The following is a 72089-nucleotide window of genomic DNA, read 5'->3' on the forward strand; positions in this document are numbered from 1 at the left end:
ATCTTGATAAGAAAATTCTATCCACTTGCCTTACACGTTTGAGATTTGTCTCCTCCTTAGTAATGTTGAATGGGTCCTTTGATAATGATGCTTGGATTCTCGGGGACCCTCGACACGGCTTCATTCTTGTTGTATGGGGAAATGCCCAACGTCTTGATAGTTAATTTTGGCATTCCTTTCCCTTTGCCCCCTTGGATAATAACTAGTTTCACCACTGAGCGTGCCCCGTTCCATCGTGTGGGCTTGGCTACTAGCGACTTACTTTCCATTACTTTCGACTAACGCACATAGGTTGATTTCCCTTTTTATTCTCATTTATTCTTTTACAAGAAGAGTATGTTCTAAATGAATGCAATGCAGAATGAAGAGAAAGTTGAGAATAATAAATATCAGTCTCATTGATTTGTTTATTTGTGAATGCTTAAATAGATTTTGATAGTATTAAGCTAGAATCTATATTAGACTCTAAGAAGACTTACTTTAACAAACATATCAAAGTAAGGGCCCAACCGTAGTATTTTTGTTATTTTTTTTTTAAATTGATTTGGCCTTTGTCGTATATTAGAGCATTCACTTTTCTTAACTTTCTTTACATGTTGCTGCTACCTAATCTTAACCTAGAATGCATGCCATTTTTTTTGCCTAAACTTTATCATGTTTTGATTAACTATGGGGTATGATGCATGATAAGAATATATATATTTTTTTTAAAAAGCTATTATACATATATTTTTTGGAAAGGAAACTACTTATATGATGTTATGATATGATGACCTAAGAATGTACAAAAGGGGTATAAATTTCTCTATTTTTTTATTTTTTATTATTAGTTTGCTTGTTTTAAAATTTCAATCCACTCTTATTAGACCAAATAATACAAACAAATGCACACACATGCTCAATCATGTTTAAATCCGTGGTCTATGGTCCCTGTCAAGAAAAGCGTGTTGTATAGGACAGTTTTAATCTCACTGGTCTTAAGGCCCCCAAGGTGCCCCCATTATAGGGACCCAGTATCTCTGTCATTGTCACCTAGAAAACTCTAAGGTTTGTCGCAGTATTTCAGGCTAGAGTAACCGGTTATCACCTTGAGTGTGATTTCTGACAAGGCTCGCAAGCTCCAAGGCCAAACTTGGGCCGGTTGTACATCAACCACTCCCTATGTTTATTACCCTCATGCCCCCGGGTGTAGGGGGAACTGTTGTGTGCAAAGGATTGTGTACAATTTTGTTCAAATATGTGCAGAATTTAAACAAACAAACAGATATTAAGGCCAAACAAATAAAACAAGCAAAGTAAAGGGAAAAAATATTTAAATTGTTATTTTTTATAATGCCAATTTCATCATTTATATGGGCCTGGCCCTCTTAAAACGTCTCCAGTGGAGTCGCCATCTGTCGCAACCCAAAAATTTCCGATCTTGCGACTAATGGTTTAGACATCCTTTCGAAAGTCTCATCAATTAAGGAATGCCTGGACACCAGACTAATCCTTAATTAATGATTTTGAAAATAGCTTCATGGAGTCACCACCAATACTTTACTCAAAACATTGGAAAAAGAAAAGGTTTTTAAAGATCCAACAATGGCCTTGATAACCAGAATTGGGTTCGGGGGTCGGTTACGTGTAGGGAAGGTATTAAGCACCCCTACATCGCCCTCAATCAGTACCCTATGATGAAGTTAACATGATAAGAATTAATAAATTAAATATTGAATCCCCTTTATTAATATTTATTTACATGTTTAAAATATAAATTAAGCGATTAACCCTAAAATATCTACATTATGAAGTTTGTTATAACAAAAAAAAGATAACGATGAGAAATAAAAGGGAGAGAAGAAGATTGACTGAAATACCTCTTGAACGAGCTTTATTGAATCTTCAAATATGGAGAAGGTGCTTTATGGTGACCTTCCACACTACAGTATGCCTCACAGATCTTAAGAAATACAATAGGAGAGAGAGAGAAGATAGAGATGTGACACAAATCTCAAGAAATACAATAGAAGGGAAAAAGATAAAGAATTTTCATGCTCAAAGGAGTCTTATTCGAAATTTCTCTAGCCGCCCTGAGAACTATGCTTGAGGCTTCTATTTATAGGAATCAGAAGGGGGCCAGAACGACCTGTTCCAGATTCGGAACGGCCCGTTCTGGGCCAATCATTATGTGCAAATTACGTACCCTGGAACGGCCCATTCTGAAAACAGAACGGCTCATTCCAGCGTGGAAATTAACACAAATTTTCCCTTTCCAGAACGGCCCGTTCCAAATTACATACCGTGGAACAGCCTGTTCCGGGCTACTTAAACCACCTTATTTGGCCTTTAGGCCTTCTGATGTCCTGTCTTGTTGTTTGCCTGCTTCAGAAGCTCCTTCCCTTCATAACGGAGGTCTATTTCCTTGTTTGTGTGCCCCCAGACGAAATTGGGTGTCTACACTGAGTATTATTATGCCTGGCCTCTCCAGGCTGCCTGCTGAATGATGAGTATTATTATGCCTAGCCTCTCCAAGCTACCTGCTGAATGTTGAGTATTATTATGTCTAGCCTCTCTAGGCTGCTTGCTAAATGCTGATGATGTGATTGCCCCTTTTCCTTAGGGAGGACGTCTGATGAAGACGAAGATTTCTCGTAGGTGGTGTCCTTGTGCTGGTGGGCAAATGAGTAGATGGGTGACAGGGATTATGGTGCTGCCCTTGCCATGTGAGTATTGTGATGCCTCTCCAGGCACTAGCTTGTGCTAGGGTTCTTCTAAGTTATATTCTTTTAGCTTCGGCTTTTTCATATTTGAAGCTTGCCTTTTTCTGCTATTTTTCTAAATGCTTCAACTTTTTCAACATTTACGAAGCTTGTCTTTTTCTCTTATTGTTGCTTTTGCTCTTTATTGTCATTATTGGTGGAAGGATCTATTCCCATGATGTTATTCGCTGAATCTTTTTTGATGAGTATTATTTTGGAAGCCACTCCTAGCTTTGGTGAGGAAACCATTCCTGGTCTTGGCATTCTCTTGGATTATCCTTCATTTGGTGAAGAAGTAAGGCGTGATGGCCTCTTCATGCTTATAGACTTAATTATTCTTCCTTGTCCGGTTCTATCTCGTCTTGTTATTGACGTGTCTTTCTTTTCTTGGTGGCTATATTAAACCACTTGTATGGAATGCACTTGTTGGGGCTATGGTTTTTGACATGATCTTGGCTCTTAAGGCACTATTTAGTTGTTGATGATCTTTTTTAAGAGTGCTTCGGCCTCTTGATTCCTTCAACAAGTGATGAATAGACACACACAAAGAATGGAAGAATGCAAAAGAAAATGCAAAGAAGTAATGGAGTGGATTTTTTTCAAAAAAAAAATTTAGTGAACTATACCCTTTTGTGCACACTTGTGCCATATGCATGTTATGCAATGATGTTTCTATGCTAATGCTTAAAATGCAAATTTATTTTTTGTTTACTTTCAAGAAATTAATCTATGCACATTGATGAATGACATGGATTGTTAGCCTTTAGCCTTGTCAAATTCAGTGTTGTTTCTTGAACCTAAGGTTTGTGTAGTTCAGCCCTCTCGCTCGTACCGGATATGATATGTTAGCCCTTACATCAGGTGTACCTAGACTCTATTCTAGGACACCTCCAACTTTTCCCTGTGAGTGTTCACTGTGCATATTCCGTGTATCTCTCAAATTTACCTTAATGCCATATAGGTCAAGAGGAAAGAGAAGAAAGGGATATATACATATATTTTTTGCAAAAGTTTTGTTAGAAAGGATTTTTTCAAAAATGTTTTTTAGAAGAATGGCTGGCCGAGGTAAGCTAGTGGTTTAGGCTGATGAACAAGCACATTCAAAATGAGGAAATCATTTTTCGCGTTAGCTCATTATTCCCTTCAAAGTTAAGCGATGACTTGGGATTGCATATTGATTAAATGATCTTCCCGAGCCGCCTTTCAGTTTTCAGCTCGGGATGCTGCTTTGTCCTAACTTTTCCCTAGGTTACTTGAGATGTGTTCCCTAGCGAACATTTTCTTTTTTCTGATCCTCACTTTTTCCTAGGCTACCCTTTTTGTTTGTGGCTCTCCTAGCGGACCTTGCCCTAATTTTTGCGTTGTCCTCTCAGTGGATTTCTTGTCTGGCTTTGGTGTTTCCAGCATTTCTAATCATCTTTCATTCCTTCATTAAAGGAGGATGCCCCTTGCACTGATTTCATTTGAACTTTTATGCACAAGTCATGCCAAATTTGATTGATCTTTATGTTTTTTTTATTGCGTATTAAGCCATTATTTCTAATAACGTCTTTATTTCAAATGTACTTGATTTAAGGTTTGTTGACAAGGCTTAGAGTAGATAAAAGGGACAAGAGAAATGAAGTAGAAAAGTGTATGGCATTAAAATATAATTTTTAATTTACACGTGCCCATTTGATGTAGCTCAAGGGCTCAGGCATGCCCCGAGTTCGTGATTCATACACAGAGAAGTAGAGGGAGGTTACCCCTTAGAGAGGCCTAGGTTGTCTGACTGTAGGGCTAGTCCTACACTTGCTTGGATGTGGAACTTTAGAAGATCTCGTGTAGAGGGAGTTCCTTTGGCTTTTTCTCTCATGAAGGTGTTTCAACCTATATCCTGAGACTTTCCTAAGAAGTAGGAATGGGTATAAGCGATGATAGAGTTTTTCATGGAGTCTTGCTTCTCAAGAGGAACATTCAAGCTATCTCTCAATTTTTAGCTCGAACAAACATCACTCTTTCTATTTTTTTTCCTAGAACGCGCTTTGCGAGTTTTCATTCTAGCAGCTTCTTAACAAGCAATGCTTCTCTCTTGAAATCACCTTTCGAGAAAGCTCGATTCACTTTGCCATAGTGTTTGAGGGATTCGTCCTCCTCAGGTTCTCTTTATTAGCTTGCAACTTGTTAGGAGTGTGGATCCATCCATTCCTAGTCGTTTCTCCTATTCTGCTTGGATTTCACGGCTGCACGACACGACTTTATCCTCTTGGGGCAAGAGTTGGGGTCTTAATGATAATGGAGTTATTTACCCTAAACTCTATGCATGGCTTACTTTCCATTACTTGCGATTAACGCACATAGGTTAATTTTGTAACATCCCAAATTTTATACAATATTAATAAAAAAAAAGGTTCTTTTTATTTTATGTATTTTAAATATTTATAGGATTATTAAAGAGATTTTTTTTAATTAAAAAATAATAAAATAATAAGTCTGGGCTTAGAACGGGCCGTTCCAAAAGTGGAACGGGCCGTTCTAAATTTGTAAAATGGCCCATTTTGATTTCTCCAGAACTGGCCGTTCCCAAAGGGAAACGGGCCGTTCCAGAATTTTAAAAATGCCTAAAAATCTATGTTAGAAACGGGTCGTTCCAATAATGATCAATTAGTGTAAGTTGGAACTCCAGATCGGGTCGTTCTAATTTTAGAACGGGTCGTTCTGCTTTTTGAAAACGGGTCGTTCCGATATTAGAACGGGCCGTTCCAGTTGAGAATTTTACGCATATTTGAACGTTCCGGAACGGGCCGTTCCGAAATCAGTACGGGTCGTTCCGGGTACGCCAGAATGCCTATAAATAGGAGGCAGGGGGTGAAGAAAAAATTATAACTGAGGGAAAAGGTGAAAATTTTAGAGAGAGAGAAAGAAAGAGAGGGAAAGAAAGAGGGAATCTAGAGGAGGAGGTTCTGCTCAAGTTTTAGTTCCTGCTTATTCAGGTAAGGGGGAGGAGAACCTTATCTCTTTAAAATTTTATATACTACTATGTTTATTTATTTATGTTATTTTTTATGTATATTTATTTAGTGGGGTGTCCCTAACCTCATTTATTTGCTTAACCTTTGATTATTTTTGTCTATAATAATTATTAAGGTGTTCATATTTTATATTATTTCATTATTTTATAATGATTGTCATTTTTATTTATGTTATTGGTACTATTAATATATTCTTTTTACGTAAATATATTTATTGTAAATATATTTATAATCAACTATGATATAGTTTTGTTAAAGTCTCTTTGACTCATATTATTATTATTTCTTCACGTATTTATGAAGATAAATATTGTTCTATGACCATAGAAGATAAAGTTTGAATTATTTGTAGCTGGAGGTTTGACCTTGGGGATTTAAATGAGTAAGAAATGAAGGTGAAATATCCTATTGTTGATTAAGGTGAAATATCCTTTTATTGGTTGATGTTATGATGATGCTCATTTATCCTGACTAGTCACTACAAGTATAATTCAAATTTTATTGTATCATGAAAATCTAATATATGATCTGTATATATATATATTATATATATATATATATATATATGTTTAATATTGATTATAAATAATTCTTTATATTCTTTTGAATTATTGTATTTATTGGATATTGTTCTTACTCCTCTCTTTTCTTTGTTTTAAAAATTAAATATATTATAAAATAGATGGATTTACTTGGGATTCCAGAACATTTTGCAGTGATTATAGCTATTGTCTTTCTTGAAAGAAATTGGAATATGGAAGCTATTTGATAAATCTATTATAATTGTTATTGTAAATTTATTTCTATTATCAATGTAAAGTTTGTAATAGAAGTGAAAGAAAGAAATATTGTGTAAAATAATACATTATTATAAATACTTAAATTAACAAAATATTCTGTTTCTTTATCTTTATCCATAAAAAAATATTGTTAACGATATATTTGCGAAAATATTATATAAGAAATATATAATTATTATTATATAAATTGGGCGTTAGAATCGGGCGTTACATTAAGTGGTATCAGAGCAGGTCGATTCAATCGGCCATGAGTTATGAGTTTACTATGCTTGTTTGGTAGACGAAGTTTATAATTTTTAGCGATTGAATCTAATGAGGTTTTGAATGTTTTGATGAAAGGCTAAAGTGTGCATCTCTGTTATTTTTTTTATTTTTTATTTTTTTTACATGATTTAGAAGTTATAAATTATTCCTAACTAGGAGGCTCTGCCACCTTTACTGGAATGAATTTATAATTTTCTTTATTACTTTTAAATTTGTTTTAATATGATTTTTGAGCTTTGATGCTTACATGTTAATTATTATTATTAAGTTACATGAGGATTCTATTTCAACTTTTAAATCATTTGTGTTAAATATGTGAGTTGTTTTGATTTAGAATTGTAGGAAGAAGCTTAAATAATGGTTCTGAAATATTAAGGTATTTTTGTGGCCTTAGAATTTGGTGCGCTCTTTTAGTGATTAGTGCAGGGAATGTTTTAGCTGCAATTTTACTGTGCCAGTACAAGTATTATATTGATAGAGTTGGATTTTATGATCTTCATAAGAGTTGTAGTCTTGGAATGTTATTTTTTAAGGGCACCAAAATCAGGTACAATGAAGATCTAGAACTTTCATTATGAATATTTTAGTGAGCAAAGGTTTAGCTGTTAAGCGCTGATTATATCTACTACAATTTTTGAATTTTTTAGCTAAGTATATGATCATTTTAGAATTTCAAGTCTTCATAAGAGTGATAACTTATCCTGTTAGCTTTCTTTTGGTGATAGGTTTGAGATCATTTGGATGAGTATAATTTTCTATGTATCATTTTCTTTGATAGTTGTTAAAGGGATATATAAGTTATCATGATGTTTGTAGAAAATCAATTTTATTCTGATATTCTGAGGTGTTGTATTGTGGATCAAAAGTTTCTTTAAGGTTGTATGATGTTATGGGAAAAAGGCTATTCATGTACAGGCTATACGGAGTAAACGGTAATTGATTCATACATGCTTAAGGATGGTATATATATGAAGGTTTAAAGTAGGCATTCTAATTGATATGCATATATGTTGATATGTGGATAGATGACCTTAGGGATCCATTAATGAATATTTGTGTGTTTAGTGAGATTGACCTTAGGATGTGATATCATCATATTGGAGTTGAGGATGAAAATATATTCAAAACAACTTTACACCAAGCTATTTAAGTATGAATTTCTATTGTATGAGGTGAACTTTCTAGGTCTTGTAATTTTTAGTGGAAGCATAATGTAGATCTATCTGTGGTATACAGTGATGCTTTGAAGACAGGTTTGGGTGGATTATTCCCATGACCTTGAATTAGAGGTTGTGATAGTTACGCTTGAGATTTTGGAGACATTACTGATATGATTCTAAGTTTGAGATATTTAGTGATCATAAGGATCTTATATATTTGTTTGATCCGAATGAGTTGAATATGAGACAGAAGAAATAGTTGGAAACTGTTAAGGATTAAAATTTTAATCTTAGTTGTTATCTGGGTAAATCTAAAATAGTGGTCGATGCTTTGAGTAGAAAACATCTATATTTATCTTTCTTTATGGTTAAAGAGATGTATCTTTTGGCTCAAATTAGAAATTTAAGTTCGACTTGTGAAATTATTCCTAGTAGTATGAGACTAGGTATGACTCGAGTAAGAATAGACTATTGAAGGAAATTAGAAAAATATCATTAATTGATTCATTTTGATGACAAGACATGAGACCATAAGACAAGGTAGTAAATATGAGGTTGCCTTGGGTATAGATAAGGTGGTAAGACTTAGAGATTGATTAAACGTACCTAGTAAACTTATGCTTAAGTACTTGATCCTTGGAGAGAGTCATAAAAATTAAAGTAATATGGTGACAAATGCCTTAAGTAGGATGATCATTCATCTATCATTTTGATAATGTAAGGGTTGAATTTGATTAAGGAGATTAGAAACTTAAGCGTGATGTGTAAGCTCATCCTTAGGAGCATTGAATTGAGTATGTTGAAAGGACTAATAGATTAATGGATGTGATTAGAGGACCCAGGAGTTAAATCCTTTCCTAGTAAGCCAAGTGGAAAAAAGATTGGTAGAGGTATAAATAACCCTTTACACTTGGAAGTTGATGGTGTTTTGAGGTTCAAATATAGAATCTATGTGCCTAGTAATTTCGAATTAAGGAAGATGATCTTAGAGGAAGGACATAAAAAAGTACTTTTAGTATTCATTTAGGAAATATTAAAATATATCAGAGTGGCGCAGCAGAAGCATGGCCTTAGGAGAAAAGAGAAGTAGAGGAATTTGGATACTAGTATATAGTATGCCAAAAGTTTAAGGTGGAAAACTAGTGTTTTTTAATATTTTTACCATTTTTAGACGTCCTAATTTGGAAATAAGATTCTGTATCTATGAACTTAGTTATAGTTATGTATGATATTCTTAAGAAATTCGATCTTATTTGGATTATAACGGATAGGTTCGTTAAGTTTTCTCACCTTGTACTTATTAATATTAGATATTCCTTGGAGAGACTGATAGAGTTGTACATCAATAAGGTAACATGAGAATTAGAAAGTAAGATGCGAGGAGTATACCTATTTCTATTTTCAAGAAAATTTCGGGGACGAAATTTCTAAAAGGAGGGGAGAATTGTAACATCCCAAATTTTATACAATATTAATAAAAAAAAGGTTCTTTTTATTTTATGTATTTTAAATATTTATAGGATTATTAAAGAGATTTTTTTTTAATTAAAAAATAATAAAATAATAAGTCTGGGCTCAGAACGGGCCGTTCCAAAAAGTGGAACGGGCCGTTCCAAATTTCTAAAAAAGCTTGTGTTTGTTGGCCCGGAACGGGCCGTTCCAAATTTGTAAAACGACCCATTTTGATTTCTCCAGAACGGGCCGTTCCCAAAGGGAAACGGGCCGTTCCCAAAGGGAAACGGGCCGTTCCAGAATTTTAAAAATGCCTAATAATCTATGTTAGAAACGGGTCGTTCCGATAATGGTCAATTAGTGTATATTGGAACTCCAGAACGGGCCGTTCTAATTTTAGAACGGGTCGTTCTGCTTTTTGAAAACGGGTCGTTCCGATATTAGAACGGGCCGTTCTAGTTGAGAATTTTACGCATATTTAAACATTCTGGAACGGGCCGTTCCGAAATCAGTACGGGCCGTTCCGGGTACGCCAGAATGCCTATAAATAGGAGGCAGGGGGTGAAGAAAAAATTATAACTGAGGGAGAAGGTGAAAATTTTAGAGAGAGAAAGAAAGAAAGAAAGAGAGGGAAAGAAAGAGGGAATCTAGAGGAGGAGGTTCTGCTCAAGTTTTAGTTCCTGCTTATTCAGGTAAAGGGGAGGAGAACCTTATCTCTTTAAAATTTTATATACTACTATGTTTATTTATTTATGTTATTTTTTATGTATATTTATTTAGTGGGGTGTCCCTAACCTCATTTATTTGCTTAACCTTTGATTATTTTTGTCTATAATAATTATTAAGGTGTTCATATTTTATATTATTTCATTATTTTATAATGATTGTCATTTTTATTTATGTTATTGGTACTATTAATATATTCTTTTTACGTAAATATATTTATTGTAAATATATTTATAATCAACTATGATATAGTTTTGTTAAAGTCTCTTTGACTCATATTATTATTATTTCTTCACGTATTTATGAAGATAAATATTGTTCTATGGTCATAGAAGATAAAGTTTGAATTATTTGTAGCTGGAGGTTTGACCTTGGGGATTTAAATGAGTAAGAAATGAAGGTGAAATATCCTATTGTTGATTAAGGTGAAATATCCTTTTATTGGTTGATGTTATGATGATGCTCATTTATCCTGACTAGTCACTACAAGTATAATTCAAATTTTATTGTATCATGAAAATCTAATATATGATCTGTATATATATATATTATATATATATATATATGTTTAATATTGATTATAAATAATTCTTTATATTCTTTTGAATTATTGTATTTATTGGATATTGTTCTTACTCCTCTCTTTTCTTTGTTTTTAAAATTAAATATATTATAAAATAGATGGATCTACTTGGGATTCCAGAACATTTTGCAGTGATTATAGTTGTTGTCTTTCTTGAAAGAAATTGGAATGTGGAAACTATTTGATAAATCTATTATAATTGTTATTGTAAATTTATTTCTATTATCAATGTAAAGTTTGTAATAAAAGTGACAGAAAGAAATATTATGTAAAATAATACATTATTATAAATACTTAAATTCACAAAATATTCTATTTCTTTATCTTTATCCATAAAAAAAATATTGTTAACGATATATTTGCGAAAATATTATATAAGAAATATATAATTATTATTATATAAATTGGGCGTTAGAATCGGGCGTTACAAATTTTCCTTTTTATTCTCATTTATTCTTTTACAAGGAGGGATATGTTCTAAATGAATGTAGTGCAAAATGTAGAGAAAGTTGAGAATAATAAATATCAGTCTCGTTGATTTGTTTATCTATGAATGCTCAAATAGATTTTGACTGTATTAAGCGAGAATCTATATTAGATTCTAAGAAGACTTAGTTTAACAAACATATCAAAGTAAAGGCCCAACCATAGTATTTTTCAAAAATTGATTTGGGCTTTTTTTTTAGAGCGCAGATACTGTCATATACTAGAGCATTCACCTTTCTTAGCTTTCTATACGTACTGCAACCTAATCCTCCTTAGCTAATAAAATAAAATAAATAAAATTAATGTACTAATCTAAAATGCATGTCATTTTTTTTTTGCTAATCTTTATCATGTTTCTATTATCTAAAGGGGAATGATGCATGAAGATGAGATTTCTTTTATTCATTTTAAAAAATAAAATAAAAAAGAAACTACCTAAATGAGGTTAATGGAATGTTGACCTAAGAATGTACAAAGGGGTATAAAATTTTTATTATTTTTTTATAGAAAATGCATGATGCCCTCTTTTTAAAGAAGGGATGTATGTTTCTCACAGATCTTATTTTCACACTAGGTTTTCTCTCATGATAATACATTTTTATTATTTTATGTTTTTCTTTACCTTAGGGGAATTATAAAAAATAAATGAATGGTTTGAATAAACAAAATGCAAGAAACATATGCTCATACAAAGTAACTCACGAACAGTCACATTCAAATCCTTGGTCTGTGGTCCCTGTTAAGAAAAGTGCGTTGTATAGGATAGTTCTAATCTCACTGGTCTTAAGGCCCCCAAGGTGCCCCTATTGTAGGGACCCAGTATCTCTGTCGCCATCACCTGGCAAACTCTAAGGTCTGTCGCAGTATTTTAGGCTAGAGTAACCTGTTATCACCTTGAGTGTGATTTCCGACAAGGCTCGCAACTCCAAGGGAAAACTTGAGCTAATCGTACGTCAACCACTCCCTATGTTTAATACCCTCATGCCCTCGGCTGTAAGGGGACTGTTGTGTGCTATGGTTTGTGTACAGTTGTTAATTCAAGCATGTGCAGAATTTAAACAAGCAAACAAATATCAAAGCCAAACAAAGAAAACAAACAAGGTAAAGGGGAAAAATATTTAAATTATTATTCTTATTTTATTAACTTCATCATTTATTTGGGTTTGACCCTCTTAAAACTTTCCCAGTGGAGTCGCCATCTGTCGCAACCCAAAAATTTCCGATCTTGCGATCTATGGTTTAAACATCCTTTTCAAAGTCTCATCAATTAAGGAATGCCCGGACACCAGACTAATCCTAAATCAATGGTTTTTAAAATAGGTTCTTAGGAGTCGCCACCAATATTTTACTCAAAACATTGGAAAAAGAAAAGGTTATTTAAAGTCCAATAATGACCTTGATAACTAGAATTGGGTTTAGGGGTCAGTTACGTGTAAGGAAGGTATTAAACACCCCTACAACGCCCTTAATCGGTACCCTATGACGAAGTTATATAAACAATAATAATATAAATATTAAATCTCCTTTTATTGGTGACTATTTACATGCTTGAAATTGAAATTAAACAATTGACTCAAAAATATCTACATGATTGCTTTTATTATAACAATACTTATCAAAGATAAGAAATAAAAGAGAGAAAAGAAGATTGATTGAAATACTTCGTAGCAAGCTTTGTTAGATCTTCCAATATGGAAATTCTAGATGCTTTGTGGCAACCTTTCACACTACACAAATGCCTAACAAATCTCAAGAAATAAAATAGGAGGGAGAAAGAAAGAAATTTCAAGCTCTAAGGAGTCTTGGACGAAATTTTGAGGCCCTGAGCATTGTGCTCGAATATGTTATTTATAGACATTAAAAAGTTGCCAGAACGGCCCGTTCTAGATACGGAACGGCTCGTTGTGGATCTTTACGTTATGCGTTAATTTTGTATCTTAGAACGGCCCGTTCTGAAACCAAAATGTCTCGTTTCAGTGGTGAGTTTAACACATAACTGCTTATGCTGGAACGGGCCGTTCCAAACTAAGGTTTTAGGCCTTTTTTGTAACTTGGAATAACCCGTTCCAATTTAGGAACGACCCGTTCCAGTTTAGGAACAGCCCATTCCAGACTTAGGTTTTAGCCTTTTTTAGGAGCTTGGAACGGCCCGTTCCAAATTAGGGTTTTAGGCCCTTTTTGTAAATTGGAACAGCCCGTTCCGATTTTGGAACAACCTGTTCCAAGCTACTAAACCAAGCTTATTTGGGCTTTAGGCTTTTTGATGTCATGTCCTGTTGTTTCCATGCTTCGAGAGCTTCTTTTCTTCGATAATGGAAGTCCATTTCCTTGTTTGTATTCCCCCGGACGAAATTGGGTGTCTACATGGGCTAGAATAACCGGTTATCACCTTGAATGTAATTTTTTGACAAGACCTACAGGCTCAAGGCCATTCTTGGGTCGACCGTAAGTCAACCACTCCCTATGGTTTATACATTCATGGCCCCGGGTATAGGAGGAACTGTTGTGTGCAAAAGGTTTGTGTATAGTTGTTTATTTCAAACAGGTGCAAAATTTAAACAAATATGAAGATATCAAAGCCAAACAAATAAATATTTACACGTAAAAAGGTAAAGGGGAAAAGATATTTAAAGTATTATTTATATATTACTAATTTCATCATTTATTGGACCCGACCCTCTTTAAGCTTCAGTGGTGGAGTCATTATCTATCGGAATCTGAAAAATTTCGATCTTGTCGACAGATGGTTTGGACTTCCTTTTTGAAAAACTCATCAGATAGGGAATGCCCGAAATCCAGATTAATCCCTAAACAATGGTTTTAGAAAAGAGTTCGAAAGAGTTGTCACCAATATTTTACTCAAAACATAAAATAAAAAAAAAAAGAGATAAGATTTTAAATATGACCGTAATGGCCATCATAGTCAAAATTGGGTTCGAGGGTCGATTACGTGTAGGGAAGGTTTTAGGCACCCTACAACATCCTAAATTGGTACCCTATGATGAAATTAGCATAATAAAGAATAATAGCTTGAATATTTAATCATTTATTAACGATTATTTACATGTTATTTTAAATTATAATTGTTCATAAAAAAAAATAGGGGTTTAAACCCCACACATTTAAAAATGGTGTGTCTACATGATTATTATTTATTTTTGACGATTATCATATGAACAAAGTAGTAAAGAAAAGGGAAGGAATTTAATGAAAGTACTTCCAAAGCAAGTTTTTATAAGATTCTTCTTCAAATGTGGGGTCAAAGCATGTTTTGGCAACCTTTCACTCTATAATGTACTGACCACACTCAAGAAATACAAAAGATAGAGGGAGAAGATACTTTTGAGCTTAAAATACCGAACGGGTCAAAGATGACAACTTTTTCTAGTCCTTTTGTATTGTGCACAAGACTCCTATTTGTAGACGTGAAACCCCAACTAGAATGACCATTTTGGTCAATGGAACGGATTTTTCTAAATTGGTTTGTTAGGGCCAAAATTTGAATTTGGAATGCCCCGCTTCAAAATCAAAATGACTCGTTCCAAACTGTTATTTTATTCATAACAACTCGGTCAAAACAGCATATTCTGGATTGGGAACAACTCGTTTTGACCTAAAGTTTTTAGGCTTTTTTATTAGTTTGGAACAACTCGTTTTGGACTCTTAGTTTGGCCTATTTTGAACTTCTGGACTTCTGATGTTTTTCTGGTTCATTTTAATGTCATATTGGACCTTTAAAGATCTCTTATCTTGTTTTAGTAGTCCCTTCTATTGTTTGTATGTCCCACACAAAATTAGATATCTATAATCCTTAATTAATTATTTAATATTTTTTTTATACATCAAACATATATATCTCTATTACAAGAGACATAATTATCTTTCATTGCTTTAAATATGTCGAATTCATTCATTGTGTGCTGTCTTTGTTCACCTAGTACACATCCCAAATCTTCCGAACTAACCCGTAGTCTCGCGCGCTCATCTTTTGCATACTACCAACATGCATAATAAAATTGTTTTTTTTTTATGACATTAGAAAATTGTTTTTTTTTTTTTTGTTATTATAACACAAAAAAATTGTTTAATAGAAGTCTTCAGGAAGAAAAATAAAAAACTATATAAAGCTGGTCCTTCGTCTATAACTACACAACAATCTTCTGAATCTCTGCTTAAACCTTATTTTGAGTGTTCCAACAATTGGAGAGAATAAAAAAAAAGGGGAAAAAAAATGGCCGAAGACAAAATTTATGAACGATCGCTTGAGGAAACACCAACCTGGGCGGTTGCAGTTGTATGTTTTGTGCTGCTTGCTATTTCAATCATCATAGAACATATTATTCATGCGATTGGAAAGGTAATTAAGCTACGAATTAGGTTTATGTTGCTCAAATAAAACAATTCACATGTGCTGATAATCATAAAGTAAAGTTCTCATGCATAATTTTTCTCTAATTGTTTCTAGCATTCTATATATAGCACTATGTCCCTACACTTTTTGGTGATGAACCTTGACTTCATCTGGTGTATGTTGCTACTTGAATTTGCAGTGGTTCAAAAAGAAACACAAAAGTGCTCTTTATGAATCGTTGGAAAAGGTCAAAGGAGGTATTATCATCACTAATTAATTGTCATAACTTTTGCCAGTTTTGCAATTTGTGTTTCGTTTCAATAAGTATATATAATTAAACTAATAACCAATTGTTTTATTTTATTCAGAGCTTATGATGCTAGGATTCATATCCATGCTCCTAACTGTGTTCGAAGGTCCACTTTCTAAGATCTGCATATCGCAAAATGTTGCATCCACGTGGCATCCGTGTCACAAACCAAAATCTGACACTGGCACCAATGGTAGGAAACTCCTCCAATATTTGGAACTCATATCTCGGCGTGTTCTAGCTGCGAAAGCAAATGACAAATGTGCTGAAAAGGCAAGTATCAGAAATTTTACAGTACGTGTTTGTATTGAAATCGATATTAAATATAATATCACCTTTTTTTAGCAATAAAAATCAAATTCGATTTAAGAGAGTTTACAATCTGCACACACTAGTTAACTAACTTAGTTAAACATGTGTTCTTATTTATAATGTAATTGGTGTTTTTTCGTGAAAATATTTGTAACTAGGATAGTTTATACATTAATTTTATACTTCTCAAGACACTAAATGGATATGACAATATGCATTAAGTATATATGTTTATTGTTTTAAATTTTATTATTTATTATTTATTTTCTCTTAATAATATAGATTATATATTATATATACTGAATTGAATCATATTACTTGGTTTTCTTTTTACAAGATCATATTACTATAGTTTTTAATGTCTTGAAAAAGGCATTGTAATAATATTTATACCTTATTTAAATATAAATTAAATATGCTATTACCGCGTAATTCAAAGAAAAAATGTAATAAATTGGAGTTACAGATACCAATACCTGAGATGGGTAGTAATATTTTATAAATATATTTGAATAAACTTTTCTAAGAGTACTTTTAGAAGAAAAAATTAACATAATTTTTTCTTCATATAAACTAAAATAAGTTTATGCATTAGTTAAATTTGTTTTTGAAGTTAATATGAATTTTTACAAATTAATTATGTATTATTAATTTTAACTTTTGAAAAAATTTGTTGTATTTTTCTACTTAATTATTTTTCTCTTGTAGAATTACTTTTGGAAAAATTTATTTAAAAAACTCTCTGTATGCTAGAGCTAGTATGGTTACATAAAGTCCTTGTACGTACCCAAGAGCAAAGGCACGATATATAGAGTGCATGTAATTAAAGGTTGTCCATTGTTGTAGATAGTTTTGATGCATTATGTTGCATTTAATTTGCAGGGAAGAGTTGCTTTTGTTTCGGCATATGGGATTCACCAGCTCCATATATTCATATTTGTTCTAGCTGTTTTTCATATCCTACAATGCATTATAACACTAGCTTTGGGAAGAACTAAGGTACTCCTCTTTGTTTTTTTTTTTTTTTTCTTTTTCAACTCAAATATTCTCCAAATTCTTTAGTTTCATAAGTCTTAGTTTTCAAGGCTTATGTTTTGGCCGGGGTTGTTCTTGGTTTTTCTGTGCCAATTCATTGTTAATTTGCTTCACTTGATGCAGATGAGACGCTGGAAGAAGTGGGAAGATGAAACAAAGACAATTGAATATCAATTCTATAATGGTAAGACTTCAAATTTTCTTTGCTCTATTAATTAAATCAATTTTGACTTGCGAATAGTTGCCAAAGTTGATATTGCCAATGATTCCCAACTCAGCATTTGCTATATGCAACGAGACAAAATACCACGTCACAAGATCAATTAAAATTTGGTGAGATGCGTAGGTTGACTTTCTTACAAATTTTATAAGAATTTTAGATTTCTGATATATTAACCTTTCTCACCTTATTTTAAATATACTTTTTATTATTAGGTAACAATGATATAATATACGAAATTTGCTTATATTGACTAGTGAAACTGCATTCATATATATTTCCCGTGACTAAATATTACTTGCTAATAAACTTTTGAAATGTATCAATAACAACTTTTGAAAAGGATGAAAAGTTGCACAATTAAAGAGTAATGCAACATTAACGTAAGTCAACTTTGAAAGGCGCGTAACATCATGTTTCCATGCTTTTTTAAGGTATAACGTATAAGTACTTTGAGTCGTGTAAGGGGTATCGGACAAATTATTAAATAGTCAACGACTATTTGGTATCTAAGTAATTTCTATATGAGATGTAGTTAAGTCTAATTAAATATATATTTTTTAAATAACTTTAAAATATGGTTGAGAGTATAGACACTTGGTGGATCTAATGCTTTATTTCTATCCTAGTTGATACTGATTCAACATTAAAAATAGCACTTCCTGTCTCTTAATTTTCAAAAATTAAAAAAAGTAAAAAAGAGATACTGAAATACTAGTAGAAAAAATATGCACTTTATTTCTTTTTCTTTCTTAACATCTGATGAGGTGTATAATATAGTACACTAAAAAGTGAAAAACCAAAACATGGTTATATACTTTGTATACCCTTTATATCTTTACTAGTAGAAAAAGAAACACTTTGTATCTCTACTGAAAATTAAAATAAAAAAGTAGTTATTAGATTATTATATTCATATTTTCATGTATTAGAAAAATTAAAGAATAATTATTTTGTTAGTACATAGTGACTTTTTAGTTTTAGAGTAAAATGAATAATTAACTCACAAATAAATAAGGAATAAAAATATTTAAAAGAATGGAAATCAAAAAGTAGATATTAAAAGAGGTATATTTTATATTATAATTGAATAAAAATACCTCTTGGCTCTCTTGTCATAAAGAAAAAAAAAAGTAGCTATTTGAAAGTGTGTCTCTCTCGCTTAAAAAATAATTTTTAAAAAAATAATAGAGTGAAGAAGTAATTATTTGAAAGGTGCATATGGTTTATAATTTATGAAGGGGTAATTTAAGAGTAAAATTGAAACTAATATATATATATATAATATCGTGTTTATTAATAGTTATAGGTATATATATGTCGATTTTTCTCCGATAAACAAATACTTTTGTATGTAAATACCGTATAGTTTCCTATGAGTTCTATTTTTTAATTAAATACTAATTTTTACTATTAATATAGTATTATATCACACCAATACGTTATATACATAAATCATGAGATTCTATTGATACAAACCACCCGTTCTTTTTTCTTTTGACAAATGGTCTTATAATACCTAATAATTTTTCATTGCATTTTGTAATATGTAATGCAGATCCTGAAAGGTTCAGGTTCGCAAAGGACACAACATTTGGACAAAGGCACTTAAATACGTGGAGTCACTCATCAATTTCATTATGGATAGTACGGACATATTTATAATTAGAAGGAAATGATTAAACTCTTAAATTAGCCTTATTTGGCTAAATTTTTAGCAGGAATTAAAAAAATGCAAATTAATCCGAATTAATCCATAAATGATCTAAACTATTTTAAGAAAAAATCTGAATTAATGTAAGTATAAAGTAATAATTATATCGTATCAAATTAATCTAATTTTAAAAACTCCCATTCATATTATATACAAATCAAACCCATTTGTTTTATAATAAAAAAAATGATCAATTATTTACTTTTATAAAATTTTGTCCTAAAATTCTGAATTTCGAGTGGTTAGTTTGTTGGTGACACGTAAATTAATTTCAATGTTCCTAATGCTTTGTACTCTGCTCGAATATTCAGGTTAGCTTCTTCAGGCAATTCTTTGGATCTGTTAAGAAAGTTGACTATTTCGCATTACGTCATGGATTTATTACCGTAAGTTTACTTAAAAATGTGTCAAAGTTTTCAGCACATTTTTTCTTCTTAATTTGTTGAAAGAACATATCCAATAATGTAACATTAAGAGATGTGGTGTTAGGCACATCTGGCACCAGGAAGTGATGCAAGATTTGATTTCCAGAAGTATATCAAAAGATCACTCGATGAGGATTTTAAAGTTGTCGTGGGAATAAGGTATGAACATGTTCTGTTGCGCTTTACTTTGGTTTCATTAACATGAGAGAAATGTTGGAAACGTGTAAAATTCTTTTCCACATCCACTAGAGTGAAAGTCACGTGTCACTAAATATTTAGTCTCATTTCTATTTTAGTGGGTTCCATTCGTAAATTAGTAAATTACTAATACAGATGTAAATTTTAATTAAAAAATAAAAAAAATATTAGGTGATCCTAGATCACTATATTTATAGTCACAATTAATGTATAGATATTTTAAGCTTTTAAATTTATTAGAAAATTAACAAAATTCAATTATTTGTTAAATAAAAATTAGTTGAGATTATGAACGTGTTCATTTACCTATTCATTCTCACATAAAAAAAGTGTACATCTCCAACAAGGCTGCGACAGTTTTGGTCTCTTTTAAATTTTAATATTTTTATATATAAATATAATTTATAGTTAATTTATTAATAAAATCATACAATTTAAAAATATCTGTCTGCATAATCATTTTGTAGATTATTTAAGAACTTTTATTACTCATTTAAAATGTTAAGGAGAAAATCAATTTACATTTTATTTAAATTTAAACAAAAAATTACATTAAAATTAATATAGAGACTGAATTTCACTAAAATAGTACTATGGTTAAATTATTTAAATGAAAATAATTGTAGCGAGATGACAAATTTAGTTAAAAAGTAACTTATTTTTTTAATTTTGATTATTCACATATATCATATTAATTTATTTTCTTTTATTTACAGCTTAGTTTTTAAAAAATAAAACAAAAAATCACTTTGGACATTTTTATTTGTGTCCCAAAATTTGAGATTTTAAAGGAGAATGAATTGGATAAAAATTGTAATAATCTTTAAAAAAATTGAAATTTTAGGCAGCATCGATACTTTTCTGGGTCTATTAAAGAGATACAATTTGCTCCTGTCAGATCAGCTTGTATAAGGGTAAACCGATAATTTCGTATGCAAATTTATATTTAAATCAAGGAGTAAATGATATTTATTCAAGTGTTGAATTACTTAAATTAAAAGAATGATTAGTATTAAATTAGTTCTTATTTTATGAAAATGAGAAAAATTAAAAGAATACTAACGAAAGAAAGTACCGCGCTATTAGAAATATTAAAATATGCTTAAAAATATCTTTTTAATGCATATCATCATGTATATAAAATATAACTAATAATATTTTAAAGATATTATTGTCGCTATTATCAAAATATTTTTTCAAAACAAAACATTTCAATATTCAATGTCACACTACAAGATAATAATCAAATAAACGAGTATAGAGTGAAATATTGAAATGACTTGATTATAAAATTTCAATTAACAATTTTACTGTTTAAAAAGTTAAAATAAAATGTAAATTGATAAATTATTTTAATTAGAATGAGATTCATACTTAAATTTGCATCAGGACTTATATTTTTTTTATTAAATTTTTTTTTTCTTTTTTTTAATTTAATTATTCTATTTTGAAATAAAGATATTTAGTTTTATTATTTTAAAAAATATATAAAATTTTAATTAATTTAATATTTATTGATCATTAAATTTTAAGACTGTCAGATGATTTTTAAGTTCTCATTATTTAAATAAGATGATATTTAATAATGTAGTACAGGGATAAAAATTATTAAAAATAACAAATTTTTTTTCATTTATATATATTTTTATAAATAATTAGTATTTATTTTATTAATAAAAATTCTATTTATATCACATTACGAGAATACGAATACACATAAAAAATAATTGGGCGAGAAGGTCACTATTTTTTTTTTTAAATTAGAAGGATTAAATATTTTTATTTTAAAATAAAAGAATTAAAATTATTAATAATAAAAATAGAAGGACTAAAGTATAATTATTTTTTTTTTTTTTTGACATGGCCCTGATTTAAGCTAGCGGTTTTGTAATTTGCAGCCCAATCATATGGTTCTTTGCGGTGCTATTCCTGCTGACTAATACTCGTGGTAAGCCTTATTGAAGTCTTCAATCTAATTTAAATATGACAATATGTCATGATAGTCATGCTTGATGGTGTTGACCGGGTTTTATTTGAATATTTTACCACTAATACAAAATAAGAGTAAATATTGATCATGAATTATGTCAATTACAACGAAGTTTTATAAATATATTCAAACAAAAAATAATTTCAATATCATTAGATATTTTAATAAAGTTAAATTATATTTTTATTTTATTTTTATTTTTTAATTTGTAATTTTAATATTTTATTTAAAAATAAAAATATTTAGTTCTCATGTTTTTTAAAATACAAAATTTTAGTCTTATTATTACTTTGATGTTTATTGAATGTTAAATTTTGATATTGTTCGATGGTCTATCATAGGCATGACAATTTAACCTGCCTCTGTGGGTACCTTCCCGAACCCGCCCCAATTTGGATGGGAAAAACCCGTGTTTATCGGGTTCGGGTTCAGGTTCGGGTTTTCCCCGATTAATAAAATTGGGGGCGGGGCGAGGGCGGGGATATTAATACCCACCCTGTCCCCGCCCCCATACCTGCCCTCATCCCCGCCCCGCTTAATAATATAATTAAAAAATTATTTTTATATATATATAAACTAAAATTATAAATATTTATATGTAAAAAATTATATTATTTTACTTTTCTTTTATTTTTTTTAAATTGTTCATATTTATTTAAAAGAAAAAAAGAAGAAAAAAAATAGGAGCAGGACGGGCGGGGCGGTGAAACCCGAACCCCGCCGGAGGCGGGGATGGGGACCCAAATTTTATCCTCGGCGGGTATCGAGGGCGAGGGCGGGGGTGGGAACGTAAAACCCGCCCCCGTCCCGCCTCGTTGCCATGCCTAGTCTATTATCACTTAAATGATATAATATTTAATGACGTGATATGTAAGTATAAAAATTATGAAACCATATGTAAAATATATTAATTTGTATTTATTCTAACAACTGATTAATATTTATTTTATAAATAAATTATATTTACATTATTTTTAATTTTTCTTTATTACTGTCAATAATTAAATGTCACATCAGTTAAATATAAGTAAATATTAAAATTTAATAATTAATAGATGTGAATTTAATAGAATGATCAAAATTTTATATTTTTAAAGTTAAAAAGACTAAATGTCTCTATTTTAAAATAAAAGACTAAAATTGCAGATTATGACAAAGATTTTATAATTATATTCAAACAAAAAAAATTGTTATTTTAATATTAGAGACATTTTACCAAGTTTACATTGAATTTTTAGTTTCTCCATTTTTTTCCATCAGCGATTTTGATTCCTCTCTTTAAAATAGAGATGTCTAGTCCCTTATTTTTTAAAATATAAAATTTTAGTCGTTCATTTAATTTAATGTTCGTTGAACGTTAAATTTTGATTATTTTTTTTTATGATTTGTGTCCACTTAAGTGACATTATATTTAATGATATGAAAGATAAAACTTAACATACAAAAGATGTTTTTTTTTTTTATTTTAACGACTAATTAATATTTATTTTATATTTAAATTTTATTTACATTTTTTTTATAGTTTTTTTATTTCTAAATATTATGTTATTAAATCTCATATTTCTTAAGTATGAATAAATATTAAAATTTAACGATTAATAAATGTTAATTTGATAAGATAATCCAAAATTTCATATATAAATATATATATATATATATATATATATATATATATATATATATTAATTGTAGGGACTAATCTCTATTTTAAAATAGAAAAATTAAAATTGAAAATTAAAAAAATAGTGAAATTAAAATTACTATTTATCCTTTTAACAAATAATATGAAGTTAGCATGTATTATTTGGTATGCAAAATATTAAGGGTTTAAAGTTTAGGGTTCACAAACCAATTAGAAACATTCACTTAAGAGCATACCAATCAGAGAAATTTACTTAGGAGATGTTTTATATGTAGAATATTTTTACTTTTCTAGAAATATGAAGTTGAGAATATTAGTTTCGTACATTTAATTTATGATCTAAAAAATACATTCATAGGAAACATAATTTCTATAAAAAAATTTATAAATAGGTTTCCCCAATTTGTTCCCATAGAGTAGGTTAGGAATCTAACATTCCTAAGTTACGAGGAATGTTTTACTTTTGTAAAAGTATGATGTTACTTCAATTTGTTTAGTTAATGCATTAAAAATATTTGATTCCAAAATAATATTTATAATATTTATAAACACTAGTATTTTGTTGAGAATCAGAATTATTGAGAATCAGAATTTATGATTTCTAAAAATCAGAATTTATGATTTCTAATAAAAATCAGAATTCTCATACATGAAAAAATTTCCCTTTCACAAAATGTCCCATTAATTTAACACGAATTATCCCGTTTCCTATTATCTTAAAGTTTTGAACCAGGCCTCTTAAATAAGCTTATTTGAGCAGAAATGAATAAATTCTTAAGTTCTAGCTCATCATAATTCTTTCAGTTTAACTTTTTGGTTCTATGTGGACAGGGTGGTATTCTTATTACTGGCTTCCATCTATCCCATTAATTGTAAGCACGGAATACTCTTTCCTTTTCTTTTTTTCTCCTTCCATCTATCTAATTGGATGAGAAATTTTATAAATTAAAAAAAAATTAAATTCTTGATATTTTAATTACTTTAATTTCAATTTTTATCATTCTTAAAATATTTTGTTTAGATAAGTCAATTCAGATTTCTTAAATTTTAAATTGTTGGGTTGAATATAATAATTTGATTTCGCCATAATAAAATTGATTTTAAAAATATATTTATATGTTGAGATTTTTAAATTAAATTTTATAAAAATAAATATTAGCTAATTTTTAAATATTTAATAATTTTAAAAATTAATATTAGATAATATTTAATAATTTTAAAAAAAATTTAAATATTTAATAATTAAAATATGAAGAGATAAGAGATAAGATAATATATATAAGTGAAATAAGAAAAAAAAAACTATGAAGAATTTCAAATTCTTACTTTTTCGAGAGAATTTGAAATTCTACTATTTCAAAGAATTTCACAAATGTTTGAATTTCAAATTCCTTATAAATTCTCCATCCAAACAAACAAGGTATTTCAACTCAAAAAATTTGAAAATTTTCAAATAAATGAATTATTCCATTTAAATTCCCCTTCTCTTCATAGATAATCTTATTAGTGGGTGCTAAGCTACAAAAGATCATAACAAAAATGGGACTGAGGATTCAAGACAGAGGGGAAGTAGTTAAGGGTGCACCTGTGGTTGAGCCAGGAGATGACCTGTTCTGGTTCAACCGTCCACGCCTCCTTCTCTTCATCATTCACCTTGTTCTCTTTCAGGTATTTTCACTTTCTTTTCCCTAAGATTCTGTCATTTAAAAGTTTATAATAATGCTACATGTAGAACAAAAATTATATAATAACTTATATAATATTATTTTTGTGTTTATCTTTCTCTATCATTTTATTTTTGATCGAAAGAAATATATTTATTAATAGAAAGAGATAAATACAAGAGTGATTTTACACAAATTATTATACAGTTTTTGTTGTATATGTAGTATTAATCAAAGCATTATTGTGTCCCAAAAGTAATTATAAAAGTAATTATGTTTTGCTTCTATTATGATGCAGAATGCCTTTCAATTAGCACATTTTGCATGGAGTACAGTAAGTTTATCCATCTTGATCACTTTTTCCTAAACTTGTGCTCTATTACTTCATATTGTTAATTAGCACAACAATGAAGAATAAGTTTAACAATGTCTAAAATTAAGGTAAAATACCTGATGCCATAACTGAACCAGCTTCAGAAAAGCTATAGCACATTATTAGCAAAAGGAGAAGTATAGAAATAAATTTGTATAAATAATAATGAATGAAACATTCATGAGACAACAGGATTACAATTACTTTGTAGACTCCGGCTAGAAGAAGAAAGTGAGCTAGTTTTCTGATTACTTTTCTTTCACAAATTTTCTGTTTCAGTATGAATTCTCCATAAACTCTTGCTTCCACAGATCAACAGCAGATATTGTGATCAGACTTACAATGGGGTAAATTAATTTCTGTTGCCCAAAAAAAAAAATACACAAGCCATTTTGAAGATTATAATACTGTAGGTAATTAAGAGTTATTTGTGGCACTGAGGATGAATTTGCAATTTTAATTTCCAGGGTTGTCATACAAGTTCTATGCAGCTATGTGACCTTGCCTCTTTATGCTCTAGTCACACAGGTAACTTGGTGGAAAAATCCTCTTATTAGTATTTTTCTATTACTATAACATGGAATACTAACAACAATCTCTAACACTTTTTTTTTTATTATTTTTTTTTTATTGTTGGCTGAAATTTATTAAAAATTAAATTACAAATTCTGTGACTTGCATTCCATCTAACAAGTTTCTCTCTTCATTTAGTGATAGAATCTAATAAAATTTGTGATTATCGATCAATTTCAATCAATAATAGAAAGCATTAAAAAAATGTAACAGAGAGAGTGTTGCTAACATATCTCTTACCATAACATATAATTAGGCTCTGATTTCATTATCTTGTGGTTGACATTTCAGATGGGTTCAACCTTGAAACCCACCATTTTCAATGAAAGAGTAGCAGCAGCATTGAAGAAGTGGCACCATGCTGCCAAAAACCATGTGAAAGACAGCAAGCACTGCGAGGCTAATAGTACCACAGCATTCTGCAGCAGGTCATCAACCCCAACATTTGGCATGTCCCCTGTTCACCTGCTAAACAGACACCTTGCTGGCAAAAGTGATAGTCCACAAACTTCTCCAAGAACATCCAACTACGAAAATGAACAATTTGATTTTGAAAATGAACCTTCCACAAGCACCCATTCAGGAACAGAGGAGACCCCAATGCAAGTTTTTGGGCCACCTTCGACAACAGAATTGCCTATTAGCACTAAGCTTGAAGTCCACGTTAGTTCATCAGATTTTTCTTTTGAGAAGTAAAACATCTCTTAAAATGTAGATTTGGACTTAATTTAACCATGCAAAACTAATTTAGCAGGTGAGGATTGGTCTCAGTATTTTTTTAAGTGAAATTTGTTTAGTGGATTCTTTTTATTTGAACTTGGAACCAAGTGTGTTTTCAACTTAAATATATTTTTAAGAAAACTTGTTTTATTAAGGATTTGTGTTCTCTATAAATAATTTAATCACTATTGTACAAATGTATTCAGTTACACTAAATTCAATTGTGATAAAATGATCAATGCATATTTCAATGGAAGGATAGCAAGTTGGGCATCCTTTTCAATTTTATCCTTTTCTTTTTGGATGGCCTCTTGCTTCCTCCATAGTTTAAGTGACTTTAGCTCTTTTGCTAGATAAGAAATGCTTTTAGGAGAGCTATCACATTCACTATAATCAGATTGATGAGACATTTTAAACAAAAAGTCTTTTTCACACAAAAATAGTTTTTAAGCAAGTAAGATTTTTAAGTGCTTAGATTTGGCACTTAGAGGTCTAAGAATACAAATTGAACTTTGAAGGGAGGTGAGCTACAAGGAACCACTTAATAACCAAGTCTCTTCAAGTAAAAATTTCTAAACCCTCTTATACCTTGTCTTGCACAAAACGTTTTCACAAAGTTCTTTTCAAAAAGAAAATAACAAACAAGTGTCTAACTGTACAATTATTCAAGGCAACTCAAAACATAAATTCTTGAAAACATAGATTGCTTAAAAACATAAATGACTTAGAAAACATATATTGTTGAAAACATAAAGTTCTCAAAACATAAACTAGACGTGTAAAGCTTTAAACCTATGTGGGAGCTTGAAGAGCAGCAAAGGCTTTTAAGGACCAATCCCATCAAGGAAACTAAACGAATTTACCCTATAGAAAACACTAAGGAGAGATGGAAATGCACCAAGACACTTCTAAAGGCCTTGAACAAAGTGAAATGTAAATTCACAACAAATGAAATGAAGTGGTTGCACCAAACTTTGAAAACAAAATCAGCCACAAATTAGTGACAGAATTTAGAGACATATTTTGTGAGTAAATTTTGTGACAACAAAATTTTCGTCTCTAAATTTGGTGACTAATTCCTTTTACAAATTTTTCTCTTCCAAAATCTTTTGTCCCTTCAATTCTTGTCTAGCCACCAAGTCCTTGTAGCAACCTCACACGTGTTTCTCTCTTCTTTTAGAAGCAATCTAGATGGTGATTGCTTCTAGGTGTTTGATCTCCAACAAGAGCTTTCCACCAAGGAGAAGAACAATCTCATAGGCCTACATGTTATCTCCCTTGGCAAGTGTACCAAATCGTAAGTAGTTCAATGAAAGTATGAGTATCGTCTCCCAAGGGACTTGCGCAACACTTTGCAATTTCACTTGTTATACTAACTAAGCTACCGAAAAGCAATAAGAGTTTGATTTGTTGCAGTAAATAATGTAAACAAGCAATAACAATTCTTTTTGGTATTTTGGTAAACACTTAGAGTGCAAAACTTGATTCTAATGCAATATTAATAAATTGTTGGGGTTTGACTTCACTAAACCTTCCTCTCATGCTTATCACTAAGTTCACAATAGTTATTATTCAGAATTTATCAATCACTCTCAAAAGTAACCAACCCTAATCTCTTACAAGTTGGCATCTAAGTTACTAGCTTAAACTATCAATCTCTTGCATAGTTTAACCTAGAAACCAGCTTTAAAAACAAGAGCTTATGAAAGACCAATGGCATTTACTCTATCTCTAGCAATAAGCACCATTAGCTGCTCTATTTCAAGTCAAAGGTTTGAAATCATTTCTCAATCTCTTAAAAACCTTAAGTTCAAGTTAAGGGTGATCAAGCCATAACAAGCATTATGCACAAAAAAAGAGCAATAAAACTGAATAACAACTTAGATTGATAGCTTAGAGTTTACACATGAGAATGAGTTTAGTTACATCAAACCCCAACAAGGGTGAGTTTAGCTACACATAGACATGTAGAACTCTACAAATGATGAAGAAAGGAAGAAGCTTGATCTTGAAGGTTCCAGAGCTCTCCAGCCGCCACACAAAGTCCAAGAATGATCCTCCTTGCTTCCCTCCTTGAAAAATCCACTTTTAGGTCATAAAAGCTTTTGTCTTATGTGAATAATGACATGTCAGCACAATCCATGCTAAGCCTCAGTTCCACGCTCACGTGGGGATCAAAATTCTGTTCCAAGGATTCTCTGCCATGCTGAGGCTAAGCGTGGATCTGGGGCTTAGCTTGGGAACTTAACCAAAAATTCCTTCAATTTCAAATTCACCACTTTGTGTTTGACTTCCTTCCTTATTTCCTAGCTTTCTCCTAAACTACAAAACAATAACCAAATACTTGTAAGTTACCTAAAAACATGATTCAAAAACAAAATGTGATCACCTAACAATTTAGATATGTTTTGAGTTAAAAACAAAGTCTAAAGCAAGGAAAATTGATATAAGTGCTTCAAACTAGGCCATAAACTTAATGAAATCATAACACTTATCACTCCACAAACATTCCAAGATGCTTGCCTTGTAACTTGGCCTTCCACACCTTTAAAGAAGCACTCAACACACCTGATAGTTGTTGGAATAATTTGGTAAAAAATGAAAAAGAACAATTTAAGGAAGCTACACCAAATGGTGGATTAAATGAGACAAGACAAGAAAGATGGAGTTTAAATTAAGTCATTAGCTTTTTATGACTATGCATGAGTGAGTATGTGTTGGAGTTTAAATATGGATGAAAATCTCATATCAGATTCAATTATATAGAAGTGAAAAAGATTCACCAATCTATAATATTTGAATGTTTTAATTTAAGATGTGGTATCAAACTCAGTTATGTACTATTTTTTTTTTATAAAAAAGATAGATATGCTAAGGCACCACTATGTGGAAGAGAGATCCTAACTAGATTAGCACCTCAGTCCATACCAATCATCTGCAGCATATCAGAAATACACTAAATGATAAAGAAATGAAAGAAATACAAGTACAAATGTTTGTCACATCCCATCCTAAGATACTCTAAAGTGGGGAAGACCACCATGATCCCTAGAATAAGCAGTCATGATACAAGATGGAACGGAAAACCACCAATAATAGCCAATGTGTCTAAGGCCAAAACTAGCTAGACTATCGGCGACTACTACAAAGCTACTGTTCAACATCATCAATTCTGCATCGGTTCAGGTAGAAACGATGTAAAAAATGAAGGCGGTGGCATAATTGTAAATAAGAATACAATGTAAAGCATATCTACATCGATTATGGAGGAGAATGATGTAAATGATGAACGTTTTACATCGTTTAGGGTGGGACCGATGTCGTTTTGAATGCGCGGTATTTTTGTGATTAATTACAAATATATCTACATAGGTTCACTCAGGAATCGATGTAGTATTGAGGCCCATATTCACCCTCGCGTTCGCGCCCCTTCTCCATGAGAAGAACATTAAGCATCTTCTTGAACACCAAAACTACGCACGCCCCAGAATCTCCATTGTCATATAAGCTTAAGCACCATCAAGTTTCGTTTTTTGGTGACCAACGCGAGCCATTTCCCCCCGAAGAAGTGTCTCTGGAAGCATCATCTTCTTCTGCAAAAGCTTCAGCACCATTGTTGAAATCGTGCGCGCAAGGAACCCTAAATCGTTTAAGGTTTGGGTGAGTCTCATCTGCTTTGTCCCCCTATTTTCAATTAGTTTAGGGTTTAACGATGTAAACCCTAAAAGGATTCTTCTTCCTTTTAGACTGAATCGTAGTGATACATCTTCCTCGCTACAAAATGCGGTTACTGTGCAGAACAACACAAACAAGCTGAAGAAGTCACACAAGTAAAGGTTTGGCTATTTGTCGCTATATCAACATTGTACAAGACTTCTAAGGTTTTGTTCATATAAATGTTTTTATCCGAATTTCTGTCATTTCTTATGTATATATTATATTTTTTATATATATTATATTTCTGTTGTTATAGGGATTTTCTTGAAAGTTGTTAAGAGCTGTGCATACATCACTAGAAAATCTACAATAAAAAGGAACTCTTCACAATTAAACTCAAACTTCTACCTAACATATTTATCGTAGGAGAAAAATGTAAACTAATCAAACTATTTAGTTCAAATTTCAGAAAGGGCTTGGATTTACTTTTCTAAGAAGAAATAGACTCCAAAGAATATCCAGCATATCATTGTCATCAACTAGCATAATACAAGAAGCCTGTGGAAAAAGAAAAGTAAGACAATAAAACCATGTTAGAGTTGCCATATATCATATACATAGACAAAAAAATACTGCTGGTTGCTTCTATAGCTTCAAGCTAATCAATTTAGTTTGTTTACATGTATAGTGCCCGCGGTAACCTTAGTACTCCAGAAACTGTTCTAAGAAGATTTCAACATTCTATGAGAATCATGCATCATGTGTAGAAAATCAAAAACAGGATGTACAGATTTGAAATTCTCATGAATCTAAAGATAGAAGTCATTGATGTTAAGCATATAGAACACCAAAAAAATTCCTATGAAAGCTATTACAGCAACCAAGTTCAAGCTTATAATCACGGTGGTAATTACAAACCTGCAATTAAAAAGAATTCCTTATTTCCACAAATGTGTTATTCATTTCGCATTGCATCAGGAATAGGAGAGATGGGGGGAGTCTTACACTAGTTTCAAGCCCTTGTCAATTAGCCGCCTATTTTTCCTAGCTTGCTTTTCGATGTTTGCAGATGCATCATCAAGTCTGTCAGTTGTTGAGTCAAGAATTACAGAATCCTCAGAACTGACATTGGCTTCCATAAAGTTACTTTCCATGCCCTTTAATGGTCCTGTTGTGTTGTGTATCGTTTCTGATGCCTCATTCGCTGTCTAGATTATGATATTAACTAAAGTTTTCGCTTCAGAGTGGAACCTTGCACTCCCAGCAAAAACTAGTCCACTTGTAGCTCTACAAAATCAAGAGCCATGCATACATGCATACATCACTTGAGGAAAAGCCAAGATTTTATGGTACTAATATTGCACAGCTCATGCCATTCTTTGTATTTATATCCACAGTTCAAGTTGTGGTTTTAGATAGCCACTACCTAGTCTATAATAAATTTAAGCAAAAGACAATTTCATTTCAATTTGGAAGACTATTTTAATTATTGCCTAAAGTTTCAAAAATTGGTCAATGTCAAGGTTTTTTGAGTCTTAATTACAATTGCAGCAGTTGCATTTGTCCACAATTTTCTACATCATTAACAATCGCACTATGGTAACCACAATCTAAAACCTTAAAAATAAGTCTTTCAACAACTGTTATAGACTGGTTTATATTCGAAACAAGGTTTGGAAGGAAAAGAAGTAAAAAATGCTCCTATTCAGAAATATCATTTTTATATAGCCTAGAGATAAGGATGACTACTTACATAGCAAAAGAGGTGAGCAATATAGCCAAAGGAATCAGTGTAAGATCACAACTCTTGTAATTACAAGGAAAGACCTTCTTCATCCTTCTTCCTGTGTCATTTTTGCCATAAACGATGGTTATTATCAAAAGACTTCCGTATACAATTCCACAAAAAAGGCAGAAAATCACAATTTTATATTGTGTTAGCCTTCCCTATCTTGTGTCGTGGAAACAACCCCTCACTTGTGTACAAAAATAAAAAAAGTTCTGTTTTGAAGGGCCCACAAGACAAACTCTTGACTTTGTTTGTTATGCATATGCTTCACATATTAATAGTAGATTTCCCATATTTTTTGGTAATGAGTTGTTCTGCATATGCTTCACATATTAATAGTAGATTTCCCCTATTTGTGCCAAACTGACCATGGTCTTAGCTTAGTGCCCTGTTATGATTATGTGGTTCAGCCAAATAAACTAAACCTCTTAAAAGTGTAGATATGATTTCTTTTACTGCACTAGAAAGTTGCACTATCCTTATATAAAACATATATATAAACAAATTTTCTGGTCGAACAAAATTTAAATAAATTAGCCTAATCAACTTGTTGCTGCTGCTGTAGCTGCAGTTGGTTGGTGAGTTTCCTTCTGAGTTTCTGCCTATCCTTAGCTTTGTGGTTCTGAAACCAGTAGAACAAATTCTTTCCCTGTATCTTGCCATAGAAGGAAAGGTGTGTTTTTTTATTATTAATTAAGATGCCCTTTTGCTTTCCATGTTTATTGTCAATTGATGTAATCATAACATTTTTTGCAAAATGTCTGAACGTTGTTGCTGCAAAATTTTCAGGCCATAATTTGAACTACCAAGAAACCAACTGAAGCATGCCGCTGGAAGTAGGAAGATTAAAAAAGGTACAGGCTCTGAAGGTGGTTTGCCAAAAATTGAAACCATTAAGTCATTTATTTTCCATAACTACACATATATTAAACTTGATGGTGGTCCTAAAAATATCAGTTAGGTAAATAAGTTGCAAGCATCATTTAAAAGATCATTCATAGCATCCATGATATTGACTATAGTTAATAATTGAAAAACATGGTTGTTTGTAATCGATTCAGGTTTTCTGTTTGTATTTGTATGTAAAAGTGGTTATTTTCATGAATCTATTTAGGTTAAGATCATGTATTGACTGATGATTAAGAGATGAAAGTTGTTGTTCTTCATCTTAGCAGGATAATTGAAAGGTCTCTCCTTACTTTCCAACTTTTTCCTGAAAAGAGATAAGAAAAAATCAAGTGGTGCAACCAACCTGTTTGGAAATCAGAATCAGCTTGGAACTCCTTTACAACAAATTCATTCCACTATTGAAAAGGTAAATTTAGAACCTTTACCTTCCAATTTTATAATGTACTAATAAATTATAAATGCTGGAATGTTGCTGGTGACTTGGGCATATGATTGATTTTTGGCAAATGAGGCAGCAAGGTTATTTTGCCTATTTCACAAATGTTAAATTAGTAGCATTGTCTTAGATCATGTATTGATTGATTGATAATTACTCTGAATCCTATTCTTTTGTTATTGAATTGTAGGTAATTATGTAGTTAATTTTGAATTAACAGAACTATACACAGAGCATATAATTTTGATTTGAACAATGATAGGTCCTGTCATACGAATTGAATCACTTGGAATCTTGGATTGATGTTTAGTTAATTGATTTGATTTCTTTTCCATAATTATTCTGTATTCTTCATTGCATTATAAACACAACCTCACGCCCACCAATTGCTCCTAATTATAAGTGTGGACCTCTTATTATTGGAAAAGAATTTTCTTGTAGCCATGAAATAGGAAAAATTGGAAGAGACAGGTTGTTTTCATTGTGAATTTGCAATTAATGAAATCCTTTATTTACACAATTGTCATTGCCAATTTCCAGTATTTTTGGAAGAATGGTATGAAAGCGTTTTCTTCCTTTTGATTTTTAGATTGAAGCTTCGAGAATAATGTTAAGAAGTTATAGTAAAACTACCAATCATCCAAATAAATTATCTTTTATTTACTAAGATTTTTTTTAAGAACTGAAACCAAACAACCCAATACTTTGTTCTTTTAGCATTTCAATCTCAAGAAATTGAAAATGAGAATCAGAATTAAATTAAGTTGTTATTATTGTAATCATCACATAGTAAAAAAAAAACCAAACACCCCTTAGTAAGTAGTAACTGAACCCCAGAACATGATCTAGTACTTTGTTACCAGAAAACAACACAGCACAGAGAAATGTACCAGCTAAGTGTTTGAAAGAATTGAATAAATCATATTTTACAACTCTACATTCTGCAAGACTATAACATGCAAATTTTTTTTGATAGTCTTATATATCCTACCTAATTAATAGTTGATCAGTTCAAAATTATCTGAATGAATCTGCAAGTTTTAGTTCTTCCTTTCTTTCCCTCTTGTATTAAAAGTATTTATTGAGGGAGAAGAAAAGTACAGAAGTGGAGGAATGCTTTCTATCATTGTTCAGGTTCAGTTTTAACAAAAGGATAAATTGAGCATTGACATCAAGTAAAACTTCACACTAGATAAACCAGCAATGTTGCCCAAACTCAATTCTGAGCAGCTCTGAGGCAACTTTATGACAATTCCTGATAAAATTTAGAAACAAGTTCTGACTGAAATCAATAATTATTTTATCTAATTATCATGATTCCAATGCTTTATATTTGAAGTTATAGTTGCTTGAATATTCTAGTGGGTAACCATTAAGAACATTAATATATGGAGATATACACAGTATAGATGATCTGCAACATGCACTTATTTATCATGTGGTAATCATGTCACAGATTTCACGCATCACTACATCTAACAATTTAATAGCTACTTTCAGAAAGTGGGGAAAAGGAGTAAGAACCAGAGAGAGAGAGAGAACAATAGTAAAGAAGTAAAAAAGTTTTAGGACTTAAAATGTATGGCAAGATTGTCTAACCCTTTTGCTCAAGCTCTAACCACAAGGCATAAAAAACAAATCATCATGAATTGATATGTAACAGCTTAAAAGAGATTAATTGTATAGTGAGGTAAAGATTATATTAGAATACGACACTAAATTAATAATGATACTATATGGTAAGGTCAAGATTACACTAATTTTCATCCTCCAAAAAGACAACATAGGAACAAGTCAAACATTTTAAAGAACAGATGTAGGATCAGAGTAGTATGGCTTAGTTGAACAATGGGACACTTACAGATAGGGTGTTTCCATAAACATTTTTCAAAAACTAAACTTGTTAATTAGAACTACCCAAAAAATGGTCATATATTTTTATTATTAAGTTAAATAAGGTTTGAACTTAAGCTTCTACTTTTCACATCTCATTGGTGCATTTTTGTTCAACCAATGATTATCTAAACTTCATAATGAGAAGACACATATGTAGTCACATAAATCTTAAACTTGATTTTGATTTGGCAGGAAGTGTGCAGAGGGTGATACTTCTCTTCTTGACATCCATTAGTCAACACATCTAGTTTGTGATATCTTCTTAGTAAGGTACCTTAAACTCAATTATATTTATGTAGTTTATTTATCTAGTTGAAGAAATGAGATGAATTTTATTTATGTAGTTGATGAAATAAGATGACTTATATTTGGATCTTATACCCACTTAGATAAATGAAATAATAGGTTTAAATAACATTGAATTAGTGTATGGTTTGCTCTTCTACTATATAGAGAGACCCTAAATACTCAATTGTGCAAATAAATTTGTCTCATAGAAGAAGAAAAATGGATCGTAGTTGGATAAATGCAAGAAGAATCATTGATGAGTATCAAAATGGGGTTGAACAGTTTTTGGAATTCGCTCAACAAAATCGAGCAGATTTGAATGGAAAATTTTATTTTCCTTGTGTTAATTGTTTAAATGGGAGACGACGTGTAATTGACGAAATATGAGACCATCTTATTTGTGATGGGTTTTTAATGAGCTATAAAACATGGATATGGGATGAAGATAAAAAAACTTAAACTATGGCCCAAACTGAGCAAGGTGATGTAGAAATGGAAGATCAAATAGAAGACATGATTCATGATGTGGGACGAGTTTTTCCAGCAAGCACAATCACATGTGTATGATACTTTAAAAACTGACTCAGAGACACCTTTGTTTCATGATTGTACAACCTTCACACGATTATCAGCAGTGTTGAGATTAATGAACTTGAAGGCAAAATATGGGTGGAGTGATAAAAGTTTTACAGAGTTGCTTCAGTTGTTGAAGTTAATGCTTCCAAAAGACAACACGTTGCCAGATCGTCATTATGAGGCGAAAAAGGTTTTGTGTCTGATGGGTCTACAATATAAGAAAATACATGCATGTCCTAATGATTGCATATTGTACAGAAAAGAGTTTGAATCATTGCACAAATGTCCTCGTTGTGGGTTGTCACGGTACAAAGTGAAGGATGATGGTCGTAGTAATGATGAAGATGTAATTGACAAGGGGCCTCCAGCGAAGGTGTTATGGTATCTTCCAATTATTCCAAGGTTCAAGCGATTGTTTGCTATTGCAACTGATGCAATGAACTTTGCATGGCATGCAGACAATAGAAAATGTGATGGCATGCTTCGCCATCCAGCTGATTCCCCACAATGGAAAAAAATTGATGGTTTGTTTCCACATTTTGGTAGTGAGGCAAGAAACCTTAGGCTCGACCTTGCTTTAGATGGAATGAATCCTTTTGGAAACTTAAGCACCAACCATAGTTCATGGCCTGTTCTCCTTTCAATTTACAATTTTCCTCCTTGGTTATGCATGAAGAGAAAATATGTAATATTGTGTATGATGATTGCAAGCCCAAAACAATCAAGAACTGACATAGATGTTTACCTAAGTCCTTTGATCGAGGACTTGAGAATTTTGTGGGAAGAAGGGGTTGATGTGTTTGATGGGTATCGTCAACAGAGTTTCAAGCTACAAGCAATAATATTTTGTACTATTAATGATTTTCCGGCATATGGGAACTTGAGTGGATATAGTGTTAAAGGACATCACGCATGCCCTATCTGTGAAAAACAAACAAGCTACCTACAATTGAAGCATGGAAAGAAAACGGTCTACACTAGGCATCGAAAATTTCTCAAACCTAATCACCCATATCAAAGATTGAAAAAAGCTTTTAATGGATGTCAAGAACATGAAATTGCACCCACACCCTTAACTGGTGACCAAGTTTATGATTAGGTGAAGGACATAAATATTATATTTGGAAAGACCCAAAAGAAGTCAATTGAGAAGAAGTTGTGGAAGAAGAGGTCCATATTTTTTTATCTTCCATATTAGCGCCATCTAGATGTTAGATACTGCATAGATGTTATGCATGTGGAGAAAAAATGTATGTGATAGTGTAATAGGCACACTTTTAAACATTAAAGGCAAGACAAAGGATGGACTCAATGCTCGTCAAGATTTGTTAGAGATAGGTATACATGAACAGTTACATCCAAAGTTAGAAGGTAAGCGTACATATTTGCCTCCAGCATGTCATACTTTGTCAAGAAAAAAGAAAATAAGTTTTTGTCAATGCCTACGAGGTGTGAAAGTTCCACAAGGATACTCTTCAAATGTTAAGAGCCTTGTATCATGGAATGATCTTAAACTGGTTGGCTTAAAATCTCACGATTGTCACGTTTTGATGCAACAACTTTTACCTGTGGCTATACGTGGCATTTTTCCTAATAATGTTAGAAGTGTGTTAACTCGTTTGTGCTTCTTTTTCAATGCTATATGTGCTAAAGTCATTGACCCTAACAAGTTGGATGAGTTGGAAAATGAGTCTATTATTATCCTATGTCAATTGGAGATGTATTTTCCTCCAAGTTTTTTTGATATCATGATTCACTTGATTTTTCATCTAGTTAGGGAGATCAGATTGTGTGGCCCTATTTATTTACGATGGATGTACCGAATTAAGCGTTACATGAAGATTTTAAAAAGGTATAACAAGAATCCATATCGTCCAGATGCATCTATTGTTGAAAGGTACATTGCAGAAGAAGATGTTGAATTTTGTTTAGATTACATGTCTAAAGAAAAACCAGTAGGGATTCCTAAGTCTCGTTATGAGGATAGAATTGAAGGCAAGGGTACAAAAGGCATAAAAGTTAAATTTATTCTTCGAAAGGAATTACTTCAAGAACATTTGTATATATTGAACAACACTAAGGAGGTTCTCCCTTACATATCTGAGCACCAAGCCTTTTTCAAGAAAAATAACCCTAGAATGAATGAAAAATCATTGTCAATGAGCATAACAAGACATTCTTAAAATGGTTTAAAGAAAAAGTCTTTAGTGATGACAATGCTTCTGACACATTAAAATGTCTTGCAAATGAGCCTAAATATAATGTCTTTACTTATACTGGATATGATATCAATAATTTTTCATTTTACACAAAGTCACAAGATGATAACAGTACCATGCAAAATAATGGGGTTACTCTTCAGGCTTAATCTATGCATTTTTCTAGTAGAAATGATAAAAATCCTGTTGTGGCATCCACAAGTTACTATGGTGTCGTTGAAGACATTTGGGAGATCAGTTATAGTACATTTAAAGTTCCTGTTTTTAAGTGCAAGTGGGTTGATATTAACATCGGTGTGCGAACTGATGAAATAGGATTTACAATGGTAGACTTTAGCAAGGTGGGTCATAAGGATGAACCTTTCATCATGGAAAACCAAGCAACACAAGTATTTTATGTCAAAGATCCTATTGATGAAAGGTGGTCTGTGGTTCTACAAGGTAGAAGTGTACACAATCTTGACGATTCAACAGTTGAGTTTGGGGAGAGTTTTTCTTTCTCAACACGTATGCCTACTAACAACGAAGAAATTGAACAAGATGACGTTCATGCGTAATGACCATGATAAAGGCATATGGAAAACATTATTATCTAATTACCACATTAAGTTATGTATATCTTGATGTATACTTTAATATTCTATTTATCATTTTTTTCATGCTTTTAATTAGTTTTATTTACTGATGGAATCATGCTAAGGAAGGCAAGAGGTGACAACTTAAAAGATCCAAGAGGAGTGGGCTAGACATGAAGGTTTGGGCCAGTCAAGGCCTAATGGGCCCGATGGGCCTGGAAAGCCCAATTTGAGCTTCACATGGGCCATATCTTGATAAATCTATTTTTCTTATATTTTGTACAAATTATATTAATATAGGTTTCACATATTTTGGTCTTGTATTTTGGACCACATAGAGTAGTATTTTAGGCTTTAGGCTTATTGGGCCTAGTTTTGGGCTTCATGGGCCTTTGGGTTTTTGGTACCCAATATTGGGCTCATTTTCATTCTTGTAATTTTTCCTTTCCATTGTATTTGATTGGCCATTTTATTTAGGCCATTAGAATAAGATTGTACAAGGATTACTTAAATAGGCCATTTAGACTAAAATTAGGTTTAATTAGGAAGTCATTTAAGTTACATTTGAGTCACATGTTTAACACCAAGGGTGGCTGAACATGTGCCACTCAAATTAACCCTAAATGACTCTCAAATCAAACCTAGATGTACCTTGGAACCTAAATTTTCGGCCAAGCACATGGGAGCCAAAATTTGAATTCAAATTTCAAATTTGAATTCAAATTTTGGGCGCCACATGTAGGCTTTGAATAAGGCGCCCAAAGTGTGCATTTCCGGAAGCCTATTTAGGTGATGCTTCTCTTTAATGTACTCACTTTTGATATATTGAATTTTATGAACCATTATTCAGCTAAATTCTTCAAGAGTCACCTTGAGAGAGAGTGCCTTCAAAACCCTAGAAACTCACCTAGTTTCCTACCTTTTGAAGTGAGCAATCTCTTGTTGCTTAAGCTTGGATGCTTCCATCCATAGTTTAGGCTATTTCCATCCGTGAACATCATCCAATCAAGTGTCATTTCATTCGGTTCCAAGCTCCATTGAAGAGGTCCAATCTTTGGTGAATCCGAGGAGAAGAACACCTGCCACTTCTCCTAGTTTTTGCCATCATTTACTTATTTTGCAATTGATCTTGGTTTTTATTTTTGTCAAAACAGATACATGGATACTCAATTTGATCCACAAGACTCCCTTGCTCCTCAAGGCTCCCCTGCTCCTCAAGGCTCCACTGCTCCTTAAGTCTCCCTTGCTTCTCAAGGCTCCACTGCTCCAACACTCCCTGCTTCACAGACTATATCTAAGAAAAAGAGGAAGCCGATGCGAATGAAAAACTTAGCCCGTAAGCGCATGAATGAGGTGAAAATATCACTTGATGTGAATCCCACTACTGGGATAGTTTCAAGGCCAAACAAAGTCCAATTTGCAAGTTATCTAGGAACCCTTGCTCGAGACAAGATTAGTATTTTAGTTCCTTCTTGGAAAGAAGTTCTACAGACTACTAAAAACATGATTTGGCAGGATATATTGGTATTTCCATTATATTTACATAATTTGACAAAATTATGATTATTTTTAATGTTATTATTATTAATTATTTAATCTAAAATTGTTTTGTAGGAATTCTATGACATTAGTGATACTACAGTATTAAAGAGTAAAATGCTTTCAACTGTTGCTACAAAATTTAGGCAACACAAGTATTATCTTACCAGGGAATGGGTACATGGGAAACACAAGGGTAAAGGCCCGTGTGATGAGTATAATATTGACCTGAAGAATGGGAGAAATTCAAAGAAATTCGGAATGACCCTTCTTGGAAGGTAAATTGTGTTTATTTTTTTTGTAAAATGTATATTAAATTTGTATTTTTATTTCACTTTTAATTATTGTTTTATTAAATTATTGCAGCTTGTAAGAAAAAAAGCGCAGGATATCCAGAAACTCAATAATGCACCCCACCTATTATCTCGTGGGGGTTATGAGCTACTTATGAGAAATTATATGAAAAGAGAACTTAAACGACTTAAGGAGGTAGCAATACAATCTGGTGCTAGTGAGGATGTAGTGATTGATCCTCCACCTCCTCCTCCACGCCATAGGTTGTGGAACATGGCTCACACAAAAAGCTCTGAAGAGATGACTTCTGAGTCTGCTAATCAAATTGCACAAAAAATTGTAAGTATTTTCTTATAAAATTAATCTCTTTATGTATTTGAAGATTTATTGTATATTTTTTTTATTTACGGATATATTATAAACAAAATTTGTTTATTGTAGAATGTGTTGGAGGAGCAAGAATCACAAGGTTCATTTATTCCTAAAGGCCGTTAGGATACATTAAATACTGCCCTTGGATGACTAGAGCATCCTGGTCGTGTTCGTATAGCTGGGGTTGGTGTTACTATTGGTAATTACTTTGGACCATTATCACAGGGGTCATCCTTATCTAGATTGAGCCCACAGGATCTTGAAGCCCTCACACAACAAATATATGTACGGGTCACACAAACTTTAATGGAAAAGTACCCTAATATGAGTACTGCACAGTCACAAGATGTTCCTCCAGTTGAGGTAGATCATGCTATCGTGGCTCGTGTTAGCACTAAAGGCAGTTGCCTAACTCCTTCAAGTGCTACTGTTGCTGGTAATCCCTTTAGAGATGAGGTTCATGCTGATATCTCCAATAAGTGTGAGTTATGCATTGAGGGGATTCCTTCGCTTGTAGTGGCCAATGGTAGAGTTTGTGAGGCGAGTTCAACTATACACAACGTGCCTTTGACAAATGATTTGGTCAAGGTGTTCATTGAGGAAGTTCGAGATTCTAATGCTCGAGTTCCCATACCTACTTCAGAGGTTCAGCTGGTTGGGCAGGCCTTAAAAACTTTCATTGCGTGGCTGAGACATCTTGTCAGACCTATTTCAACCACGGTATATATTTTTTCCTATTTTTTCATTATTAATAACTTTAATTACAAATACATATTGTTTATTTATATTCATGTTTAATGTTTCATTTATTCTATAGGATATTTATCGAGTAAATAAACGAGCTCCATCTATTGATAGCTCGGAACCCAATGGTGATCCTATTACTGGGTTACGTGAGGCATCAAAGTCCTTACTTTATGGACAACCATTTTAGGTGACTTGACTAACTAATATAAAGACTATTTAACATATTTATATTTTAAGTTTGCTACTTACCCAAGTTCCCAATTTCAGGTGATATGTCCTGCAAGTCTATTTGGGACCAGCGATGATGATTTTACGCTGTATATTTCATTTCAAAATATATATGAATTATTACAACGTGAAGCAATGCTTAACATCTCAATTATACAATTATGGATATTGTAAGTACACAATTGTTAGTGTCATTATCTATTTAATTATGATTTCCTTCACTATTAATTTTTTCTTTTGTATGTATTTTAGATATTTGAATCGTAAAATTGAAGAACTCAATCATGGTGACTTATATGGATTTCTTGAGCCCCAATCAATTCAAAAATCCGGGAATAAAAAAGCGAAGTCTCAAAATTATTTCATTGAAAGGTTACAAAATTCACCAAAGCAAATTTACTTTGCTCCTTACGTTGATCAGTAAGTGTATCTTTGTGAACTCCATTTAATTTGTGTATTTATGTATCTATTGTATAACTAATTGTGCCTAAATGTAGAAATCATTGGAAGTTATTGGTTCTCTGTCCGACAAAGAATGTTGCTGTTTGGTTTTGTTCTTTCCATCATAAGCCAAATGTTCAAATCAAAAATTTAATTAAAAGGTAAAATTTAGTTTGTAACAGGTATTTATTTTATGCTCTCTGTTATAAATTTTAACCATGTAACTTAGATTCATTTGTTTTCTTAGTGTTATGGTTGTCTATAATGTCATAGGGGGTAGATCTACAGCACAACTAAAGAACCTAGATTGCATTTATCCCATGGTAATTGATTTGTAACTTCAATATGCCTAAAATGTTTTTATTAGCTTAAATTAAAAATTACTTATACAACTCGATCTAATTTTCATTTTAGAGTAATCAACAACAAGGAGGTTATGAATGTGGATATTATGTGATGAATTGGATGTTAGACATAATTGAAGGGGAAGTAACAAATGACTGGATTGAGGTAATGTAATTCTTTTACTTTTACTATCATTAATTAATTTATTTACATGATTTTTATGTAACTAATATATTATACTGTATGTTACAGCTTTTTGATGATGTTGCACCATTGCCAGAAACCAAATTGGAAGACATTCATAGTCAATGGACAACCTTCTTTTTAGAAAAATTTAGAAATAGAGCATGATTTTTAGTTTAATTAGGATTATTTATAATATAACTCCAAAACAATTTTCTGCCTTTATTTTCTCCTAAACCCTCAATATTATTCTTCTGCGGATACTGATGTCAGTGTACTATTAACACCTGCGAGTGGATTTACCATGAAAAGTAAATACTGAAACAATGGTTGAAGAAAGAATTAACTCAATATCATGAAAGTTGAGATTACTTGTATCCTTTTAAATTGTTATACTTCCTGTGAAGAAAGTGTTAAGGATGTGCTCTGCGAGTGGCAGTTATTGTTTAGTTTCAGTGGAGTGTAGTTATTGTTTGGTGTTATTAGGTAGTTATTCTATACATGTGACAATTATTATTTAGTATATACTGTAGAGGAAGTCAGAGAGGAGACACATTGTTAAGGGGAAACATTCTATTTGTCATTATGTGTTTGAACTTGGCCTATGAACCAATTAAATTTCTAATATAATCCAGTATCTTGTTTTGTTTAATTAAATTTGTGAGCCTATTAGGTTCAGAGGAGTTTCTGTCTAAAAACCAAACTTGATCACCCCTACTAGAAACAATCAGGCTAGCACTAAATAGCAATGTTGGACCAATCAGTTAACGCATACTTATAAGTGAAGAAAAGGAAATAAATTAACGAGATGAAATAAATTAATTGAACTTCTTCCATGTGTCTCAACTTTTTTAGAAGTTTTTTTTGTGATTTTAACTCGTGGGAGATGTTGGTTTATTTTATTTTCTTAAGTCATTTTATTTTTGTTCTCGTTTTGGTGTTTGATGAATAGTTTATTCCAAATGCTTAGTCATCGAACTGTTAGGCAAATTTTCTTACATCGCTTTTTATCTCGTGTCATTACTTGCTCCTTACTTGGTGTACCAATGGCAACTTCTTGTTTCTAGATTTGTTTCTAATTTCTGTTTTCTAGTTGTGCCTAGATGCTGGCTGGCGTAGAGATTTTTTTTCTATTTCTTCCGGTTTTTGATTCATGGAATTTGGTTATGATGGTTAGTGTAGGAGATTTCTGTTTCTGGAGGAAGGTTCCAAAACTGTTTAAGGGAGATCCATGCTCATGCTTGTGATGTTGAGGATACGAAAAAGGGTATCAAGATCATAAAGGAGGATTAGGGAAAATTGCATGTACACATTGCTTCATACAACAACTTCCTTACTGTAGCAGGATTGGCTTTTTTAGCTGCAGGTTTTGCCTGCCTTGGTAATACACATGTTAATCTTAAGTTCTTGTTTTAGTTTTTTTTCATTCAATAGTTATGACAGCAGAGTTGATTGCATTAGTGACTACTAGCTAGGATTTGAACAGAAACAACATCAAAATTCAATACACAATGGCTGCAGGAATAGAATTGTCCTATCTAATGATAATTCAATTTGCTCATATGATCCTAAAAATGGTTTGAAATTTCATCCTATCACTTATTCTCACAATCACAGGCTTAAACCGCAATTTGATTTTCCAACCACACACTTAGTAGCTTCAGAGTTATGCTCAACAAATTAAGTGTACCAAAAATTATCTAGGAGCTTCAGGAATTATTGATAGATACATTATACAATGAAAATTAAAAATTTCCAATCAACTTGGTCATTGATACACAAATAGACTACAGATTTGGTTTGCAAATTACACTGAATAAAGGCATTTGGAGTTGAATTTTTTTAACACTAACTAAATGATTAAGTTCTACTATCTTGTAACATATAACAAAAAGTTATGAATCACAAGTAGCTTGAATTTTGTGCAGGCAAAGGTGACCCTTCAAAACTACTATCTATATCTCTATATAGACAAACCAGGGTGGAAGCTAGGATTGACATGGGATAACAATGAAGTGATATGGTCAATGAGTCGTGCCATAGCAACTCACAGAGGGAATTGCTCATCTTACAGCGGCTCTTAGATGCCAAATTCCTGCAGCAAGGATCCCATCATAGTTATGTAATATTTTCTCATACAACAAATGATTCTTTTTTTGTTGTACCACTGAAAGAAAGTTACCTCAAATAGAATTAAAGAAGCACGAGACACACACACTCAGTCAATTAGATTTACAAATTATACTATGAATGACTTTTAAAGTAGTTATTACAAAACTCAACAATTTTATCGTGGGTTTTGGTTTGGTGTTATAAATAAAATGTTTATACAGGTACCCTAGAAAGAATCTAAAAAAATAATTGAACTTTTTTTTTTAAATGAAATCTACATCGGTTTCAAATAGAACCGATATAGATTTGAGTACACATCTACATCGGTTGTTGGTATAACCGATGTAGAAATGTGGTCAAATCTACATCGATTTTACTTAGAATCGATGTAGATTTGAACGCAAATTTACATCGGTTTTTCTGACAATCGATGTAGATTATGTATAAATCTACATCGGTTTTAAAACTAATGTAGAAGTCTTTGTATTACTAAGTCTCTCTATTCTACATCGGTTTTATAACCGATGTAGATTACCTTCCAGAACCGATGTAGATAATACATCCTGTAGTAGTGGCGCATCCATTTCCCTCTCTGAAGATATGAGAGAAACGTAATCTCATCTACCTAACATGGAATAACATGTTCATTCACTGTACATACAAACTACAAGGAACTAATGAAGGGTAAAAGAAGGCTCTGATGGCTAGAAGTGAATCTATCTCTATCCAAAGCGACATCCAGACATGACTCCGAGTAATCTGCACTACATGAATAATGGCCAACACTTCTGCTTCCAGTGCTGATTTGGCTACTACTGACTCGGCTAGGCATACCACCAGGTTGGCTCTGCTGTCTCTAAAGATGATCCTGCATGCTGTTGAAGAAGAGAAGGTGGAGAAGGCACTGTCTGTGTTGCACTTTATCCAATAATGAGATCTTTTTATCAGAGGGCAAATAATTGAAAGTACTTGTAGGGGCATTGAATTTGAGTTTAACTAGTTATATTTATATTTTGTGTTCTGTAGGTTCAAAAGCTCGTTGGTTCAAATCCATCGGACCTTGCAAGGTCTAATTTGGCCAAACTGGACAAGTGAGCAGGAATGCATTTTGTCTAAATGGTTTGAAGAAGACATATGAAAGGTTAATTTTCCTCCCGTTATCTTTTTTAAAGAAAAATCTTAGATACCTAACAGATTATTCTTTTGTCTTGTAGTATTTGCATGTTCTTCAATTTAATAAGTGAAATATCATTGTCGGTTCATACTTGCTGGAGTTCTTGGTTAAAGGAATGTGTGAGCCGTGTTGAACTTAACAATATATCGATACGTGGCTAAGAGAATTATTTCCAAAACTCCTTAGTGCTTGTTTATCATTTCATTGGATATTAGAGTATTTCAGTTTTCCTCACTTTGCCGCCTAATATCTTTTATTTTTTTACATCTCTATCAGTTCTAGTAAAACTAAATCTTAGTTTATTTAATCTTTTTCAAAAACTAGATTTGGTGTTTTAGTAAGTGTGAAAAGTGAAACTATTACGAGTCTATTTGTAAACAGTAAACTCTTTGACATTTGTCTTTCTTTTCTCACTCTTTTCTGTCAAAATAGTCAATTGCTTTTTCTATCCCTCAACTATTATGAATTTAATATATATTATTTAATATATGTCCAGAATCCTTATGAAATTGATCAGCTTATATATGCTTCTCAATCTTTATTTATGAAGGTGTTGTGTGGTGTGTGGAAAGGATTGATATGTAGTAATACACTGTTTTTGTCGGTTTCGATAATTTTAGGATGAGATATTTTGCTCAACAATTGCGTGATTTTAAGAGCTTATTAATTAGCAAAGAGGAGAAGAAAAAGTAGCACATGGAGAAGTATTGGATCAAATTACATGGTTGGACTCCAATCCTATAACTTGCCTTCTCAGCCCGTCTTCTAGCAGATAACGTTATCATATTCACGGGAGAGTGAAGACACTCACTATCTTAACTTAGTTTATTAATTAAAAGTTTCTATTAGTCTATGCATGTTTCAAAGTGACTCAAGGTTTCATCTTAAATTAACTTGCCTCGACTAGGAGGTAAATAAAGTCTAGTTAATGATTGTTTTTATTAAGGATCAAATTAAGATATTATCTGAACAATTTAAAGTCAAACTCAACCCAATAAATTTATCACTCCACTTTCATTCATCAATAACAATCATTCATCTTATTCAAGATATCTCAATCTCTTGCAAATGCATGTACTTGATTATATATACATGTGATATCAATCTCTTCCTCATCACTAACTCAAGGCAGCCTAGAAGTCATGAAATGGAATCACCACACACTAGGTGACCCCGTCAACCCACTCTTAAGTAGAGGATGTCTATTAGAATCTAGTCAAAGTATTATAGTAGGCCATGATTATCTTACATGTTAGAGGCTCCCTACCATAAGACCCTTAAGGTCTAGGTAGATGACTATAGAGATTCTCCTGCATAGACTCACACTACCTTGCAAATAAAGCATGAGCGCATGGACTCTACACACACCATGTGGTGATTCTTGCTAGATCTCAACCTTGGACTTTTCCACAACACACCAAGCCTTGCTTGGACCTCTTCATTTTCAATCATAGGTTGAACTTACATGTTCAACATCATCTTCATATTGCCTCAATATACATCATTATAATGTCATTTTCATTATCTCATATATCATCATCTTTCTCAATACCATCCTTACCAAATTAGTATCATAACATCACTATTACTCAATCACTTTATAATGCAACTTATACTTGATTTCATACACCTATTGTCCTTCCTCATATCTTTCTCTTTTCAATTACTTTTATTCATGATTACTACTTTTTTATTCTTTTCTTTTAATTCTAGCACTAATCATTCTTAACAAGCTCCTCCATTGCCAAATTATTTTTATAAACATAGCTATATATAATAATGGCATGATGCTTGATGAGGTTAGACTCACGCCTAGTGCAAAGAGATATGGGATCTCTTTGCCATATTCACACTCGACATTGTACTACCTATGCCTAGCATTGAGAGACTAGGGACCTCTTTGCTTGATTTGAGCTAGGCATGGAGCACCACACGCCTAACGTTGGCGAGTTAGACAGTCGTTTAGAACCAACCTATCCGACATGATCTAGATCATGCTCGATGTCATCTTCACTCGAAAATGATGTAAAAATGACGTCAAGCGAGTCACCTTGATCTTGCTCGAATGTAGAGAAGTCAAAGACCTCTCTAGCATCATTGCACTCATTGTGACTCCCTTAATACTTAGCATGAAGTACTGTTCTTTTCCACCTAACACCAATGAAGTTACACCCAATGTTGCCATAAATTCTACACTTTGTGGAATCACAAGCTTCTCCAATCCATCCAAACACATCAAATCGTTGCTTTTCTTAGTTAAATTGATAAAAATAATATATAGAAAACTAATGAAATAAAATAAATACATCTGAGAGTTGCATAGCCATCACTTCTTCAAGATCTTTTCTCCTACATTATTAAGTGTGCTCAACTCTAGGAGTCAAGCTCTAATACCAATTGAAATAAATGTTAGCATACAAGAAAGAGGTTGAATTCTTATGCTCTTTAATCATCATTTCTTTGTAAAAATGTGTTGCTCAGAAGCATCTACTTCTGATTATTGGTGTTGATTATACCTTTAGAAGTTGATGCTTTTGAGTGCTAGAGCTTAAATTATTTTTCTAAAAATGGTTTTGAACATTAGTCATTTGCAAAATAGATTATGCAACAACATGGCAACAAATGTAGTAGCAATAAATAAACATGTTCCCCAAGAAAAAGATTTGTTCTTTATAAAAATATGTTGCTTAGAAGTTGCTACTACAAGAAAATTCAAGATTATCTATGGAAAAATCCGTAGATAAACATGAAAAATCCGTAGATAAGTGTCAATTATCTACCGAAAAAAATCTGTAGATAATATGGTTGTAGATAACGTTATCTACGGAACATTTATCTACAAAATTTTCCATAGGTAACGTTATCTACGGAATTTTCCGTAGGTAATGTTATCTAAGGAATTTTCCGTAGGTAATGTTATCTAAGGAATTTTCTGTAGGTAACGTTATCTACGAAATTTTCCATAGATAATGTTATCTACGAAATTTTCCGTAGATAACTTTCAGGAAATTTTTATTTAATTTTAATAAATTTATTAATGTAATAACCCTCATATTTGGCCTCTCAAGGATGCTATTTCATTACACTTCACTTTTCAACATGTTTTGTCCTTATTGCACATTTTCTGGAAAACTTCCCAGAAGGTCACCCATCCCTATACTACTCCAGATCAAGCACGCTTAACTGTGGAGTTCTGATGAGATAGGCTACAGAAAAGCTAATGCATGTTATCAGTATAAGTAGTACAAATTAATTCATTTAAGTACAATCTTATACTTATACTATTTTTGGATCCCTCTCATTTTGGTATGTCCAGACCGCTATAAAAATATAAAAATATATATAATAATTATATTACCAATAATAATAATAATTATATTATATTTAATTAATATTTATTTATATATATATACTTACTTGTATAATTAAAAATCTACTTATTTCTATTTAAAATTAATATTATGACACAATTTAAATTAATTATTATAAATTTAAAAGTTTAAATAATAATTTATATATTTTAAAATGATAAGGGCTGAAATAACACTTATGTAACTTTTACTAAGTATTACACCGCTCAATAATGTTATATTAAATGTGAATTTTGTAAACTAAAGCATTAGATTTAAAGTTCGTATTACTTTATATGTTTATTGTTAAAATTGAACAACAATTTGAAGGTAATCAAAGTGTTCATATTTTAGTATATTTTGAAATGTATATATTACATCAATTTTATTTTACAAGAATGAAGTATCAAATCATCTTAAATTAATATAAAATTTTGTATATATGAGCTAAGAGTAGAAAACTTTTAATCTAACGGTTGAATTTATAAAATTCACATTTAATAAAAGTTACATTGATATTATTATAACCCTTCTCTTTTAAAATATTATTTTTATAAATTAAATTTAACATTTTACATAAATTATTAATTAAATTAATATATTTATTCATCTTCAATCTAAGACATAAAATTTAAAAAATGTATTTATTCTTGTTTTATTTTCTAATTATCAATCATTAATAAAATACTAATTTAAAATCTTATATAATTATATCATAATATTTTCATATCAAATTTAAAACCATATATTAGTATGTTATTTTTTTTATCATCAATTAATTTATAAAAATAAAAAATTTAAGATGACAATTTTTAATAATATTTATTTTAAAATATTATAATGAATTAAATAAAATTTTAAAATATATTTTAATCATAAATAATTTTAAAATAATTTTAATCAAAAATATATTTTTTGGTCAATACGATAACTAAAAGTATTATGATAAATAATTAAATTAAAAAAATTAAATCTTATAATGATTATTTTTTTAATGATGCTAAATTAAATATTCTAATTATTTTACAATAAATTAAAATGAAAAGATAATAAAATATGTTAATTGATGTTTCAAATAAATTGTAACCTAAGAAATTTATTTACGGGTGAAGTTATCTACGGAAATTTCCGTAGCTAACATATCTACGGAATAATCCGTAGATAAGTTACCTACGGATATTTCCGTAGATAACTTATCTACAGAAAAATCCATAGAAAAGTTATCTATGGAAATTTCCACAGATAACTTATCTACAGAAATTTCCGTACATAACTTATCTAATGACAATTTTTAATAATATTTATTTTAAAATATTATAATGAATTAACTAAAATTTTAAAATATATTTTAATCAAAATAATTATAAAATATATTTTAATCTAAAATATATTTTTTGGTCAATACAGTGACTAAAAGTATTATAATAAATAATTAAATTAAAAAATTAAATATTATAATGATTATTTTTTTAATGATGCTAAATTAAATATTCTAATTATTTTACAATAAATTAAAATGAAAGGATAATAAAATATGTTAATTGATGTTTCAAATAAAATGCATTACCTACGGAATTTATCTACGGGTAAAGTTATCTACGAAAATTTTCGTAGATAAGTTATCTACGAAAAAATCCGTAGATCAGTTACCTACGAAAAAATCCATAGATAAGTTACCTACGGAAAAATCCGTAGATAAGTTACCTACGGATTTTTCCATAGATAAGTTATCTATGGATTTTTCCGTAGATAACTTATCTACGGAAAAATTCGTAGATAACGTATCTACAAAAATTTTCGTAGGTAACTTATCTACGAAATTTTCGTAGATAACTTATCTAATGACAATTTTTAAAAATATTTATTTTAAAATATTATAATGAATTAACTAAAATTTTAAAATATATTTTAATCAAAAAAATATTTTTTGGTCAATACAGTGACTAAAAGTAATATAATAAATAATTAAATTTAAAAAAATTTAAATCTTATAATGATTATTTTTTAATGATGAGAAATTAAATATTTTAATTATTTTACAATAAATTAAAATGAAACGATAATAAAATATGTTAACTGATATTTCAAATAAAATGTTTTACCTACGAAATTTATCCATGGGTGAAGTTATCTACGAAAATTTTCGTAGATAAATTATCTACGAAAAAATCTGTAGATAAGTTACCTTGGAAATTTCCGTAGATAACTAAATATTATCTACGAAAATAATTTCGTAGATAATATTCCGTAGATAACTAAAAATTATCTACTATAATAATTTTTCTTGTAGTATGCTTCTTAGTGTTCACCCTAACATGGTGATGGAAAACTTGATGGAGAATCCAAATTGATGTGAATCCTCTTCAAGTTCCTCCCTAGATCTTCGGCTCCTTGATTCTTCCTAAGCTTTGCTAAGGTCTCCAATGGAGGAGGAGACCTTAGAACTACCACGGTTTGGTGGAGAACTCTCCCAAGAGACGCCAATCGTTGATGAAGAGATAAGTCTCTTCAATTCTCACCACACTCTTCTAGTGAAGGGATAAGAGAATTGGATGAATATCAAAGAGGTTTAGGGACTTTTAGAAGAGAGAATTTTCGTGCAAATTCTGAACTCACTAAAAAATGTCATCCAAAAGTGTTTTACAATGAAGGAAAAACGAAAATATAGGAGTAGGAAGCTTGGGGAGCAAGCTAGCCTTAACCATGGTTCACTAGGAACCATGGTAAGGTCTAGCTAACCATCCATGGTCTAGAGGCTTAGAGAGCAAGCTACTCACTTAGCTTGCTTGGTAAGCAAGCTAAGGAGAAGCTTGTGCTTCAAGCTTCTAAGCTTGAGTGTGAACAAGCAATGTGAACACAAATCAAGGTGGGCGGCTCATGGACTTTATTTTACTCCAATCGGTTTTGAAAAAATGTTGATTTGGTTTAGTTAGGTTCATCCAATGTGAATGAAACCTAGCTAAATCAAATCTATGAAAAATTAGGAGTAAAATGAGTCTAATATGTAAAATTTTGCCTAGGCCCATCTCTAGGCCTAATTGCTAGTAACACTCTCTAGCTTGCTAGTTACACTCTCTAGCTTGCTAATGCCACTCCCAATCCTACTACTAGAAAAATAAGGAAATAGTGTATTTCTAGATTAGGTTAAATGGAGTCAAAGTGCCCAAGTAACCTACCCTAGAAACAATATACAATAGCTACTAAAAGGAAATAAAGTGCCTCTCAAATACAAAGGCAAAAATACACCTATACAAGTATCTACTATGTACAAGATACAAGAAAACAAACTATACAATGTATGTACAATGGAAACTCAAGAGACTAATAAGAGGAATCATACTCAATACTCATATGGAGCATATGTCTAAGAAGCACCTCCTCTGTAGAAGCCTCCTCTAGCCTCCTAACCATGGACCTAGTTAAAGGCCTAATGGTCTTCATGGGTGAGCCTCCTTGGATCAACCTTCACCCTTCTTGGTCTTACCTCTTCCAAAGGGATCCTTGGGGATTAGATTTCCATCACACCCTCCCCCTTCGAAAGGATTTGTCCTCAAATCCAGTGGCCCTTCCACAAAGATAGCATCACCGACAATGAAAACAAGAAACAAAGCATTAGGGATGACATATTCATATAACATATGTGGAAAGTGCACCCTATGAGGAATTATTTCTATAGCCCTAACAAGGGTCCTTAGACTAGGAAGGATGGGTTCTCTAAGTATAAGAATAGGATCCTCACTATAGTGTAATCTAAGTGTAAAACTAAATCCTAAAATGTTAAAGTACTAAAACTATAAGTAACTAGTGAAGTACTCCTATATACTAAGGTATCTTGCCTAAAGTACCCTATGTAGTAACCTAGGCTTCTACAAGAAAACAAAGTGAATATAATATGGAAACTACCTAGACAACCCTTGATCATATTATATGTTAGATACATCATGGAAGAGGGTGTAAAGAGTTTAGAAAAGTCATAGAATCTAATTTGGTCTTGAAGGGAAGTAGTAAAATTAAGTTCAAAGAAGTTTGAACTTCCCTTAAGATCAAAAATAGAAAATAAGACACCATAAGATGTATCTAATAAACAATATAAACCAAAGGTTAGGTGCTTCATTAGAATAACTAAAGAAAGAGAAGTCCTAAATAGACAATGGCTGTCTACTTTGGGCACCACCAAAGTAGTAGCATAAGAAGTAGAACTAGGTGAAGTCCACTCCTTCTTCACAAGACTAAGAACTTGAGATCCTTTATTTTCAAAAATGTTTAGGTTGTGGATCTTAAGTTCTATGGTTGTGGCAGCAGTAGAAAAAGAGTTAAAATCTTTGTGAAGAAGAAAATTCTTTTTGCAATCATTTTGAATTAAAAAGTGACTTTCCTTTTGCACAAGATTTTTGGAGGAGACACTATCCTCCTTACTCTTTTCCAAGAGTAGTGTCTTTTTAGTATTAAGAAGGTGAAGAGGTTGTTCAACTAGAAGACATTTCCTGATAGAATGTTTTATTAAAAATTGACTTCTAGGAACAACTTCCTTGGAGGAGACACTACCCTTCAACTCTAGAACCTTCTTTTTCTCCTTTTTTCTTTTTTTCGATTTCATAAATACTTGATCCTCCAACACTTGTGAAGGTCAAAAAGTAGTCAAGGTGTGTTTCTTGCCTAGGTCGACTAGGCGAATTTTGTTTGTAACACCATCATGAATGGCCTTCCTATCATGTTGCCAAGGCCTTCCAAGTAAAATGTGGCTTGCATCCATTGGAATTATATCACATAAAATTTCATCTTTATATTTTCCAATGGAGAAAGGAACATTTACTTGGTCCTTAACTTCTATAGGTCCATCCTCATTAAGCCATTGAAGTTTATAAGATTTAGGATGGGCTATAGTAGTTAGGTTAAACTTATCAACCAACCTTTGGCTTACAAAGTTATTACAAGATCCACTATCAACAATAAGAGAACAAGTTTTCTTAAAAATTTTGCATCTAGAATGGAAAAGGTTCTCTCTTTGTGATTGGTCATTGGGTTGGTTGGTAAGTAACCTTTGAGCAATGAATAGGTCACCTTCACATGGTGCTTCCTCACTAGAACTAAGACTAGAATCTTCTTAACTTGAGGATGATGAAGAAGATGAAGTGTTTTCCTCACTTAGGATCTCATTGCCCCTAATGATCATGGTGTTTTTTGTTGGGCATTGGGAAGCTATGTGTCCCCTCCCTAAGCACTTAAAGCACTTAATGGAACTAGTTCTAGGTTCATCGGAAGGTTTTTGTTTTTGTTTTTGTTTTTCTAGTGGTCTATCCTTTGAATAAGAGGAGTAACCCTCTTTCTTGAAGTCCTTTTTAGGGTAGGGGGTAGTTTCTTTCCTAAAGCTAGGCTTTCTTCTAAGTTTTTGCTTTACCCTCACACAAAGTTGAACTAGTTCATTAAGGTCTCTATAGGGTAATAGTTCAACCTTGTCCCTAATTTCTAGGTTAAGACCACTTTGGAACCTAGCAATGGTGGTTCTCTCTTCTTCCCTAATTCCAGCCCTTAGCATAACAACTCCATTTGTTGCCTATATTTCTCTACACTAAGGTTCCTTTGTTGGAGTCTTTGGAGCTTGTCCATTAACTCCCTCTCAAAATAAGGAGGAATGTGCCTTCTCCTTAAGGCACTCCTAAGTTCATTCTAATATTTAATGGAGGGCTCTCTCATAATTTGTTTTTCTCTCATTAGGGAAGTCCACCAATGCATGGCACTCCCTTGAAAACTAAGGGTTGCCATAGGAACTCTTTTCTCTTCACTCACATTGTGGCAAGTGAAGAGTTGTTCAACCTTCACCTCCCAATCCAAGTAATCATCAACATTGTCTTTTCCATAAAAGGGAGGAAGGTCAAACCTAGGTTCTCTAAGAGATGTTGTTTCATGCCTAGGCCTATGTTGCCTTGGGGGTCTTTGATAGTAGCCATCATCATGGTGACTACTATAAAACCCTTCACTTGTGGAATAGTGAGTGTGTGAATCTTGGCTTTTGGACCGTGATGGTTCTTCCTCATGTTTATGTCTATGGGGCCTAGAAGGCCCTTCACCATCATGTCTTTTGGGCTTAGTAGGCCCATGACCCTCATTGGCATGGGGTTTGCTAGTCTCACCCCCCACCACAAGCTTACTTAACAACTCTCTTAATAGTCTCATTATTTTTTTCATTTTCTATGTCTTTTCTTCTAATATAATCCCTAAGTTCTCTAAGCTCATCTTTAGTGCTTTTATGACTCCTAGGAGTATGATGACCATGCACACTACTTTCATGAGAATGATCACTCATTTTTGCAAGAGAAAGGTTTTCACAAATCTTAAAGAATTTTGCAAATTGAGTGATAAAGAGTTTCACAAAATATTTTCTCTTTTTGGTGTAATACTAAGTACTTGGAGGTCTAAGTATACAAGTTGCACTATCAAGGGAGGTGAGCTACAAGGAGCCACTTAATAACCAAGCCTTTTCAAGTGGAAATTACTAAATCCCCTTATACCTTTCTTACAAAACAAAATTTTCACACAAGCAAGTAAAGTAGTTGTGTGTGTGTGCACGAAACCCCTAGTAGGCAAAGGAAACCTTCTAAACGAACTTAGAAATTAAACAAGTAGAAAGAAAGCAAGTAAAGCATACACTAGTCGTAGGGTCCTAGGGTGGAAGTCCAAGTGACACTTGAAGCCTTTTGGGACACTTCCACGAGTCCTAAACGTATTATGAAAGCAAGTAAACTAGGCGTATCCTAGTGGAAGCCCAAATGGCACTTGAAGCCTTTGGCGGCCCTTCCACAAGTACTAAACGTATCTAGGAATCTTTATTTAAAACTATTTAGGAAGTGGTGGGAATTAATCAAAAGTTTTCCCAAACAACCACTCCTAAATGTAAGTTTGTTTTAACAAAAGAAAGTTAAAAAAAAATTAACCCAAGGGTAGGGTTAAGGAATTACAACAAGAAATTAATACAAATCAAAAGAAATTGGAGAGTCTCTTCAAAGGTCTTGAGGGCTGAATTTGGAACAGCTTTTGCAACAAGTTTAGTGACCAAAATGTTTGAAAATGAGGATCTCCACAAATCCGTCACAACCTTCCAAATCCGTCTCTAATTTCCTTCCAAAATCTGTCTCCAATCTTCAACCTAAAATAAGAAAAATGTCTTGGCTGCAAAATGATAAAAAAAAGTGAGCCTTTCCAAGGTGTTTCACTCAAGTAATCTGTACCTCAATCTCCTTCAAGTGTTGACCCCTTTGAGATTAACCCAATATGTCTCAATTAGCCCTTCCTTCCAAGTGTAATGGCTTGAAAAAGAATTATATCTCACCAAGGCTTAACAATCAATCAAGAGAGAGTAGAGGCCAAGAAATTAAAACTGAAAAGCACAATTAGAATAGGCTACACTCTTATAGGAATTAATGTGACAAAATAAAGAGAGCCAAGAAGACACAAAGCAACAATTAAAGGCTAATTTCAAAAGCTAGCACACAAAAGATTAGTCCTAGGAATGACACTAGAATGGATTACAAAAACAAAAACAAAATTTGTGCAATTGTTTTGAGTGTTTAAAAGTCTTTTTCCAACCACTGGACAACAAGCAAACCTCAAGAAAAATCACACAAAATTTCAAGGCCAAGTGCTACTAGTGATGTTTTGTTTTCACCTTTCTTTTTTTTCTCTATTTTTCTCTTTTGTTTTCTTTTCTTTTTCTTGTATTTTGGTCTCTTTCTTTTCTTTATTTTCTTTTAATACAGAGAATTAGCACTTAAAAACAGAGGCCACACAATTAATAAAGAGGTTTCCAAGTGGTGGAGAAAAGTGAAGTAAGAAGAGTAGAAGTGTAAGTGTACTAGTCAAAATTTTCAACACAAATTGTTACTAGTTTTGGTACTGGTTTGTTCTCATCTTTTGTACACTTTGATTTTCGTTTTTAATACACTTCAAACTCTGTTTTATTTTTCAAAACAAGCACAAAAAGACACAAAGAATTGCTGGTCACAAATTGCTAAGAAACAAATAGCAATTGAAGTTCACAAAAATTGACTCTAGAACATGTTAGGTCTAACAACATGCATTGGAATCATTTTATGAGCACTCTAAGAATTTTTAATGTTCAACCAGCAATGACACCATATATGAACAGAGGTTAACACATTTAGATTTAAAAATGAAAAGGCACAACAAGGATTTAATGACAAGTAAAACAACTACACATGACTCTAAGACAAAACTAGAAGATTAAGAAATGTAAAATGCTTGTATTCTTGTTTCTTTTTGGGAATTTCTTTTTAGTCCGAAATTAATAGGAGTCCAATGGAAGATAAAAGCAATCCTAAAACATTTAAAAATACATACAAAGAATACCTAAGGCACACACAAAGATTGATTCACAAGAATTTAGAACATGACCCAAAAACAAACAAGACAAAGTGAGTGTGTTCTATAGATTTATGGATGTGACACAAGAACCACTCAAGGCACACAAACACAAGACAATAAAAGGAAATACATGTAGGAACAGTTTAGACACACTTTTACATGATTTGAATCGAACAAAACAAGACAAGAAAGCTTAAGAACAAATTTACCAAGGAGACCTAGCTCTGATGCCAAATGATGGAAAACTTGATGGAGAATCCGGATTGATGTGAATCCTCTTCAAGTTCCTCCCTAGATCTTCGGCTCCTTGATTCTTCCTAAGCTTTGCTAAGGTCTCCAATGGAGGAGGAGACCTTAGAACCACCACGGTTTGGTGGAGAACTATCCCAAGAGACGCCACTCGTTGATGAAGAGATAAGTCTCTTCAATTCTCACCACACTCTTCTAGTGAAGGGATAAGAGAATTGGATGAATATCAAAGAGGTTTAGGGACTTTTAGAAGAGAGAATTTTCGTGCAAATTCTGATCTCACTCAAAAATTTCATCCAAAAGTGTTTTACAATGAAGGAAAAACGAAAATATAGGAGTAGGAAGCTTGGAGAGCGAGCTAGCCTTAACCATGGTTCACTAGGAACCATGGTAAGGTCTAGCTAACCATCCATGGTCTAGAGGCTTGGAGAGCAAGCTACTCACTTAGCTTGCTTGGTAAGCAAGTTAAGGAGAAGCTTGTGCTTCAAGCTTCTAAGCTTGAGTGTGAACAAGCAATGTGAACACAAATCAAGGTGGGCGGCTCATGGACTTTATTTTACTCCAATCGATTTTGAAAAAATGTTGATTTGGTTTAGTTAGGTTCATCCAATGTGAATGAAACCTAGCTAAATCAAATCTATGAAAACATAGTTAGGTTCATCCATCTCTAGGCCCAATTGCTAGTAACACTCTCTAGCTTGCTAATGTCACTTCCAATCCTACTACTAGAAAAACAAGGAAAGAGTGTATTTCTAGATTAGGTTAAATGGAGTCAAAGTGCCCAAGTAACCTACCATAGAAACAATATACAATAGCTACTAAAAGGAAATAAAGTGCCTCTCAAATACAAAGGCAAAAATACACCTATACAAGTATCTACTATGTACAAGATAAAAGAAAACAAACTATACAATGTATGTACAATGGAAACTCAAGAGACTAATAAGAGGAGTCATACTCAATACTCATATTGAGCATAGGTCTAAGAAGCATCTCCTCTGTAGAAGCCTCTTCTAGCCTCCTAACCATAGACCTAGTTAAAGGCCCAATGGTCTTCATGGGTGAGCCTCCTTGGATCAACCTTCACCCTTCTTGGTCTTACCTCTTCCAAAGGGATCCTTGGGGATTAGATTTCCATCACATGGGCTACATCTCGTCCCTATGCAACCTTGTGGAATTTTTCACTTGTGGAGAAAAGATATATAGTAGAAGAGGGGTTAAATAGTGTTTATCAAAAACTCATACTTTTTTTAGTAATAAAATAGTAATGCTAATAGTGAAAGTGTAGGAGGAGATGCAGATGAAACATACGGTAAATTTTATATTGGTTCGTCTCAACCATCAAGACTACATCCTCAATCCAACTAGATTGAGTTCCATTATCTTAAGAAGATATAAGTATTCTTTCAATAAGCCATTTTTGACTCAAACGTGAGTGTCCTTTGAATTTTTTATTCAAGCAATCTACCCAAGTATTCTTTTAATACAATGCATTTTAGGCTTCAACACTAAGTATTCTTCTACAATTAAGCCTTTCTAGGCTCAAATGAGTATTTTTTTTTATAGACAAACCTCTTTAGGCTCAAACAAGTATTCTTTTACAAACAAGCCTCTCTAGGCTCAAATAAATATTCTTTTACAAACAAGCCTCTCCAAGCTCAACAAAGTATTCTTTTACAAACAATACATGATACAACAAATGACGAATAATAGTTGTAGAAAAAGAATGAATAATAATTTGTACAAGAGTTCTTCTACACAAAATCTTCTTCTTTTTGTTCTTGAAGTTCCTTATATGGTAGTCTGGATGAAGATGACTGCTGCAAAAACTTGAGGGTTCCTCACAAGCTTGCTTTATCTGTCTTTGTTATGAGTACCTTGAGATGAGAAGTGTTTGTTGAAGGGTTAAATGCTTGCACTAATTGCATTTCACCAATTTGTCAATTCTTATTCGATCAAAGAGGCTACTTATCAGCTTTAAGATACCAAATAAACTTTTAGTGGCATGTGTTAGTGAAGAGTAGATTATGCATCAACTTTTGCTAACTTTCTCTATGATTTCAAGGATCCGCCTGTCCTTATTTCTTATGCACAACATGGCTTCATTCACTTTAATAGATTTGTGAGTTCCAATGAGATATCTTTATTTGATTTATTGAAGAATCAGTTGGTCATGCATCAAGTAGTCGTTACTCAATATAAATGATATGCATTTAAAACTTTGTGTAGTAAGGATATATACTTCGTCCAATGACACATCGTCTATGTTAGGGGTTTGCATCTTATGCTTCATTTTATTTGTATTTTGCAAAAATATTTTCTCTTTAAAATACAATTTATTTGTTATTATTAAAAATTTAAAAGCTTGAGGGATCCAAAATCATCTTTTGACCTAACAATTTCCCTCTTTTGATGGTGATAAACACGTTTTGGAAACTAAAGGTTTTATTGTCTTAGAAAATATTTTCGTTGATTATGACCATGTGATTTTTGCGATGATAACTTAACCAAATAAAATTGTTTAATGACATTTTATATAAGATATGGAAGCATTATTAAATAATCAGAGTAGTACAAGAATGCATCTATCAGATGTTGTGTATAAGATCATATGAGCAGTTCAATTTTATGCATTTATTCATTCAAGAAAAGTATATTTGCATATCTTATTAGACATTTCAGAGCATTGTTAATGATTAAGCAAATATGTATAATAGAATGCTTGTTCATTTTAGAACCTATTAGAGTGAACATATTGACTTATTTGGATTAGAGCAAACATTGCACATCAGAGCCTTAGATGTCTATTAGAACATATGTTATCTATATTGTATATCAGGGCCTATGTTGCATTAGAACCTAATATGTTTATCAAATCCTATGTTAAGAGTATATCATGTGTTTTCATGGAAGAGCCTATTTTTTTAGAGAATTACTAGTTCATCATATTCATATCATAGCATAAGGGACTCCCCATGTAACAATGCATGATTTGAAAAACATTATATATGTATAGCGGAAAATGTAGCAATACCAACAAATAGAGCATCAATAATCGAAGCATATTATATAGAAAAATTAAAAAAAAAATTGTTCAAGAAAATAATGTCTACTCCCCATTTTAGCATTGGCAAAATGACTATGCAAAAGTCCACCTCTCCCTAAGATTAGTCTTCCACCTCATGAGAGCTCAACTCAATATGCAGACAACTAAGTAGCTTGTGGAATTTCCTTTCATGCTATGCTTACCTCTAGTAAACGAGATAGAGAGTTTGGGGTGGAGCAAATGGAATGGTTGATCAAATGAAGGTGGACGAACAATTTTTCTATACAGAAAAATAATGTTACCATGTAAAAATATATGAAAAAAACAAAAACAAATGACAGAAATAATGATAAATCCTACATTGAGTGGAGAGACTATTAGAGAAGAAGGGCATAACATTGAGAGGATTATGTAGGTCTACATGCTTCTTTCTACCATATAGGGCACATGTTCAACTTTGTCCCTGTTGGAAGCATTAGATAGATGGCACTTAGCATATCTCAAGTAGCATACGTCTTCCAAGTATAACCTTAGTTTCTCTTTAACCTTTTAGATGGAGTAGAGAGTAGACTTAGGAAAAGTATCAATAATGAACATGGTCCATGACTAAATCACCCACGACCTGTATACCTCATAATTTAACTCCAAAGCAACTCGCGAATGGATGAGATTCTACACTTCATGGCACTATTGCTGGATGAGTTGAGATGTTTAGGAATCCAAACATGGTCGTTCGTTGAGATTAATAGGCCTCGGGACATTTTGCAAGGTAGTCCTTGATTTGATGGCAATTCTAAGGGCTTCACTGTAGTGCATGATGATGTACTCATTCTCGTTGAGGTAAGGAGACCTCTTGGTGGCATTAAGGACTAGAGGTATTCAATCATTTTTAGTGGTTCACTCCTCCCGTAATCATTATAGTTTTCTCTCCTCCTCAGAGTCTATGCTTTTAGACTCAAAATCGTAAATTAGGGGTACATAAGATACATAATCTTCTAGTTCTCTAGGGTTTGTCTCCACCAAAGATGTGATGGAAGAAGCTTGTAGGAGTGATTTTTGTTCTCCTTCAATCTCCATTTCATTGTCCAATCATCCTCTTGAGGTCCTCAAAGGTGTTTCACGGAAGCAAATCAAGCTTCAATACGCCCTCCTAGAAGTCTTAGAGTAGCTTAGAATAAGGGTGTGTGAGGATTGGAGCTCAATACGCCCTCCTAGAGGTTCAGTACGGCCGTACTGAGCCATTTGAACTACAATACGGCCATAATGAAATCAGTACGGCCGTACTGAATTCAGTACGGCCGTACTGTAGTTCAAAAACTCAGTACGGGCCGTATTGACTCCTTAGGCCGTACTGCGCCTCAATCCTATAAATAGGACGTCATTGGCTCGTCCTTCCACACATTTGGAGCATTTCTCCACCCTCTGGCTGAGTATTTTTGGGTTTTTGAGCTATTCTCTGCCCTAGAAATCTCTCCGAGAGCTGATCCGACTAAGTTCTTGAGTTCACGAGCCTTTAGCTTGAGACTCGAACAAGTCGAAGGGAAATCTCTTTGATTTCCATAGTTAATATTTATTTTTAGGGAAAGGAGCGAGCGAACGTGTAGTGGGAAGGAGCGTCAAAAAGCCTCCTAATTCCTTTTTGAATATATAAAAGCCCGCTTCGAAGGTTTCTTTCCAAATCCTTTCTTTTACCACTTTCATTTATCGCTTTTTGATTGTTGCATTGCACGTTTAAAGCTTTCATCATGTAGATAGTTTACTTATAATCGTTCTAATAAATAGGGGTAGTTTAGTAATTTTACGCTATTATTTATGAAATAATCCGTCATAGGGAACCCGAAAGGGGCGTTGTGGGGTGCTAACACCTTCCCCACACGTAATTGACTCCCTTACCCAACTCTGGTTGTAATGGCCAAAGTTGATTTGCGAAAATCAATTGCCTTATGTCTTTTTCCAATGTTTTGAGTAAAACATTGGTGGCGACTCCAAGAACCCCTTTTTACGAAAACCACTAATCCATGGAGGGTCCCGTTTGGGATTAACACGGATTGGTGAGAATCATTTAACAAAATTGTTAGTTCGATGAGGTCTCAGTTTGAGAATAAGTCGTTCTAACAATCCATCATTTTTCAAAACTAAAAAAAGAGTCCAACCATCGTCGCGAATGCCAATGTCCGTTTCGGCGGGTGGCGACAGATGGCGACTCCACTGGGGAAGCCTCGAGAGTCAGTCCCATTTAGTGATGGATTATTTCTAAAATAATAGTTTAAAATTACTTCATTACCCCTCGCTTGTATGATAATATGTTTTACCTAATTGGCTTTAATAACTGTTGGGTGTTTAAATTTTCGCAATCGTTTGAAATATAAACTGCACACGAACCTTTGCACACAACAGTTCCCTCTATACCCGGGGGCATGAGTGGAAAGCCATAGGGAGTGCGTTGGAGCTTTCCATCGACTTACGACGAGAGGGATTGGGTCCCTATAATGGGGGCACCTTGGGGGCCTTAGACCGGTGAGAACAGTTAGAACCTCCTTGAATATGCACTTGTCTGCAGGATACCCCTACCTCGTGATTCGCTCGTGACTGTTCGTGGATGAGTGAATTGTTTGTGTATAGGTCTATGTGACATTGTTTGTGCATTAATAATAAACCTCGTGATGAGGTCTAAGAATAACCCCCATGCATGAAAATGTCATGACATGAGAGGAAAGACCATGTGTGAAAATATAATGAAAGTGAGGAGCATGTGCATCATTACCAATAAGACATCATGCATCCTCATAACCATTCATTTTAGGCTCACCAATACCCCTTGACATGAGTGAAAGAGACCCATGACTATTAGATTCTCCGTTAGGGGAGAGATCATAAGTCAAGGAGGGTGGTAAACCTCCGTCTTAAAAGGGTAGCACCTTAAAGATGGAAGGTTATCAAGCTCATGTCAAGAGTGTATTCATTCCATAAATAAACTAATTAGATTAAGCATTCATTTTAGAAAGTGGCTGGTCATCTCTCTGTCCTCACGCGCGCGCAGAAACTCAAGAAGATGGACGCGTTGGAGGAACAAAATAGGAAGCTTACAGCCGAGCTCTCACAGCTCAAGGAGCAAATGGCGCAAATGATGGAACTCATGCGTCACCAAAACATACACGGGGCTCAACACAGTGACCATGAATCCCATCATGAGGAGGAAGAGCAAGAGCCTCCACAAGCTGTACCCCTTGGGGCGGGGATTACAATTAGAGAGCCCGAGATTTCAAAGGAGCAATTCCACGCTCTCGAGGACCGGCTGAGGGCTATGGAGGGGCATGATTTTGATATCAAAGATGCCGCCGACATGTGCTTAGTGAGGGACATCCAATTCCCTCCCAAATTTAAAGTGCCCGATCTCCCAAAGTATGTGGGATCGACTTGCCCCAAAAGTCTTCTCACCATGTATTGCCGAAAGATGGCTGCATATGCCACTAATGAAAAGCTCTTAATCCATTGCTTCCAAGAGAGCTTGGCTGACACCGCACTCAACTGGTATATGCAGCTGGATGGGAATCAGGTGCTTACATGGAAGCAGTTGGCCGACGCATTTCTCAAGCGCTACAAGTATAACATCGACCTAACACCCGATAGGTCCGATCTTCAAGCCTTGAGTAAGAAAAGTGATGAATCCTTTAAGGCGTACGCCCAATGATGGAGGGAGTTGGCGGCACAAATAGAGCCCCCGCTGTCGGATAAGGAGACGGTGTCCCTGTTTATAAACTTGTTGACCGGTCCCTATTATGACAAGATGATAGGGAACACGACAACGCTCTTCTCGGACATCATCACCATTGGAGAAAGAGTGGAACAAGGGCTGAAAAGTGGGAAGCTAGCTAAGCCTTCCCAATCATTTGAAGCTAACAAGACCTATGGGAAGAAGAAGGAGGGAGGAGTCAACGCCGTAACTATTTCTTCATCTTCCTCCGCTTCGAAGTCGGGAAAGTCACAGTACAACCCTGTGAAGAAGTTTGATAAACTTCCGACCACATATAGCGACCTCCTGCCGAAGCTAGTGCAAGCTCATCTTCTAGCTTACATTCCACCAAGGAAAATTGATCCACCTTACCCCGATTGGTACAATCCGCAAGACAAATGTCTATACCATTCGGGGGCACCGGGGCATTCAACGGAGAACTGTAGAGCTCTCAAATATAAGGTCCAAGACCTTATCGATGCTAGGTGGATCACTTTTGATTTGACAGCGCCCGACGTGAGCAAGAATCCTCTGCCAAAGCAGGAGTAGAGAGAAGAGCAAGCCACGATAGGGCCCCTCCACATTTTTCTTTTCTTTTTGGGACTCATGATCAGTACCCGAGATCATGAGATCCTTTTCATATAAATAAGGGTTTTTTGTACAGTTTTTTATACATATCAATAAAGAGACATTTTTCACACATCATTCTCTCATTTATTCTTTTCTCTCTTTCTCTCATTAACATTAATAATTCTAAACCAAAAACAGAACCGATAAAACAATTATGTCTGTGATTGTTCGCTCCGACCGGGATCCGAAAGTTGAGGATGAATGGGTTGAGTTGGACAGTGATGAGGAGACCATCTCTCTGGATCTGCAAAGACTGCTAGATCAAGAAGCTCGTCTACTCCAACCGTATCAAGAGAAATTGGAGACCGTGAATTTGGGGCAGGGCCAAGAGATAAAAGAGGTCAACATTGGGACCCATATCAGTGATGAAATAAGGGCGCAATTGATCCAATTGTTAAGGGAATATAAGGACGTATTTGCATGGTCGTATCATGATATGCCCCGGTTTGGACTCTAACATCGTCGAGCACAAGTTACCGTTGAAAGAAGGGTTTCGACCCATCAAACAAAAGCTCCGACGAATCAAGCCCGAATGGTCTTTAAAGATCAAGGAGGAGGTAGAAAAGCAATTAGACGCGGGATTCTTGGTTGTATCTCAGTATCCCGAATGGCTGGCTAACATCGTGCCAGTCATTAAAATGAATGGAAAGGTTAGAGTTTGTGTTGACTACAGGGATCTGAATCGTGCCAGTCCAAAGGACGATTTTCCCTTACCGCACATCGATACACTAGTGGATCATACAGCCACGAACACACTCTATTCCTTTATGGATGGGTACTCTGGGTACAACCAAATCAAGATGAATGTGGAAGACCGCGAGAAAACTTCCTTCATTACACCCTGGGGCACTTTCTGCTACAGGGTGATGCCTTTTGGACTCAAAAATGCGGGTGCCACCTACCAACGAGCGATGGTGATGTTATTCCACGACATGATCCACAAAGAAATCGAAGTATACGTGGACGACATGATCGCAAAGTCGAAGGACGAAATGGACCATATCCAATATTTGAGAAAATTATTCAACCGGCTTCGCAAGTATCAGCTTAAGCTAAATCCGGCTAAGTGTACTTTCAGAGTTCGGTCGGGTAAGCTTCTCGGGTTCATCGTCAGTAAAAAAGGCATAGAGGTGGACCCCGATAAAGTGAAGGCAATAATGGAAATGCCTCCTCCTAAGACCGAGAAAGAGATAAGAGGATTCCTCGGCAGGGTGAACTATGTCGCAAGGTTCATCGCACAGTTGACTGACACGTGCAAACCAATATTCAGGCTGTTGCGCAAGAATCATTCTGAATCTTGGGATGAGGATTGTCAACAAGCTTTTGATAAGATCAAACAGTGCTTGGCCAATCCACCAGTATTGGTGCCACCTGTCGAGGGAAGACCATTAATCCTCTACTTAACCGTGCTTGATGAGTCCATGGGAGGTGTGCTAGGACAACAAGATGAAACGGGAAAGAAAGAACGAACCATCTACTACCTGAGCAAGAAATTTCTCGACTATGAAACCCGCTACACGCCGTTAGAAAAGACGTGCTGTGCGTTAGCGTGGGCAACACAACGGCTCAGGCAGTATATGATTAGGCATACTACTTGGTTGGTTTCCAAAATGGATCCAATTAAGTACGTGTTCGACAAACCAATAATCACTGGGAAGATTGCCTGATGGCAAGTACAGTTATCAGAATTTGACATCATACATGTCACACAAAAGGCCATCAAGGGCAGTACCCTAGCTGATTACCTAGCACACGGGCCGACCAACGACTACCAATCCCTTCAGGATAATTTCCCCGATGAGGATATAATGAATCTACAACATGAAGAGCCTAAAGATGATGCGTGGACCATGTATTTTGATGGAGCCTCCAACATGCTTGGACGAGGGATTGGCACAGTGCTAATCTCTCCACAAGGAAAATACATTCCCATAACGGCAAGACTCAACTTCGATTGTACAAACAACATGGCTGAATACGAGGCTTGCGCGTTGGGAATCCAAGCAGCCATCAACAATGGTATCCTAAAGCTCAAAGTGTTTGGTGATTCGGCCCTAGTCATCTACCAACTACGAGGTGATTGGGAAGTCCGAAATCCTAAACTGATACCATATGTTGAGCACATCAAAGATTTGACACATCTCTTCCAAAGTGTCGTCTTTGAATACATTCCAAGGGAGGAGAATCAATTTGCCGACGCTCTTGCTACGCTCTCGTCGATGTTCGCCTTGGATAGTGAGCATGAAATGCCCATCATCAATATCCGGCGGCACGATAAGCAAGCGTTCTGCCTTCTGATAGATAAAGCTGTCGATGATCGTCCATGGTTCCATGACATCAAGCAATATTTAACAAAAGAGGAATATCCTGATGCGGCCAAGTATAATGACAAGAAGGATATCCGAAGAAGGGCCATGGGATTTCTGCTAGTCGGTGAAACCCTCTACAAGAAAAATTATGACTCGGTCTTGTTGAGATGTATAGACCGAGTCGAAGCTCAAAATATGATCAAAGAAGTACATGAAGGGGTTTTCGGTACCCATATCCCCGGGCCTGCTATGGCTAAAAAGATCCTCAGGGCGGGATACTATTGGTCGACCATGGAAAGGGATTGTTACCAGTACGTGCGAAAATTCCATAAGTGTCAAGCATACGCCGACAACATTCATGTCCCACCGACTCCACTCAACGTATTGGCTTCACCTTGGCCATTCGCAATGTGGGGCATGGATGTTATTGGACCCATCGAGCCGAAAGCATCCAATGGACATAGATTCATCCTTGTGGCCATTGACTACTTCACCAAATGGGTAGAAGCGGCATCGTATGCTCATGTGACCCGAAAAGTGGTAACATCCTTCATCAAGAAGAACATTATATGCAGATACGGTATTCCCGATAAAATCATCACTGATAATGGATCTAATTTGAATAACAAAATGGTGGAAGAACTGTGCCAAGAATTCAAGATCCAACACCACAACTCTTCCCCATATCGGCCAAAGATGAATGGGGCAGTCGAGGCAGCCAATAAAAACATCAAGAAAATAGTGCAAAAGATGGTTGTCTCATTTAAAGACTGGCATGAGATGTTACCCTTCGCTCTTCATGGTTATAAGACTTCAGTACGCACATCTATAGGAGCTACTCCATTCTCCCTCGTCTATGGGATGGAGGCAGTTCTACCTGTCGAAGTCGAGATACCTTCTCTAAGGGTAATCATGGAAGCAAAACTTTCCGAGGCAGAATGGGTTCAAAGCCGATACGACCAGTTGAATCTTATCGAAGAGAAACGGCTGAACGCCATATGCCATGGTCAAGCCTATCAGAGGAAGATCAAAAAGGCTTTTGACAAGAAAGTCCACCCTCGAGTCTACCAAGAGGGAGAGATGGTAATGACGAAGTTGCTACCAGCTCAAAAGGACAAAATTGGAAAGTGGGCCCCGAATTACGAAGGACCATACGTGGTGAAGCGAGCCTTCTCAGGAGGAGCATTGATCCTCACGGACATGGATGGAGAAGAACTTCGATACCCAGTCAACGCTGACGTGGTAAAGAAGTACTATGCTTGAAGACGTTGCTTGCATAGGCCCGCTAGGATGAAAACCCGAAAAGGGCGTCCTAGGCAAAAGTTAGGGAAAAATAAAAAGCCCGCCAGTACAAGGGTATTAGGCAAAATAAAGGCGAATTTATCCCCGCTAGGATACGTCCTAGGCAAAAATTAGGGGCAAAAGAATAAGACACAAAAACAAAGCAAGCAACGATCACTTGAATCGAAAACCGAAAGGCGGTTCAAGTGATTATCTTCTAGAAGCAAGCGTCTTGCAGTGTCTACACTCCTGGCTCAGGCATCTCACCCGAAGCAATTAGGGGAACGTAAGAGCAACAATTACATATATAATTGTTAAGCCTAATGTATATAGCCTACCCTGGCCAGCCATTCTTCAGAAATTCCTTTTGTGTATCTTTCTGTAAAAACATTTGTGAATATCAATAAAATATCTATTCATTTCTCTTCTCTTGACCATGTGATTATGCCTCTAAATTGGTGTTTCTTAAAAAATTGTACGAAATTCCTTTAATAATCAGTCAATAAAGAAAGTTGGAGGGGTTCCTATAAAATCCGTAATCTCTTGCGTAAGAGGCTCACATAAATCCTCCCTCACGTCGACGACAGAAATTCCTCCAAGAAGAGGAGGATAGGGAGAGCCATTCATTTTTCTAAAAACATTAACAAAATGATTAAACTTGCATTTTGTGCATCACACACACATTAGTTGCACATTCAAAGACCTTATCATGAGGCAGTCGCATAAAATAGAAAAAATAGGAAAAATTTCTTGTGTATGACAGCAGCCAACAGAAAAAGCCGAAAAATCGACAAAAAAGGCAAAAATTCAGAAAATCCAACAATCGTACAAAATAACTGAGCCTGGAGAGGCTTGCCGAAATAATACTCCCCAGAGACATCTCAGCTTGCACTCTTGGGCCGAATTCCCAGAGAAAGCTATCAGAGCAAGATCAACAAGATTCCCCAATGGAAGCATGATCATCCAAACAAAATATCCGAGTCAAAGGACTTAGACTTCCTCAGTGGAAGATAGCTTTCCAACTCGAGCGACGAGTGAAGCTAAGCCTGAAGAGGCTTTCTAAATAATACTCTAGGATACATAACATCCTCAATCCCCATTCGCCTACTCAGAGGCACTCCTTCAAAAAGAGAAAATTCGAAAAGATCAATAACCATTCCCCAAGCGGAATTCGGTATTCAGCTAAACACCGAACGTCAAGATAATCCTCCTAATAGAAGATGCCAATCAAGATCAATACGACAGAATCCCCCAGCGGATAACAGCCTACGCAGAGGCAACAAAACCAGAAAATCAAAAAAGTCACCCGAATAAGGATAACCGAGATACTCCACCAACGTCGAAAGAACGTCAGCCAATCATAAGGCATCGCTCACCTCAGAAAGAGCATCTTTGTGTCTGCATCCCCAAGGAATCAGAATTTCCCCAGTGGGCACCAACTACGCAATGGAAAGTTGGGACACAAGAACCTATGAGTAATTGCACATCCCCTAGACGGATCCCTGCGTTATCCAGCCCTCAGCGGCACCAAAATCAAAAACAACCGTCGAAGCAGCATCGTGGACTGTGAAGACAAAATCATCACAAATCCCTGGAGAGGGAAAACTCACGCTACCAAAGTGACCAGAAGCACGGAGGTATGCAACCCTGGGGAGGGCAAACCGCAGACCCTGGAGAGGGCAAACTCACGCTACCGAGGTCGTCAGAAACACCGAGGTATGCACGAGCCTGGAGAGGCGACGACTAATACTCAGCTACCGACGTCGTCAGAAACACGGAGGTATGCAGCTGCCAACGTCGTCAGAAACACGGAGGCATGCAGACCCTGGAGAGGGCAAACTCACGCTACCGAGGTCGTCAGAAACACCGAGGTATGCACGAGCCTGGAGAGGCGACGACTAATACTCAGCTACCGACGTCGTCAGAAACACGGAGGTATGCAGCTGCCAACGTCGTCAGAAACACGGAGGCATGCAGACCCTGGAGAGGGCAAACTCACGCTACCGAGGTCGTCAGAAACACCGAGGTATGCACGAGCCTGGAGAGGCGACGACTAATACTCAGCTACCGACATCGTCAGAAACACGGAGGTATGCAGCTGCCAACGTCGTCAGAAACACGGAGGCATGCAGACCCTGGAAAGGGCAAACTCACGCTACCGAGGTCGTCAGAAACACCGAGGTATGCATGAGCCTGGAGAGGCGACGACTAATACTCAGCTACCGACGTCGTCAGAAACACGGAGGTATGCAGCTGCCAACGTCGTCAGAAACACGGAGGCATGCAGACCCTGGAGAGGGCAAACTCACGCTACCGAGGTCGTCAGAAACACCGAGGTATGCACGAGCCTGGAGAGGCGACGACTAATACTCAGCTACCGACGTCGTCAGAAACACGGAGGTATGCAGCTGCCAACGTCGTCAGAAACACGGAGGCATGCAGACCCTGGAGAGGGCAAACTCACGCTACCGAGGTCGTCAAAAACACCGAGGTATGCACGAGCCTGGAGAGGCGACGACTAATACTCACCCTGGAGAGGGCAAACTCAACCTGGAGAGGCTACTCAACAATTTTCCCACCTG

The 72089-nt window shown here is 33.8% G+C and overlaps 2 protein-coding genes across 34 annotated transcripts; both read left to right on the plus strand.

Moving 5' to 3' along the window:
• Positions 1-15332: 15332 nt before the first annotated feature.
• LOC109816739 (MLO-like protein 2) lies at positions 15333-26971 on the plus strand. Its single transcript, XM_083061639.1, has 15 exons — positions 15333-15580; positions 15774-15831; positions 15943-16157; positions 17079-17195; positions 17355-17415; positions 19010-19098; positions 19477-19551; positions 19655-19749; positions 21687-21736; positions 24252-24292; positions 24915-25088; positions 25383-25418; positions 25737-25804; positions 25925-25985; positions 26322-26971. Exons 1-15 carry the CDS (start codon positions 15455-15457, stop codon positions 26724-26726), a joined length of 1671 nt encoding a protein of 556 aa, XP_082917765.1. The 5' UTR covers positions 15333-15454; the 3' UTR covers positions 26727-26971.
• Positions 26972-30063: 3092 nt separating this feature from the next.
• LOC109816744 (uncharacterized) lies at positions 30064-46764 on the plus strand. 33 transcript variants are annotated; one of them, XM_083061659.1, is made up of 20 exons: positions 30071-30410; positions 30497-30586; positions 32762-32869; positions 32986-33050; positions 33372-33511; positions 35630-35707; positions 35935-40619; positions 40710-40912; positions 41001-41267; positions 41370-42020; positions 42118-42234; positions 42315-42445; positions 42528-42695; positions 42773-42877; positions 42990-43039; positions 43131-43226; positions 43314-44625; positions 45173-46248; positions 46383-46497; positions 46571-46764. In XM_083061659.1, exon 7 carries the CDS (start codon positions 36246-36248, stop codon positions 37398-37400), a length of 1155 nt encoding a protein of 384 aa, XP_082917785.1. In that variant the 5' UTR covers positions 30071-30410; positions 30497-30586; positions 32762-32869; positions 32986-33050; positions 33372-33511; positions 35630-35707; positions 35935-36245; the 3' UTR covers positions 37401-40619; positions 40710-40912; positions 41001-41267; positions 41370-42020; positions 42118-42234; positions 42315-42445; positions 42528-42695; positions 42773-42877; positions 42990-43039; positions 43131-43226; positions 43314-44625; positions 45173-46248; positions 46383-46497; positions 46571-46764. The 33 variants fall into 33 exon arrangements, with proteins under 33 accessions (XP_082917853.1, XP_082917831.1, XP_082917819.1 ...); XM_083061676.1 differs by adding an exon at positions 31651-31756 and having other exon boundaries at positions 30068-30410; positions 45173-46764; XM_083061655.1 differs by having other exon boundaries at positions 45173-46497.
• The last annotated feature ends 25325 nt before the right edge of the window (positions 46765-72089 follow it).

This window comes from Cajanus cajan, chromosome 1 (genome assembly GCF_000230855.2).
Source record: "Cajanus cajan strain Asha chromosome 1, NIPB_CcT2T_4, whole genome shotgun sequence".
Lineage (NCBI taxonomy): Eukaryota > Viridiplantae > Streptophyta > Magnoliopsida > Fabales > Fabaceae > Cajanus > Cajanus cajan.

Coding starts and splice junctions, on each gene's coding strand:
- LOC109816739 (XM_083061639.1), top strand. CDS start 15,455: ATGGCCGAAGACAAAATTTATGAACGATCGCTTGAGGAAACACCAACC. Junction 15,832..15,942: donor GTTGGAAAAGGTCAAAGGAG/GTATTATCATCA, acceptor TATTTTATTCAG/AGCTTATGATGCTAGGATTC. Junction 19,552..19,654: donor TACGTCATGGATTTATTACC/GTAAGTTTACTT, acceptor ATGTGGTGTTAG/GCACATCTGGCACCAGGAAG.
- LOC109816744 (XM_083061727.1), top strand. CDS start 36,246: ATGATGTGGGACGAGTTTTTCCAGCAAGCACAATCACATGTGTATGAT.